This window comes from Lacerta agilis, chromosome 11 (assembly GCF_009819535.1).
Source record: "Lacerta agilis isolate rLacAgi1 chromosome 11, rLacAgi1.pri, whole genome shotgun sequence".
NCBI lineage: Eukaryota > Metazoa > Chordata > Lepidosauria > Squamata > Lacertidae > Lacerta > Lacerta agilis.
The window spans coordinates 59,489,238-59,550,185 of NC_046322.1; the positions used below are offsets into that span (position 1 = coordinate 59,489,238).

Genomic DNA, 60,948 nt, shown 5'->3' on the forward strand with positions numbered 1-60,948 from the left:
ATCTCATTCATGTCAACCTCAGAACGTGACACCATGATCCTATTCAGAGTTCTGTGGCGTGTTCCAGAACCCTGTTAAAAATAAATGGAAGTAAATTCACTATATAGTCTGATGGCAGATGAGGTCAGCAACATCCTAAGGCTAAGCAAGTGGTTGGGCAGTGGCTGGATGGGTTACTGCCTGGGAGTCACATGTGTGCCTCCCAGTGTTCCATGACAGGGTGAAACGAGGAATGTAAATGTAATTAAATAAGTACAACTTTAATATAGGCATTTTGATTGTAGATAGATAGATAGATAGATGTTTATTCGGCATTTGCGCCCATCTGCATTTTGATTGTAGTTGGCTTTGCACTGCTCTCCAGACTTTCCTGGTTCCATCACCGCAGCTCTTAAAAGGCCAAAGGATATTTCATGGACATTCACTGCAGGCAGGCAAATGTCCCTGCATATATATTTTTTTACAAAATGGTGTTATGAACACATTGTAACATCTGTTTTTAAAATGAAGGTGCAAGAACATTTGCTTCTCTGCAGTGAATAATGTCCTTTGGCCATATCCTTTGAATAAACTACTGGCACCCCATCCACATCCCCAAAAGCCCCATTTCAGAGCTCCCCACATGCTAGTGCTAAAATTGGGGTGGGAGAGATTCACCAAATGTTCTCTGGAAGTAGTAGAATTCCACAACTGGCCCAGGATCACCAATAAATTCTCATTCTCTTTGATAAATTTCAGCTCAACTAGGACTGGAGCCACAGCTGTTCCAGACGTTGTCAACTTGATTCACATGTCCGAAGCTGGGAGGGGGACTATTTGGATCAATATTCTCAGGCCGCAGGGATACATCAAAAATGTCTTTTGTGAGATATATATATATATATATATATATATATATATATATATATATATATATATCTATATATCACATTACTTGTCTAAGTATTATATTATATTAGGTCGGTCCTATTGGGAATGCTCCACTGATTAAATTACCCCCTTCATCCTAAAGAGGGCCAGACCTTGGGCTTCCTTGCCCAAGGACTCTGATTTTAGCCTACACCTTTAGAACAAGAGTTCTGCCACTAAAGTATATTTTACCTTCATTGCCAAGTGAAGCTTTTCTGCAAAGAAAGCTGGCTTGCTTGTGGCACATTTCACTGGAAATCAAACAGAACTGTGGTTATTTATGACAGCAAAATAACAGAAACAAGATATGAGGGAAAGAACAGATACAGATTCTGAAGACTTCAAACTCAATGGGCTTTAGTCACCATTGGGAGTTAATTAAACACAAATTGCCATCCTTGGGTGCCTTGACAGAAAGGTGGTATGTAAATCCAATCAATCAATCAATCAATCAATCAATCAATCAATCAATGTCTCTGCACACCTACACCCACTGCATCCTCCATGAAATTGTTTAGGCAAGTAATGTGAATTTCCCAAATCACTATATATAATCAGGCTGAGCTCAGTGGGACTTACTTCTGAGTAGACAGGATCACACTATTGTTCACCTAATAATACTTTTTATATAAGAAGGGACAGAACTAAGAAACAGAGTTTTAACTATGGAACAGGGTCGCATACCAATTGCTGTCAGGCAATTCTCAATGTCTCCCTTCAGCTCCAGGTCCAAAGCCTTATTCATGTCATGCTTGCTGTACTTGGTGTATTTCTGGAAAACTGAAAACAAGGGTAGGAGGGAAAATTTAAGGCTGTGCTTGCCATGAGATATGCAATTTTCATGCAAGTTCTGTGAAATGCTGACAGTGCAATGTCCTATGTTACTCTTTCAAAACAGCCTTTGTTACCTTAGAAGCAGCCAACTGTAGTGTGGAAATGCAGACTTACTAACAAAGCTGTGGGGGCTCCTCTGTTTATCCTTAAGGTAAAGGTAAAGAGACCCCTGACCATTAGGTCCAGTCACGGATGACTCTGGGGTTGCGGCGCTCATCTTGCTCTATAGGCCAAGGGAGCCAGCGTACAGCTTCCAGGTCATGTGGCCAGCATGACTAAGCTGCTTCTGGCGAACCAGAGCCGCACACGGAAAAGCCGTTCACCTTCCCGCCGGAGCGGTACCTATTTATCTACTTGCACTTGACGTGCTTTCGAACTGCTAGGTTGGCAGAAGCAGGGACCGAGCAACGGGAGCTCACCCCATCGCGGGGATTCGAACCACCAACCTTCTGATCGACAAGCCCTAGGCTCTGTGGTTTAACCCACAGTGCCACCTGCGTCCCCTGTTTATCCTTAAGCGGTCACTATTTTGCACTTTGCTGTTATGCTTTGTCCTCGCAGAACACCAAAGTGGCTGAAGCGATTCTTGACTGAAGTACAGAATTAAATTGCTTTCTACCTACCTCTTCGGAGATGTGGCATACTTCTTGTAGTGAGGATCTCAATGAAAGCATCAATATTTGTCCCCTTTCTTCTTTCTCCAGCCTCATACAAGGCCTGTTGGAATAAATTAGATAACGTAGTGTGGGAGTCCGAAATATTGCGTATAATCCGATTCGGTCAAAAGCAAACAACTGCACTGCAGAATTCAACCTGGAGGTCAAATCATTTTCTGTCCATTCTGTAAACTGACAGTACCTTAGGATTCCTGCAGTTAAGTGAACCACAGAATCACATATACACTATGGCTGAGTGCTGGTGGAATGGGAAGATTTGCTTATTTCCTTGCTGACCATTTCCCCACTTGCATAGCGCTCTCTCTCTCTCTCTCTCTCTCTCTCTCTCTAACACACACACCCTTGTATGTACATACTGTTAAGCCAAACCATGCTGTTCCCAGGTAGAAACTTATGGCAGGTGCCTAGAACAATCTGCTCCCCCCCCCATGAATGAACTCCTGGGGCACAGAGGCTACACAGAAGGGAAGAGACCCAGACGGCAGGCGGCCACATCAGATCACCAGAGGTGTGTGACTCAGCCAGGCCCAGTCCTGCCTGTCCTCCAAGACTTGGGAGAGGGCTGTTTAATGGGCGGTGGGGGGCGGGGTAAGGTGGAACCTAGTTCTTTCCATTACATTCTAGGGTTGCCATATGCCCAGAATTTCCTGGACATTGCCAGGATTCGGCTGTCAGAAACAGTGTCCGGGTAGAAATTGTTTTAATGTCCAGGAAAATCCAGACATAGGGCAACCCATGTTGGAAGTGTAGATTTTGGTGAACTCCCTTAAGAATAGCTCAAAAACTATATTTATTTTTATTTTTGATTCAACAACTTTTGTGTACGGATTCTCACCTTTTGAAATATGTCAGCCCTACATTAGAACCATCTCTTTGCGAGTCCTGAGATTTTATTAATGAAAAATTAATAAATTATTTGGGGCTTTGAGGGGAGTGGCTGGATAGATAACAGAGCTCTGGCGATATGAAACAAATCTTGGCAAGAGGGAAAAGTTTGTGCTTCTGTGGGCATGGAGTGGAAGAAATTCAGAATATACACAAGCCTGCTCTTACCCGTGCATCATTATCTGCCAGCTCTTCATTCACATGAGGATTTTCATCACGGTCCCCCTGCGAAAGATTGAGTTCACCTATTACCACTATAATCCTGGCTTAGTACTAGCAAAAGTTCTCAAAAATTCAAATTGTGCATACCTTTGCTAGGGCAACCAAAGCCTTCTGGAAGGCTCCAGATGTATCTGAGACAATGTCTTTGGTAAGATCTCTCTTAAAAGCTGCAAGTACAAACCAATTAAAATAAACCTTTGAAATCCATTTTTTTAGCAACAAAATATTCATTGTGGTGAGATAACTCTCCCATTCCATAGTTTTTTGATTGATGTTTTACACCCAACGACAGATTTCCATTGGAAATCCTACAGCACAATCCTGTGCTTGCTTGCTTAGACATACGTCTCACTGTGTCCAGTGGTGGAGCAGAGCCTAGGAGCCCCCATCCCTGGCACTGCTAAACTTACCAGAAAAGGCTGGGATGGCATGGCAGTGAGGTCATTTTTGACTGAGCCAATTCAAAACTCCCATGAGCTCCCCTCCAACACATGAGCTGCTACTGCATAGAATCACAGCCTCAGTGTGTTTTTATTTCTGTCTTTTTGCAAAGAGGACCTGCAAATGGCATGGGAAGAGTCCCAGTGCTTCCCTCATTTGAGAGACTGGGGAGGCGGGGCAAGAAGAAGAGAGGGACAGGGGGAAATAGGTTTGCCTACATGATTCTTCTAACAAGGCATTTGAAAGGTAACATCACCAATTACAGAAGCAGGTGCATAACCAGACATTCTTTTCTTGTTGATGTGTCATAATTTTCACACATATTTTTATAGAGTTAGTGAAACGTTATCCATGTAGACAAACATTTGCGGCTTAGTTACAGGTAGGTAGCCGTGTTGGTCTGCCAGAGTTGAAACAAAATAAATAAATAAATAAATCCTTCCAGTAGCACCTTCGAGACCAACTAAGTTTGTTCTTGGTATGAGCTTCCGTGTGCATGCACACTTCTTCAGGTACACTGAAACAGAAGTCACCAGACCCTTAGATATAGTGAGAGGGTGGGGAGGGGTATTACTCAGCAGCTTAGTAGCTGTTCAACAGCTTTGCCTCATAGTTTAAAACTGAAGTGTTGAGTGGGGAGAGGAGAGTTCTGCATGTAGTCTGGTTCCCTACAAGCCATAATCACAGCGGATGAAACACTGGATTTTAAGATTGCTGTCTATGTTCCAAAAATGGCATAAGGCCAGATACATGCATTGCTCTTAGTTCTATACCCTGAACAAAATGCAAGAAGTTGATTTTTCTATCTTAAGATACATTAACAAAGAAAGCAGCTCAGAGCATTCTATTCCCCCCTTGCATAGCATTTTTTATTGAGTTTAAACAGAAAACAAACCCAAACACTAAATTACCTTCCTGATATGCTCTGCTGGCTTCCTTGATTTCTCTGTTGTTCCTTGATGCCAGAATCTCGACCAAAATATCTTCATCAGTTCCAAGACCCTGTATGGCAGTAAGTCAATAATATGTATTCCTCTAAAATGACTTTAATCTAAAAAGTGCATAAAGGACCCAGAACAATAAAGAAACAGGTGGTATATCCAGTCAAAATCACAGCCGTTATTATTATTATTATTATTATTATTATTATTATTATTATTATTATTATTATTATTTATACCCTGCCCATTCACAAAATAAGAGTTTATCTTCAACCTCGGGTGCCCATATATTGTTGAGCTACATCTCTCATGATCCCCAGCCAGCTTAGCCAATGGTCTGGGATGATGGAAATTTGAGTTCAAAGTCATCTGGGGACCCAAAGTCCCTGGGATCTAATATATAATATCTGAAAGACTGCTGCCTTTCCTACAATCCCTTTCAGGCAGTAGGATTGGCAGAGAGGGTCCCTCTTGGTAGGTCCACTGCTCTCCGGTTTGTGGGGCTGGCCCAAAATAGAACATTCTCTGTGGTAGACCCTAAGCTAGTAAACACACCACCCCAGACATCAGTGTGGCTCCTTCATTCTGTAGTTTCCATACCCCGAACTTTGGCACTGGAGATACATACACATGTACATACACATACACATGTATATGCATACAGTCGTACCTTGGTTCTCAAACAAAATGCATTCAGGGGGTCCGTTTGACTCCGGGAACCATTCGAAAACCAAGTGACCTGCAGCCAATTGGAAGCCGCACTGGATGTTCAGCTTGTGAAAATCATTCAAAAACTGGAACACTCACTTCTGGTTTTTGATGTTTGGGAGCCGAAATGTACAAGTTCCAATGCATTCAGCAAGCAAGATATGACTATATATATATATATATATATATATATATGTAAGCAGTGCTTTTTTTCCCTTGAAAAAAATGTTTAGGGGTACTTTCATTATCCTACTCATATTGAAAAACTGCCTCTCATTGAGGCCAAACTTAGATTCACAAAATGTGTAAGGGTATGTGTAGCCCTGCGCACTGGCGGAGGAATGGGAGTGCGGAAGGAGTGGACTGCCCCCAGCACCACTATTCCGGTAGGCTGCCATCGTGGCGGCCCCCCAGATACGCACCGCACACCCCCGTGCCCTGGGCACCACACCCCCACAGGCGGCACATTACGCTGCCAGAACACACGCCACGCCCTCGCAGGCAGCATACCACGCCCCCAGGATGGGCATAATGGCCCTGCAGGCGGCATGCCATACCCCCAGGATGCGCACCACGCCCCCGGGTGCACATCACACCCCCGGGGAGCACCAGCCATGCCTCCGCCTGCTCTCCACCCCCGATAGTGGAGCATGCAGCTTCACCACTGCCCCTGCATCCCCCAGAAAAAAAGCACTGTAAGGTAAAAGGTATATATTTAGGATCCATCCTGTTCTCTTGACTGTAATTTGTTCTAAGTGATTTTAATATTATATTTATAAGCTATTGTAAATCACCCTGGAATCTCATGGTGAAGGGTTGGGCAACAGCCACAGTGACCAGAAAGAAGAAATGGTCAGCCACAATCTACCTATGCAGTTTACACAACAATATTTCTGCCTGTAGCTGACCTGTACATGAGCTGGAGCCAATGACCTTCTTAGCCCTGCTCCACTCTCACACCTTGAGGTTATACACATTTATTAGACTTGTTTTTGACTCAATAATGCTGAAGACAAGCTCTTCCTTGGATACAACACCCAGCTTATCCCAGCCAGCAGAGAGACATACCTTCATGGAGTACCTGAGCTCATCAGCATCAAACTGGGCTGGAGTCTTCAGCATACCCAGGACAACATCTTCTAGTTGGCTTTTAAGTGCTTTTTTCAAAGCATCTTCCAGGGGCTGTAACCAAAAGCAACATAAGTGTAAACGACCCATTTGAAGAGTTATTTGGATTATAAAATAAATATCACTTTGACAAGGCCAATCTAATCTACTTCCCCTCTTTGAGAACAATTCCCTCTCTGCCAGGAAGAATATTGTTTAAGCTTCAAACACTCCATATACATGTGTCTATTAAACTTGTAATGCCATCTTAAACAGGCTCATTGCCATGTACAAAGCTTCACACATTCAGGAAAAGTCTATAGTTGGCTACAGCTTCCTCTCTACATTCTCACAGGTACTGATGGAATCTGCCTTTGGTTGTTCCTGATTCATTTATTCATTTATGGTAAAACGTGGCATGGCATTATCCATGTCAGATTTTTTTTTATTAAAAAAAAACCAATTTAAAGAAGCCAAGGAAAGGCCCTCCGTTCAAATCAGGACCATGGTGCTGGGGGGGGGGGCAATATCCCTCCCCCATGCCAAATCTGGGAAAACATAGACGTCCACCTTTTCAAACCTATATTTTAACTACCAAAAATCATGAGGATTTTAAAATGTCACTTCCTTTTTCTAAAATGATGCACCATGTTCTGCAAAATGCAAACATGTATATACAACATCGTTCTTCAGGGTGGTCCCTTATTAGCAGCTGTACCTTTCCCTTTAACTGCTGGTAGGCAGCTTTGATCTGCTGGCGTTGGGCATTGTTGCGCTTGGTCAAAATATCAATGATGGTTGCTTCATCAACTCCTGAAATGCAAAGAAGAAGTGTTTGTAAGCAGTTGTATCACTGTGGGCAGATCACGTTTCCTAATTATAACACTGAGATACAAATGAAGCTTCAGCCATAACTGGCCCATGTCACTTTTTTCATTAACATTTTCAGCGGTGCTGAAAAGATGGGTTTTCACTACTCGTTCTTAAGCCATTCACATATGTTTTGTCCTTACTTGCCCTCCATGTTATAATCATGCTGCTATATCTGATTTTACTTTCTTGGGCTCCATGATCACTGCAGACGGTGACAGCAGTCACGAAATTAAAAGACGCCTGCTTCTTGGGGGGAAAGCAATGACAAACCTAGACAGCATCTTAAAACGCAGAGACATCACCTTGCCGACAAAGGTCTGTATAGTTAAAGCTATGGTTTTCCCAGTAGTACCCTGTTTCTCCTAAAATAAGACATAGCCATAAAATAAGCCATAGCAGGATTTCTATGCATTTGCGAAATATAAGCCGTTCCCCAAAAATAAGCCATACCCTGAAAATAAGCCATAGTGACGTGGTACCTCCCATTAAAACAGCCTGGGGAGGCGTGGCTATGCAGCGTACCGATGCGACACGGTTAAAATAAGGCATCCCCTGAAAATAAGCCATACTGTGTTTTTTTGAGCAAAAAAAAATATAAGACGGTGTCTTATTTTAGGAGAAACACGGTAATGTATGGAAGTGAGAGCTGGACCATAAAGAAGGCTGATTGCCAAAGAATTGATGCTTTTGAATTATGGTGCTGGAGGAGACTCTTGAGAGTCCCATGGACTGCAAGAAGATCAAACTTATCCATCCTTAAAGAAATCAGCCCTGAGTGCTCACTGGAAGGACAGATCCTGAAGCTGAGGCTCCAATACTTTGGCCACCTCATGAGAAGAGAAGACTCCCTGGAAAAGACCCTGATGTTGGGAAAGATGGAGGGCACAAGGAGAAGGGGATGACAGAAGACGAGATAGTTGGACAGTGTTCTCGAAGCGACTGGCATGAGTTTGGCCAAACTGCGGGAGACAGTGAAAGATAGGCGTGCCTGGCGTGCTCTGGTCCATGGGGTCACAAATAGTCGGACACGACTGAATGACTGAACAACAACAAAATATCTGATGTCCTATGCAGAGCTGTGAAATCAACCTCTTCACAGCACTTCGTTGGGTGGCGTCATGCAAAAGAGGAAGAAACAGCCACCAGGAGAAAATAATGACAGATTTTTTAAAAAAAATGTTTACGGACTATTTAAAGGGAAGAATTCTTCATTAAGGTTAGTAAAAAATGATCTCCCCAAATTTCCAGGTGTAGGGAAGCCGTGTGGAAGGGGGTTCTACTGAAAATTATTGGAATAGGGAGGAGGCAGAATGGATATATATTTGGATTTTTATAACTTTGTATTTGTAAAACCAAATAAAAATGATTTTTAAAAAAGTTTTGTCACAGAAACCTCTCCTGAGATCTGTTGTCTTGATCAGCTGTTACATTCTTCGTCCTAACAACAATCAGCAGAGAAAGGAGGAGACTGGGAAGAATAGGAAGTCAAACCCATTGATTTATTTGACAATTTTGGTGTAAGATGAAACAATATTTAAACTTAATGCACACTTTTGCCGAAACTGGGTAGGCCATTTTGCTGAATATTCTCCAGGTAAAGACTGAAATTCTCCAACAACTCAGATTGGGATTAGGAAGATTTTGGGGGTTTTAACTGTAAGAAATATGTCAACTCAGCCCTAATTTTCTACCCAACTAAGATTTCTAGTTTTGACCAAACTTTGGAACTGGAGACAATCCAGCCAGAGGCTAAAGTCTGTAGGAAAAACCTCACACATACCAGCCAGATAAAGGAGGATCTTTGTATCCCATGAACCATGATGGACATACCAGAACAACTTAGAAGACGGGGGTAACAAATTGGAAAAAGGACTGGTGATCTAATCTGATCTTCAAAATGGTAAAGGTAAAGGTAAAGGGACCCTGACCATTAGGTCCAGTTGCGGACGACTCTGGGGTTGCGGCACTCATCTCGCTTTACTGGCCGAGTGAACCAGTGTTTGTCCACTTCTGGGTCATTTGGCCAGCATGACTAAGCCGCTTCCGTTGAACCAGAGCAGCGCACGGAAACGCCATTTACCTTCCCGCTGGAGCGGTACCTATTTATCTACTTGCACTTTGACATGCTTTCGAACTGCTAGGTTGGCAGGAGCAGGGATAGTAGTCCTCAGTATATTAGGGACATGTCAGTGGAGGACAGTTTCAAAGTGCTTCCACATGCATGATGAGGTTGAACAGGCCTGCCTTACCTTTAGCTGTTATGGCCTTATCCAGGGCAGTAGCATCAGCAGATGGATTGAAGCTAGGATAAGCATGAACTGCAGAGCCACTTTTAGTACTTTTCTAAATGAAACAAAAGGATTGAATGAGAAACTTCCATTTGCTTTAATTTTCTATCCTCAAAGTTCAGGATAAATTGCATTTAGAACCAGGTAATTAAAGTATAAATTATCAAAAGATGCAAAATTATATATATATATATATATATATATATATATATATATATAATGCTATAGTTATTCTATTGGCATATTGCCCCTACATTTTCAATGAGAATTAAGGCTTGAATCTAAGAGATAATTATGAGTACCAAGGATAGCATTAATTCCATATTAACTAGGGTTGCCATATGTCTGTATATATACTGAATACTGCTGTCTCTAGCAGTGTCCGGGCAGGAATCGGTGAAATGTCCGGGAAAATCCAGGCGTATGGCAGCCCATGTTGCCGATTTTCCATTTAACGAAAGCTCAAAAATGGCCTGGGGAAAGTGACCTGAAACTTAGACCCTGCTCTACAACTGAAGGCTCCTCATGTACAAAGAACCTACATGCACAGAACAACTTTTTCCCTTCAGGTGTCTTCTCTCTTCCCGTGCATAGAAGGTGGCAAAGACAGGCAAATAGGGACATGACAAAGGGGGTGTGGCCAACAAGTGATGGACAGCGCCTGAAAGGGGCTCTTGCTTAAGCTAATACAAATTTATTCTCTGACTATGAAAGAAAATCCTTCCATAGGCCAAAAGGCACCATGCACACAAAGAGGGAGAGGTATTTACAAACTTAGGGAAACCCCAAGGTTTGCAAAAGTATAAAATATATTTAAGGGAAAACACCCCAATGAAGACTGAGCATTGATTAGTGGGTATAGACCAACGGCAGCATAGGAGTGGGGGTAATGCATTCTGGAAAATGGTACAGTTCGCTGGCTGGCAGGAATCCTGAACAGCAGCATATTCAACATTGCAACATTTTGTTGCAGACCCCATGTGATTAACTCAGTCTTCTACTTTTATTTTTTTATGCACACATTATTTGAAAAATCTTACCAAGTATTGTGGTTCATCATTTTCAATAAACCAGGCCTGTTTCAGAAACTCTTGCACAAAAGCCATGTTGTTTCAAGGTTCTGCAAGGGGGAAAGCAAGGATTAGAATGAGATAATTCATGTTTTCTAAGGTTAATAATCATCTATATTGTCAGGGCTTTCTGAAAGCCATGAAAAGAGATTAATGTTTCCCAACAGCCCTCTAAATGAAGCAAATGAGATTATGACATTCTCATTCTATACTGGGAGGAGGGCGACTAGGTCAAAAATATCACATATGCTTCTCACATGCTGATTTTAGCCTTGTCACAAAGGGATAGGTGGAGGGTTCAATTTTTTTGATATGATTTTTTGCCCAATATACACAATTTTGCAAAGCAATTTTTTGTAGTATGATGCATGTTTTGTATTTTGTTTTTACTAATATATACATTTATATGCACAGTTTACTCCAGTACATGCAATTTTGTACACATCGCAAAGCTAAGAACTACACTGCGAAATTCAGAGTAATGCCTATTTGGAAGGATGGCTGTGTTTTAATTCACGGAATGTTGTATGATAGCCTTTAAATACAAACTGAATTGAATTTCCCTCCCATCCCTTCTTGGCAGTGCTACTTCCATAGAGGAAGTGCCCAGCCCAAAAATAGCATATGAGTCACACACCACTTCTAAGATGAAGTGAGAGAGGCAGAAGGAAACCAGGGGTTCACCAAAAGAGACCTGTGGGCCTCCAGAAGGCCATCCTGAATACAAACAAGGCATATTCAGAGAAGGCCCATTGAACTCAATGAGCAAAAGTTAGTTATAACCACCGCTAGTTTAATTAGGTATAGTCCAGGCATGATTTAATCAGATACAACCCATAGTATATTCTTATTTCTTACACTCCCCCATATCACTAGAGTTTGGGGAGGCAGTAATAGGGTGGTAAAACAATCCTCGGCTTCATGCAACGGAGGAGGAACTGAGGCTCAGGCTCAGAAGCACTTACTCAAAACCACCAAGTTGGGCTGAGATAAGATTTGAGAGGTAAAGAAATCAAGATTCAATACTTTTAACCTTCTTGGTTCAATCACAATTCCATTCAGATATTATTTCAGCCAAGTCCTTCTTTTTAGTGTTACTGATTTATTTTGCTACTTTGTGGAATACTAATTTCCCATTGAATTCCAAAAATAGGACAGCTAGAAAGTTTGTCACCAGTGGGCTATTTGGATGGCATTCCAGTGATGCAAAGTTTGCAGGAAGTAAGTAGGATGTATTCAGGGGCTGGCCACGAAGGTACCACCAAATAACCTTTTATATCTCATCTCTATGGTGGTTTTCACGTGACAGTTTATTCCATTTCACCAGACCAACTGTTAATCTCCATGTTATGTTCCACAAGACTACAGGAGTCAACTCCTAGGGGCCGAGGTCCTTTTGCCCCCCCCCCCAAAAAAAGTTAATGGGCATTGCCCTGTACCAAACAAAGAGTGGCTGACTAAATTGATGGACTATGCCAAAATGGCAAAATAGGTGGGTGTAATAGGAAAACAAATGGAAAACAAAATATAAAAGAGTGGGGAACATCTGAAAAATTCTTGCCTGCAAGTAAGTTCATTAGTAGGGTTAACTTAAATCAAGCAGTTAAAATTATCATTAAGAGAAAAGGAAGAATAAGTTAAAAATGGAGTAAAGTGGAAAATGCAGTGTTAAAAATTTAAATTAGAAAAGAAACCACAAAAGTGGGAGAGGGAAGTCATATATATTGGATGTATGTGTCTGTAAGGTGTGCACTTGTAAACTTTTGAAAATTGAAAATAAAAATTATATATAAAAAATAATGAGCATTGCCATTCAAATGGTGTGTATGTGTCACATATTGCTAGGCACCCCCAATATTTTATTCAAATTGCCACCCCTGCAGAACACATAAAGGCCACTTCTGGAAATCTAGTGGAATATGGTGGAAGCTCAGTACTCATTTCCCTGTTAATCCATTTGCAAGCCCATTAACCCAGAAAATTGTGAGAATAAAGTGGGGCTAGACAATGTATCACTAGTGTATAGGTTTTTTCTGCTATGAAAATAGCAGAAAAAACCTATACACTAGTGATACATGGTGTGAATGAAATTTAGCTCAACATGCTGGTATATCAGTCAAAAAGCCATGGCTCCATAGGCAAGCAGTATGGTCATGTGAAAGGAATGTTAGAAAATGGAACAGAAGTGCTAGCAATCAGAGAAACTAATGCATGTCTGGACGCCCCCTATGCCACCAGCTAGGCCAGAAGTTGCTCTGGATGCTTTGCAGTTTATACAAGACAGCTGCCCTCAATACAGGGTTGACAAACACAAAAATCCAACTAGTTAGATGTATAAAACCAAGAGTTCCAAAGCCATGTTTTGGGGATCATTGCAAAAAAACCAAAGTTCACATGCAATACTTGCATAACAAGAGGAATAATCCTGTGTCTATGTAACCTGATGCAAAGGCCTAAGTATATTTCAAAGAGCTTCTTTTGCCACATTCCAACATGTTTACTAAGAAATAAATCCTATGTTGTTTAATGCCACTTTATCACTTTATACACTGGATCAAGTATATCAAAGTACTCTCACAAGGACACAGCTATTTTTGGCATTTCATGTCCCATAGGCAATTTCCCCTCATGTCCAGAATGCATCAAAAACTTGAAAAGCTTGTCCCTTGACTCAAAAGAACTACCAAGCAGAAAGAAACAGCCCCACCCTCTTTTGAAAGCAGTTGTGGAAAGTATGAACAGACTAGGGGTGAGATTCTGCAGCTCTTACTCATACATACACCCTCGGGAGGAGCAGTCTGCAATTTTAAAAAAGGAAGAAGACTAATTACTGGCTCCCCTGCCTTCTTTCTTGAAGGAGAGCTCACATTTTAATTTCATACCTAGGTAATGTTTGCAAGAAGTGGCAACTCGGCTATTATTAAAACAGTTAAGCAACGTCATAACCACAGGGTGCATGTTTTTCAAAAAAGGAAAAAAAAAGGTTTCCATACAAGGAAGTCACATTTTCCCCCTCTTAAATCACTCTTTGGTGGTTAAAAATAATTCAGTTTTCCATGGTCACACCCACCCACACAAAAGTCAGTCCTAAAAGAGCTAGTTTTAGACAAACTAAAAAAATAAACCTGCATTGGCAGCTTTAGAAATATTGCTGCTTTTTCATAATTCGCCCCCCCCCCAAAAAAAATACAGCAAGCAAGCAACTTTTTTAAACATACTACAACTTTGTTCCTAAGCACATTTGGTTGAAAATAAGTAATACCTGAAAGTAAATTTGCACAGGATGTCAGCCCATAAGTTACATATTTCTACAACTAACAAGCAGTAAAGAGCGAGGGATGACGAAGCCATACCTTTTGATTTCCAAACTCAGAAAGACTCTTTTTTGCTCTGGAAAAGTACAGACTGGAAGAATCAGACTGCCGACTTGTGGTTTTTATAAAGCTAGCAGGAAGCCACACCTAGCAACCAATGCTTGCTTCTACAACTCAAATGATTGGTTGCTTGGTGGGGGAAGGCTAAGAATCTAGGCAAAACTCACGCCCAAACATTTTGGAAACAAACTGTCCACTGCAGTGAAGAAACAGATCAGTGAGCTAATGCTGAAACTGCTGGAACCAGATGAATAACTGAGATGGCTGAATCCTGAGACATGGAAGTCAGTGGTACAGTATTAAAAATTAAGCTGCAAATTAGACACTCTTAACTGCTCAAAAAGTAACACATTACTCAAATTGGTAACCTGTTTAGGATTGCCATGTCAAAGTCAGTTTCTTTTTTTCACTGTTAAAAGCAGTTTCTTTGTAGACTGCCACTATTGTCATGGTTCATATACCCAAATGAGCACAGAAATATGCACATTCCTTCAGCTCTCATCTGAAAATTTGTTCACATTTCTGAAACTTCCTTCAGAAACAGCCGCCAGCTGCTACATGCATGGCTGGCTCAAGGCACCCACCCATTATGATTTTCATACATGAAGAAGGATGTTGATGATTGGTAAGCCACTACCAAGTGCTTCATTCAGCCCTTCCTCTGGAAAAGATCCAGCCAGTGAGATGCTGGACACCTGAATGAATAGACTGGACAGATTAATGGGTAGGGGAGAAACATTTTTACTAGAATGGCTTTTCTTTAAATAATCCCCACTCTAGATCAAGAGGAGACTCTTGAGAGTCCCATGGACTGCAAGAAGATCAAACTTATCCATCCTTAAAGAAATCAGCCCTGAGTGCTCACTAGAAGGACAGATCCTGAAGTTGAGGCTCCAGTACTTTGGCCACCTCATGAGAAGAGAAGACTCCCTGGAAAAGACCCTGATGTTGGGAAAGATGGAGGGCACAAGGAGAAGGGGACGACAGAGGATGAGATGGTTGGACAGTGTTCTCGAATCGACTATCATGAGTTTGGCCAGGCTGTGGGAGGCAGTGAAAGATAGGCGTGCCTGGCATGCTCTGGTCCATGGGGTAACAAAGAGTCAGACATGACTGAACGACTGAACAACAACAACAACACTCTAGATCATCAACAAGAACGATCCATATGTTTGATGTTACCGGAAACATCAGCTGATGGACAGGAGGGCAGGGAACAAGGTGGCACAGCAGGAATTTAATCCTTATTTATCAGCTGAGCAGGATTAAAGCCCTAGCACCAGCCCTACCATTCTCTCGAAGGCACGCCACTCTGCTGGCTGTTGCTCCGCTCCCTTGGTCACAGCGATGCTTACTGGGGTTCCTGCCAAACCCCAAATTCAAATTTGAGCTATCCGCAGCGGCTTGGGGGGGGGGCGGAGCAAGAGGAGTGGACTGTGTTGGAGCAGGCTTCACTCCTGTCCGCTCCTAAAGTAGGAAAGGGGGCCGGAGGTGATGCCAGCAGAGCATTCGGCCCCCTAGAGCCCACCTAGCCCTCCCTCTAATTTTATCCTTCCTTACAGGCTAACCTTTCTCATTTCCAGGTCCATGGGCGTTACTACAGTCGGATGATGGTTGCTGTTTTTCTCAGAGCCGGGAAGGAATTTCCCCTGCTCTGCAGGTTTTGCCTTTCCCATAGCAATTGTCACCACTTTGGCGGTTTTAAGCCTTGGGTGGAATCCTTTAGTCTGACAATCAAAGAAGGGGTGATATGGTGACTCACTCCTTTTGCGGCGGCGATATCAGGGTTCCCCGTTAGAGGGGTCCTGAGGGGAGTCCCTGACCACAAGTGCACAGTGGTGGGCTGTAGAACTCCCCTCAGCAACGTGGAAGGGGGCCAGCTGTGTAAATGAACGTTTTGCAGATTGACCCTGACTTGCCTCAGACCCCCAGTTGGGGGCTGAGAGGGATACATGCCCAATGCCTAAGCCAAGGTTTCCCTTCCTACATCTGAAATATAATAAAGTTGTGGCCATTTTAATCCCAAATATGTTGCCATGTCTACTCCTTGATCCTGAGGTATGGCTCCTAGGTCCGGGGGGGGGGGGGACTGTGCTTGGGCAATGGAAAAGCTTTTGCTGTGTATATTACCTGAATTATTTGAAGTCTTTCTTCAGCTTTCTGTACTGGATATATAAAGGTACTTTCAGGTGTTTACACATTTCAGGCTGTAGTGAATCCATGTACTCAATAGTTGTTGCATGCTACACATGCTGCTCAGTCATGGGTGCACACAATGATACCATCTGATCCCCATCTGATGAATTGGGACTTCTTATGGTGGTGGAAGGAGCTGCCATCTGGAAGCAAGCATGTTCTGGATAAGTCTGCCACATCCAACATTTGCCAGCCTAGTGCCTTCCAGAAGTTTTGGAACATTTCTCATCAGCCCCAGTCAGCACAGCTCATTCAAAACATCTGGAGGGCACCAGGTGGCCAAAGACTGCTCTAGTGATATCCCTCTGCCACTATTTCACCTCCTGTGAGTAGGGCAACACAATTCGGGGGGACATTTGGGCTCAACAATTTACCTAGTCCCCTACCCCTCCACTTGATGTGATGTGCTAGGGTAGCCCATTTCAGTAAAAGGGCTGTGTCCCAAAATACAGGGGTGTGTACAGCGTATCTTTCCCACACACTGAACAGCTGCAGTCTCCCCATCCGCTGTTTTCCCCACACACACACGTAGCATCCAGGAGCAGTTTGCTATGCACTCTAGCCTAAGCTGAGCCAACACCCACTTCTAGTTTCTCCACCCTATTCACAGGTGTTGAAATTGATGGGTTTAACTTAGCAATTTTAAGGGGTATGCAAGCAATAATGCTCTCCAGACTTACTGACATCATCTCTCCTCTTGGGGGCTATTATTTCTCCTCAGGTGTTGCCTCAGATCAACACATGCTAGTGAAATGTTAAAACAAAATAAAATAAAAAATTCCTTCCAGTAGCACCTTAGAGACCAACTAAGTTTGTTCTTGGTATGAGCTTTCGTGTGCATGCACACTTCTTCAGGTACACTGAAACAGAAGTCACCAGACCCTTTTATATGGTGAGAGGGTGGGGAGGGGTATTACTCAGAAGGGTGGTGGGAATGAAATGTTATATGAAACATAGTGAAATGTTATATTCAGTCCTGCAGTCACTCTCTGCCATACCAATCAACATATCCACCTTGACTCAGTTTAAGCTATTGAGGGTAACCAAGTTGTCCTGTGCATCAGAGTCTCCCTTTAATTCAGGGCTGGGGAACCTTTTAGGCTCCATGGGCCAGAACCTTATCAGGAGGAGCTGCCTCTCAGGCCAAATTTGACAGCTGGGTGGGGCTGCCCAACTGTCAAAATCCCTTGTGCTCCACTGTCAAAGTCTTAAGGGGAAGTGGGGGGAGGGAGGCCTGCGATGCCCTTTTCAAGTCTCCTCCCACTTCCCTTTTAAGTCTTAGACACTAGAGACTTAAAGAGGGAGGGGGGAACTTGCAAAAGGCTTTAAGACAACCACCATGCTCCCAGTTGCCCCATGCTCCTGTTTGCAGGGCCGCAGCCTGAAAGGGAGCACTTGATGCATTCCCACCCGAGAACTAATTCATCTCATTCAAAATGGAAGGGGACAAGACTTTTAGTTTGTGACATAGCAGCTTCTAGTTAAGAAGAGCTTGGTGGTGGTTGATTTTTTTTAATAAAAAAAAATCACAACTGCACCCCTCAAAAGAGTTAAGTCTCCAAATGTTGTCTGCTTTATCTGCCCAGCTCTGCTCCTGGGTGGTTTTTTAAAAATCCATATCTTATCTGCTTAAGACCACAATCCTATACACACTTAACTGGGGAAGTAAGTGCTATTGAGCACAGTGGAGCTTACAATTAAATTAGCATAGATTTGTGCTGCAGGTGATCCTAAAGAAAACCTACCTGGAAGATCAATTTCACCCGTACCAACCAAACTGGTAGCTGCATTCATTGGGGAGGCTCTGTTAGAAATTCTGTCCCCACTTGTAGATTAGAGATGTGGCGGCATATGGAAGAGCCTTTTCTGTGCTGGCCCCCAGGTCTGGAACTCCCTCACCCTGAAGTTTTATCTGGCATCCACATTGTACATATTTTGGTGGCATTTTGAGGAACATCTTCTCACCCAGGCTTTCTGGGCTGGTTGAATATGAATTTTCACAGGTTCTGTACTGTTTTACTTGGATTGTTGTTTAATGCTTTCAGAATGTAGATGTGATTGTATTATATTGTTGTTGTTGTTGTTGTTGTTGCATTGTTTCTGTGAAGGGTGTGTAACAAATATAGAATAAGAATAAGAATAATAAATCAGAGCAAGTTTCCGCTCTGCTTAGGAACAATCTGCATATCTTTAGCATGGCCCTGACTAGGAGCAGCGTCTGTGACTCAGAGGCACTCCCCACTGCCTCTCCTTCCTTCTGGGGGAATAAGAAACTGCTTTCTTTGGTCTGCTACACATTCCAGCATTCCTTTTGCCAGCTCAACTTTGCAGCCCATCAGACTCTTGCTATTGCCAGGCTCAGTGTCTACGTAGCTCATTTCTTATGCTGAGATCTAGGAGTCCAATCTATTGTGAGTGTGTGGATGACAATCAATCAATTTATTTATTGCATTAACCATATGCCCATAGCACATTGTGAGAGACCAGGCAGTGACCTGTCGCGATTATAGATAGAATACTACGAATACAGTTAGAACATTAAGTGTAAAATCATACTGAGTAATACAGATGAGATAAAGAGCAATAACATGGCATGTTGACTTTGTCTATGTCAGGAAGTTACATAGGACTAGGGCTGAGGTAAGTTAGCCAAAATGGTGGCCCTGGGTTTCAGGGCCTGTAATATGTAGATGGCCACTCCATGTGATATCAGCAATGTGTCCTGTGAAACTAGAGAGGGAAAAGCAACAAACATTAGATGGGTCATTCATTCCCTGTGCTACTTCTGCAAATGAAAACCTTCCCATTATCTAGCAACCAGAAGAGAGACTGCAGTGCAATCCTGTAGTTGTTTTCAGTGTCAAGGCTGCTGGCTGCTGTTTTTTCAGCTGCCATTGCATTCAAACCCCTGTCTGAGGAAACACCCCTGGTAGGGGGGAGTGCTATGGACTCCTTTTAGCTGTGGAATCAGGTCTGCTTAAAGATTTTCATGGGAGAATATGTGGATATCATGATGGCATTGATGTCATCACACATGCTGATTGATGCCTTATATAAATGGGTGCTGGGGTGGTAGTCATCAGCATGCAGCACCATGATTGGTTGCTGTTGGAGCATTGATGGAGGGTGCTGCAAGGATGTCTTTCAATGCTGCCGCGCTCTGTCTTGTTTCTACTTGCATTGTTTTGCTTTCTACTTTGCAGCTGGGAGTTCATAGGATCACGCCCATGTTATGCCTGTGTAACTCTGGTATAGCTACAGCATAGCCGGGGTGCCAACCTGAATAAAATATTGGGGAGCAGGTAAGCCCCGGCCCACATAATTGATCACATGATGTGGTGCATACCTACCATTTGAATGGCAATGCCCATCAACTTTGTGGGCCTCCGGCCTCCTCAAATATTTTAGGGGGGGGTGAAGTCCCCTCAGCTCCATGGAGTTGGCTCCTATGAGCGTAGGAACTACTGTACTAGCAAGAGCATAAGAAGAAGGTAAATTATTAGAATTGCTTAATTTGAAGTTATTGTCAGACATCACAAGTCTGCCTAAGTCATCAACCATTTCATTCAAGGTAACAGAAAAAGTGTTTCAGATATTAGGCATCCAGCTAATAATTAACAGGTTTATATGACTTACCACTTCAACTAATTTGTTCATGACATCTGGCCATTTTATGGTCAAAACCAGCAACATTGCCCCCCAGGTTAAAAAAACAAAAACAAAAATGGTGAAATGCTATGCATTATGAACAATGAATAATAATCACAGGTTGCTATAGACTAGAGGTTTAGGCATGACATGATAGCATCTCAGAGTGCCTACAGAAACCTTACAAGTTTTTCTGGCTGGTTGCAAAATAGCTCTTTGTGTGGGATGTGCTCTTCCCTAGTTGCAGTTATGAAAGAATTTCCAGCAAAAGCTGACTTGGATGGAGTCATAGGCCCCTAAGGAAGGAAAACATGAAGCTCCTGGTGGTCAAATGATCTTCCCTGAAGCACTGCCAGAGGAAAGCAATTGCTGGCTTCATAGGGAGCCTGCCCAAATTAGATAGTCCATAAATGGATGCCTGAAAAGCCTCCCAAACAGGGGCAACCAACAGTGCCAGGAAACTTGCAACTTTGACTGTTATGTCAAAGGTAGTATATTTGCAAGTACATTTTCTCTTGCACTATTAGACAAATGCCCCATATACTGTATCAACATATGCTTCTATGTGCTTCTGGGGGCACACTGAGACCAACATAACCTTGTGCTGTTCATCTGATAACATTCTTTATTGCAGGCATGGCCAACTGCAGTCAGACACAGTCACCATCCTGGCAAGAACAACACTGCCAGTGGCTTCTCCCCTTCTGCATTATGCGCTCCTTTTACTGGCAGGACATGTCACAATCCTGCTTCTGACATATATGCCCGGGCAAGAGCACAGGAGTCACCTACTGGCAGGCATTAGTCCAGACACTGCTTATGTATGTTCCAGAGCTCCATATGGCTCTGTTGTCCTTCTGGAGCATCACTCAAGCAGGGATTAGCCATGTTTATTTCAGTATTGGGGATAGTCTTTTCAGACAACCTAAGTCCCACATGCAATTTTTGTGAACGTTGAATTGAATGAGCCTCTAGGGTGTACAGAAGAACCACAGGGCTGCAGTGGTGCCATTTAATTAATGGCCTGACTGCTGGCCAAAGAAGAAACCCAATTCCCTATCAGAAGCATGGCTTTATTTCCACAGGAAACCATATCCTAGTCCATGTCAAAAGGCTCCTGCATTTTTTAACATGCTCTGTGTCAGATTCTTCCACATGAAGCAGCTTGTTCTTAAAGAAACAAAACAAAAAAGCTCTTCAGTGAATTCATTATCCTGAATCTACTGTTTGTTCACCATGGAAGAAGGTAAATTTGCTCAAGTTTTTATTTTCTTTTAAGTAAACCTTTTGTTCAGCAATGTTGAGGCTTCCTGGGAGTGGCAAATGTGACTTGCATGATCAATATTTGTTCAGTGGCTTAAATGTGATTGCTTGTTTATAAAATGCTTGAAACTGGCTCATAAAACAATGTAGATTTTGCTCTCATACTCAGAGGAGCGAAAAGAGAGATACAATTACCTATATTTTAAATTTGCTGCTGTAGAGAGGAAAACTGAGCCACACTTCCCAACTGCATAGATGTGAGAAAAAGAGAGAGAAATACAGGAACTTTACCCTTTCTAGCACCAAAACTGGGAAGTTAGAATGTTTAAACAAAAGTACAAGTTTTGTTTAAACTTTTGTTTAAACTTTGCAAGGACTTTATAATTTTTGTATTCAGAAAGGCGTTAATTTCAGATTGATTTAGTGGGAGCCCATCCAGCCCTTATCATCTACTGGAATGTTTCCAAGATAAAGCTGCTCCTTAATCTGAAATATGTTTAAACTATTTCAAAAGGTCACTGTTTGCTGTGCATCACGGTGCTTTCCCCCTCCCGTCTCCCCTCCCCCCAACAAGCAATGCTGCAATCCATTCCTCCATGTCTCTTCGTTCAGAGACAAGCGTGTTGCATTTGCACTATGGCTTAACAATGATGATGAAATATTAACATCTACAGAAATAGTGGTTTGCCCACTTGGCAAGAAACTGAGCAAAATTTTCTATCTGCAAAAAAATATTTGTAAAAGTTCAGTGAGGTATTTCATCTGCTTTATAAGTAAGCAACAACAAAAGTATTTTAGTAAAATAATGCAAGAGCAGGGCAGATTGGAGACCTTTCAGCTTTGAATGTTTATTGAAATACTGGCACAACAAAATCAAACTAGCTTTAAATTAACTGCAGAGTTGCCCAAAGTGTTAACAGAAGGCACTTGGTAGAACTAAACCTCAGTGAAGTAAGCATTCCTATCCGTATCATATGCTACTTGCTTCAAATGACCTTGACCCATCTTCCTGGCCTTAGATGGTAAACAGATGTGGACACAAGTGGTGTGAAGCAGTAGTAAGGACTAGAGCGGAAGATTTGATGATGGTTAAACCCCAGTTCCTTGATTAGCTATGTAGTTCACTAGGTGGTTTGGTTTGAACATCACACACAAACACACCCTTTCCTCACAGGGTGTCTATAAAGCTAAAGCATTTCTCTTGGCCTTTAAAGGAAAGGTGAGACACAACATGGGCAGAGATGGACTGAGGGGATGGGGAAACTAGCCTCCACTGGTGGTGCAGGCCCAGGGAGGTGTTTGTGTGGTGATGTCCTGTTGCTGTCACTGGGAGAAGCTTCCCATCTTTCTCACACTGCAGCACAAAGGTGTGCAATTTTTTCACCCTTCCTTCTAACCTCACCATCACTCCAGGCACTTCAAGTTAGTGGGTCACATAAAATGTAATAATAATAATAATAATAATAATAATAATAATAATAATAATAATAATAATAAATTCCTTCCAGTAGCGCCTTGGAGACCAACTAAGTTTGTTCTTGGTATGAGCTTTCGTGTGCATGCACTCTTCTTCAGATACCTACCATAAAATGTAGTAATTTCTAATGTGATCTTTTCCGCCAGAGGTGAATGGGCAGAGATACAGTTCCTTGCCAAGAGCACAAGGGATGCTAGGGACGCCTCAGAGCGAGGAAGCTGTTTCATTCTTACTTTTATGGATGGTGACGAAAACCACATAAAAGCAGCAAAAACCATTCTGGTGCCATCAAATTACAAAGCTGGCAGCAACTAAAGCCCTCTTCACACATTCCAGTGGTATTCCACACATTCAAAAATGTACTCAGTGTAGAAATATTTGTTCTCATAGATTTGTATGTGTATAGGCACCTTTCCACATAATTGGGACATTTGTTTGTTTATTGCCTTTATATCCCACCTTCTTCTTCCCAAAGGTGCTCAAGGTGACAGGCATAGTTCTCATCAACTCCATTTTACCCTCACAACAACCCCATGAGGTAGGTTAGGCTGAGAGGCAGTGACTGGCCCAAGATCACCCAGTGAGATTCATGGGCAAGGGGTGGTTTGAACTCTTGTATCCCAAGTTCCTCAACCAACACTAACCACTACACCACACTGGTAGAACATTGCCAGAATGTCTGAAGAGGACTAGTGTTTTATTAACTACCTGTCTTGGGGTGGTATTCAGTACTAGCCATCTCAGAGTAGACCAATTAAAGTTAATGGACATGTCTAACTTAGGTTCATTCGTTTTCCTGGGTCTACTTTGAGTAGAACTCAGCTGACTACAACCTTTGATTTGGACAAGTTGTTTCCATGCTAACAATTTTATCTGAAATTGCAGTTCCAGGTACAATATTTGGACAGTGCTAACAATCCAGTTTTTGGTCATTTGTTTTTAGTATTCAACTTTGTATGGATGGAGCAATTATTGTATGGTACTGGGTGATTTTTGTGTATGAGCATTTTTAGTATATTACTTTTGTTTTAATTTTTAGAAGGATAAAATAACAGTACACAATAAAAATTAAAACAAAAGTAATATACTAAAAATGCTCATCCCCAAAAATCACCCAGTACCATACAATAACTGCTCTGTAATTGCTCCAGGACTTCTTTTGTGTGAACCAAATCATAGACTGAATAAATGTACATGTAATCTAATTCTCCACTCAGTCATTTTTTTCAAGCAACTCCAGATCACATCATTGCCAATCCATTGCATTTTGGTATTTTCTGTATCCTCTTTTCCTCTTTGGAGGACATTTAGAACATACACAGAATTGCAAAGCCAGCATCAGAACTTGAGGTATTGCTCTTCCATGAGCAACTTGAAGAGGCATTAATAGTGATGACTTGGATACTGTTGTTGTTACAGGTTTGACTAGTGAAGTGCCTGATACACTGTCTAGGCAGAATTGTGAAAAGAGTTTTCAGCTTTTGAGACCTGCTGTTTCTGGAAGACCACTTACCCTTGTTAGTCAGGTGGCAATGTGCAACAGTGCCTTCTCCATCCAGGATGTGACAAGGGGCAGGCTCTTGGGGGAGAGGTGTCCCCATCCAGTGAGACCCCAAAATGGACCTCATGGAAGTCAGAGAAGTGGATCATGGCCTGCCTGCAAATTGGCCAATCATGGGCTGGCTGCTCAGTTGGCTCCACCCAGGAAGCAAATCAGACTGAGACTGTAGGCTTTGCCTCCTGGGTATATATGAGCATTCAGCAACCACCTCTCCGTGTAGCTCCCTACCATATGGTCACCAACACCAGATTTGGGGGTGAGGTGTTCAAAAGAGCAGTGGCAGATCAGCTTGGAGAATACAATTTATCTGAACCCATTTTGGTATAGATTCAGGCCTGGATAAGGGACTCCATCAGACTTCTCTGATGGATTGGGAGAGGGACAGAATCTTCGTATCTTACTGGACCAGTTTAGTGAGTGGGAGTTGTAGGCACTGTTTTGCAGTGTTTATACTCCTACATACTGGGCCTGTTCTAGAGAGTGGCACTGGGACTGTAATTGGTCCCGCAGACATCTTGTCTCTGATGCTGTTTAACATCTATATGAAGCTGTTTGTTGGGAGCAGTCATTAGGAGATCTGGAGCACAGTGAAATCACCCAGCTCTTTATCTTTGTCGCATCTGAGGTGTGGCCGCACAAGTCCTGATCAGGTGCTTGGATGCACCGGTGGGTGGGATGAAGCTGAATCCCATTAAGATGGAGGCTTTGTAGGTAGGTGGCTCCTAAGCCCAGGAAGTAGGCAATTGATCTATTCATGATGGAGTTGCCCTCCCTTGAAGGAGCAGATAGGTAGTCTAGGGTTGCTTTTACTCTTTACAGTTTCTGCCCCTGAAATTCATTCTTGTTCAGTAGTAGTAACATAGTGATTCCACATGACGCTTAATATAGCACTGTATTATCAAGGAATTACCACCCCAATGGTCACAGTATTTCTATAATGTTTACTCAACAGGAAGTCCTGCTCAGCAAAAGACTCTGCCGCATTAATTAGTAGTTTTCTTTTTCCTTTCTGCCGCTATAATTTCTTCTTGTTCAGTGGAGCAGTAGCATCACTAATAGCCTCAACTGCATCTTAATTGGCCATTTCTTGATTCCTAGATTTAATATATTTCATTTAAAACACAGTGGCAGGAAACATGAGCTGTCTAATTAAGGGACATTCAGGGCAGATTCTGGAAGGAGAAAGCTTCTAATAAAAAACGCAGGAGATTTTTGCTCTTTCTTCTGAATAAACATTATAGAATGACATTGGTCAGGGAGACTGGCATTGCAGGATGATGATGATATAGCTGCATTATTTTAAGAGCTGTGTGGAGCCACTGTTTTATTGCCATTTCCAGATGACAGAAGAAAACTAATGTATCAAAAGAACTAAAGGACCATCGTGTGGAAGCAGCCAAAGTAACTTCAAATAACTTATCATACCTGTATGGTATTTAATGAATATAACAAATATTTCTAGTAAATATAAATAAAATATACTTTGTTCCAAAAATTATATTAGCTTACTTATCATTATCAAATCAAAAGCTGCACATAGATCAGTGGTAGTCCCTGTGTACAGAACTGGAGATCAAAGAGAATATCCCTTAATGGCCTCAGCACTGGGCAGACATTAAGAGAGAACAAAACTCAAATTACATTCCAATTTGAAAGCAACATTTGTCATCCTGATTAATGAATGATTGGTGTGTATCAGACTGACATTTCCATTAATGTGCTCAGTCTTGTTCAGCAGTACTCAGTGAACAGAAGTCATCAATTTAAGTTCTGTGGGTGAGAAATAATACACTTTAATAGGGCTGTACAATTTAAAGTAGTGCTGAAAACTCTGTTTAAACCCATATACCTGTAAGTGGAATTTTTTCTTAATTTGTGTGGGTCTCTAAGCAGGTATTTGCAAATATGGTGCTAAACTGAAAGAAAGGAATCAAAACAGTAATCAAAGAAAAAAGAATGAAAAGAATATTGGGGTCTTTTGAACTAAACAGGCCATGACTTTACTTACTAGGCAATAAATACTTTGTATGGGAGGGCAAAATCAGGTCAGGCAATAAAGAGCAAATCTGCTATGTATAAGCCATAATTTATGACTGAGAAACCCAGACTGAGAAACCCAGGAACAAGAAATCATTGTAATCCTATGCATGTTTATTTAGAGGGAAATCCCACTGTATTCAATGGACTAAGTAAGTGTGCATAGACTTGTTTCTTACTTAGTGTACTCAGCAGAGGAATCCCTAATTCCCCTCACAGAGCAACATTTCCCAGAGTTCCCTGAAAAGAGGGAATGTAAGGGGAACAATGCACAACACCCTTAATGTTCCCAAAATTCTCGGGGGGGGGGGAGCCATGACAGTTCAAAGTGGTTCCATGGTGCATTAAAGTACAGTGTGACTATGGCTCAGGACTCCAGCAAAGGACAGGCTATGGATCCAATGGACTCAGGGGCGGAGGAAGGGGGGGTGCAGTGAGGGCAGTCCACCCTGGGTGAGTGAAGGGGGGTGACAGAATGCCGGGCGGCACTCACCGTGGGGCCTGCAGAGCCTGAGCCACATGTCTCTCCTGGGAGAGACACGGTGGCTTGAGCGCCAGTGCTGTCAAGTATCCCGTTTCCCCCAGGAATCTCCCTTATTTCAAGCAGTTTCCCGCTGCTATCCCTTATTTTTTATATCCCTTAAATTTCCCGTTTTTTCAAAGGAAGCAGCTCCTCTCCCTCCCCCTGCTGGCCAGGGACTGGGAAGACCTTGCCTCCTTGCAGCCTCAAAGCAAGTGGGAGCCATTTCCCGCACTTACAGGCGCCGTAGCCCACGGGCAGCGTTTCCAAAATACAGTAAGCCTACTGCGCGCGTTCACACCAGTGACGCCCACTTTTGCTTCTGGCTCCGCCCACCACTGCCATGTGACTGTCCCCGGGATAGGTGAGGCTGCTGATCCCTTATTTTCACATCCAAAACTTGACAGCTATGTTGAGCGCTCACAGGCTCTACGCTGCCCAAACGGTCCGTCCGCTGCCCCCCCCCCAGCTGTAGGGCGGCTGAGTGGGAGGAGGCAGGCATACTCCAGAGGCCCCATGGTGCACCCTGCCTCTATGGGAGGCTCACCCCAGGCGCCGGAGCGGATTCCTCCACTGCTGCTCAGTGCCTCTCCTGACCCTCCCCTGGTGCTTCTTGAATTCTTTCCACTCTTACTGCTTTTGGAGCATTGACAGCACAGGAGTAATGGCAGCTGTAGAGGACTCCAAAGGACGAGACCTACAGGGACAGACCTCCTTTTCTGCCTGTGGACTTCCTTCTCCAACCATAGAGTGGGAGGTCCATATTATCCTATGAGCCCTGGGACCATAAGACGACAGTCTTACTGTCACTCAGGTTTAAGGTAAAGGTCCAGTCGTGTCTGACTCTGGGGTTGCAGCGCTCATCTCGCGTTACTGGCCGAGGGAGCCGGCGTACAGCTTCCGGGTCATGTGGCCAGCATGACTAAGCTGCTTATGGTGAACCAGAGCAGCACATGGAAATGCCGTTTACCTTCCTGCCAGAGTGGTACCTATTTATCTACTTGCACTTTGACGTGCTTTCGAACTGCTAGGTGGGCAGGAGCAGGGACCGAGCACCTGTATTTAAATGCTAAGAATCCTTAACATAATTTAAGCAATATTCTAATTAGCAAAACAAGTAGTCCCCCCCCACTCAATATACCATGGATAATTGTTAGGGTAAATTGGACAGCTAGAACGGTTTTGAAATTTATTCCCTCAACATGTTTAATTTTAATTTGATCAGTTGGAACACAGCGCAGTGCTGCCAAAGGGCTCAGAAATAACATAAGCATAATAAATTACAGAAAGAAATAATGGGAGGTATTAATTGCTATGCTCTTGTTCTGCTTTATCTGTTAATTGTATTCATATATCACTACTTGTATATAAATTTGCCTTCAATTGTTTTCACTATCATAAAAGTAAGAATAAGAAGGCAGTCAGCCCTAAAGGCATATGGTGTGTTCTCTCTCTCTCTCTCTCTCTCTCTCTGTGTGTGTGTGTGTGTGTTTTGTGTTTTTTTTACAAAATCCAACAGCTAGCTATGAGTTTGGAGGCAGTTCAGAGGGATATAATTAAGAACACAGTTGGATGATGCTTTTGGGCAACCTTATTGCCCAAGAACCTGAACAGTCAAGAAGCTATGTGGTTAAAAAAGAATGGAGAACAAATTATATGTAAAATAATGTGGCGGCAATAGAATATTGCTTCAGCTGAGCTGGGGGCGGGCGGAAAGACAGAAAGTCTTGATGTATATTTGTGTGGTAATGTTGCAAACTTATATGGTTTGAAGATAAGGGACTTATCTTTAAGGAGCTTGAATTTCAGGATGTGACTCGGAAATGAGCATTTTCTGCTATGGCTCCTGTATTAGGCCCTTCTCTCTGCCATGCATGACGCAGCATCCATTGCTTCAGATGGCTTGTCAAGACGTCTCTTTTTGTCCAGGCTTTTTCTGGACCCTGTTTTGTGTGTTTGAATCTCTCCTGAAAGCCTGTTTAATTGGTTTCCACCCTTTACCAAAAGGTCCCAGTCCAGGTTACAGCAAAGCAATGGTACAATTTAATTAAAATTAGGTAAAAACAATGTTTAATATAAAATTTTAAAAATGAATTTTAAATGGAGAATAAAAGCAGGTCTGAAAGAAATACCTCTGCTGTTAAAGGCCAAGGGAAAGAGGTGTGTCTTATGCATAGGATGCTGGTTAGACAATGAGGATACAAAGCGGGGGGGGGGGAGGGATTCAACAATTTGATCAGCAGACTGAGCAGGCACACAAGTAGCAGCGCCCGCCCTGTGGAACACGCTCCCATCAGATGTCAAGGCAATAAGCAACTATCTTACTTTTAAAAGACATCTAAAGGCAGCCCTGTTTAGAGAAGATTTTAATGTTTAATGCTGTATTAGTGTTTTTAATATTCAGTTGGGGTATAAATAATAAATTAATATTATATTATTATTATTATAAGTGTCTTCTCCACTATTAATAATATTTTATTTATTGTTTAAAAGGGATCATATGTACAGATCAAGGTCTGGCAGAGGTGTGCCTGTGTTACAGGTTTGTACAGTGGGACAGGGAAATGATGCTCAGTGCCAAGCAGTGGCTGAAAACTGAGAAAGGAAGGAGGACTAATGATTTAGCAGATGCTAGAGGAGAAGCCTAGTGCACGCAGTACAGAAATAACATTGCACCTGCATATAGAGCTGTAGCAAACTAAGTAGTTATGTTATATCATCATTGTGTGTCCTGGCAGGTTGCTAGAGGAACATTATGTGCATTTTGCAAACTGAGGTCCCCTCTCCTCCCTCACACTCACCTGCTCTAGTGAGCACACCTGAAAGCTCATTTGGTTTCCCCCTGGCTTCACTGGTCATAGGAACATAGGAAGCTGACTTCATACCAAGTCAGAACACTGGTTCATCTAGCTTAGTCTGCACTGACTGGCAGCAGCTCTCCAGGGTTTTAGACAGGGGACAATTCACCAGAGATTGAACCTGGGACCTTCAGCATCCAAAGCAGGTCCCTCTGCCCGGGACCATGCAGTTGGAAACAAGCAGAGGCCATGCTCAAGCTGTCACAAGTCCTATCCTCAAACCAACCTCAAACTTTTGCCTCTCGTTGGCTTGCTCCCTCTGTGGGAATGTCCCTGAACTTCCTGCTGCTCCCCAGCCATGTTGTTGGCATGCCTCATCTTGCTTGTTTGTTGTGCTCTGCCTGGAACATGCCCTGTTTTGCATCCACCTGAATTTAATCCTACTCAAACCTCTAGATTTAGTTTATATCATTTTAAAAAAAACAAAACCAAACTATACTTTCATATTTTCATAAACCACTTTGAGATGTTATTACAATCAAGCTGTATATAATTTCCATGAAATAAATAAAAATACATACATTCATACATACATACATGCCGCATGGAGGGATATCTCCTCCCTGCCTCCACAAGCCATCTGTGTTGGTGACATTTGCTCCATCTCCTCCTCTACAAAACTGAGACAGGGAAGCAGCAGCAAGAAACATGCCGCCTTAGCAAGAGCAAACGCCAATGCCCGCATTTCATTTGGCAGGAACCTGGCAGGGAGTCCGTCTCCTCTCAGCTCTCCTGAAATGGGGCTTGAATGGAGGGGTCAGCATGGAGCCCCCTCCTCTCTCTGTGTCGGTGGCATCCATTGAGTTTTCTTGGCTGTCTCTTCCACCAGGGCAACCCAAGAAGACCAACATGCACTGTTACATATTTTGTACTATTTGTTTGTTTCAATATTTTTAACATTGTAAACTGCCTTGGCTCTCTTGGCAGAAAGGTGTTGCTTTATGTCAGAACCTAGAAACTCCTCAGGGTCTAGCATACTCTGGATATTTTAACATCTGGGTTAACCTTTCAGACATCAAGCTGATGTGCAGCTCATTAATCAGTTTATTCAGTATTAACTGCAAAACAGATTATAGGTAGCATGTATGTATCAGTCAAGCTAACTAGCTAGGTCTGGATTATTGTTTCTCATTCAAATGGCCACCATGATAAACAGAGATTCAAATGAATAAATGAATGAAGGGTTGTAAAAATGATATGGGTATTTTATTTTTGTTCAGGCATGTACCTTACATCTGAAGAACATATCCCCATGACTTCACGGTCTTGGCTCTTGAAGAAAAAAAGAAATTCTGTCTTCCCTGCTGCAGAAAGCCAAAACAAAACAGGTACGAATTAACCCAGTGTCTTTCCAAACCTCATAGTTGCATAGTTACAAAATGACTGTTAGGAAATGGTGAAACCCGAAGACGGCAAGAAACTGTTGTATTGTGGTCATAAACATACCTTCTTGGAAAACAACAGACATTGAGTTCAACAGAATTACCAATAAACAATTATGCATAGGATCACAACCGATGGCCTCAATGCAAATATGCTTTATGGTTTACAATGCTTGTGATTGATTGTGTGGAAAGAATAAGCAAATAAATTATGTTATGTGGCTCTTTGATGAATTTAGGGATCCAGAGAGAGAGAGAGAGAGAGTTCAAAAACTGAGGGCATGAAAAGATGCAGGGGGAGCTCACTACATTCATTCATTTACAGCATTTATATACTGCCCAATTAACAATGCCACCAGTGCAATTCGCACATTAAAATTTCTCCCTCCAGCTAGGCCCTCTGATTTAGCTTGTTAAGGATGCTGAGAATTGAAGTTCTGTGTGGGGTGAACTACAGTTCCCAGAATCCTTTGGGCAAAGTAATGTGCTTTCAGCACACTTTCTATGCATGGTTTGGTCCTGGAATGAGGGTTGTTTTCAGGAGTTAGTGATGGGAGCCTCTATTCCTGGGAGGCAGCAGAATGAAGGAGGGCAGTCTGTGGAGGCTGCAGCCCCCCAGACTGCTGGAGATGAGCAGCAACAAGGAGATGGAAGTGGAGCAGGCCAGGAAATTTAATGGTTCATGGTTACACAACATTTGTGAATGAACTTGTGAATTTGAAGCTAGAAACTAGTACTGAGCCTAGTATGAGGATTAGATTTATGGGGAAGGGAAGCTATAGATCTCTTGCATTCCTGTAGTAACAAGGCAAGCCATTATTTCCATGGCATATTTGGTGACTGAAAGGTTAGACAGTTTTATGCTGTGAGTTGAACAGTATTAAGAGCAATTTTGGCTTCTAGCATCAATAAATCATGGCAGCAAATTCTCTCTGTCTAAAGTCCTCCCATGTGAATCTAGTAAGTGTTTTGAGAGCTTCATGAGAAAGATAACAAGGGAGTATAGTTGCTGCATGCCTGAATCTATTTGGGGGCAGTGGTGCATTCCTGTGATATCTCCCTCATTGCCAAAACTTCACTATGAATTTAACTGTAGAATAATCTGCAGGCAGTGTTTTGGCTGATAAACTCCTAAACAATCTTTCATACCATCTAGGTGCTTACTCCGTGAGCCATGGGAGTTTCTCTTTTTGTCTCATCTGTACTCAGATTGTTCTCTCTCATATGCATGGATGCACACCTCCTTCTTCTCACCCCACCTTCTGTTTCTTTCTCTCAACATGTATTCCATTTATTACCTTCTTATCCTCTCTGGCCCATCTCTCCCCCCCCCCCATCCTTACCTTCCTCCCCCCACTTTTTTACCCACCTTTCCTTCTTGGCTAATTTCTCTCTCATTTGCTTCTTCCTTTCTTCTCTCTTTATCTCTCAAGCCCCCTTCTGTCCTGGGCGTGTCTCTCACTCTCCCATTTCTTTCCTGTTTGCAGTGAGACTTTACCACTGCAAGTACCATTTGATGGGCAATGTTTCATTTAGTTTTACTCAGATCCACTGAAGTTAATGAAGATAATCATGTTAGTTCCATTGATGTCAATTATTATATCATTTTCTTTTTGTAAGTTTAGTATTTGAAAATGTACATCTTTCAAAATTTACTTAATAGTTTCTTGTAAGGGACATTCTGGTAGGCTTCCACTTTTAATGGGGATATATATATATGACTGTGTCGACCACAGCAAACTATGGCAAATTCTTAAAGAAATGGGAGTGCCTGATCACCTCATCCGTCTCCTGAGAAATCTCTATGTGGGACAAGAAGCTACAGTTAGAACTGGATATGGAACAACTGATTGGTTCAAAATTAGGAAAGGAGTACGACAAGGCTGTATATTGTTTCCCTGCTTATTTAACTTATATGCAGAATTCATCATGCGCAAGGCTGGACTGGATGAATCCCAAGCCAGAATTAAGATTGCTGGAAGAAATATCAACAACCTCAGATATGCTGATGACACAACCTTGATGGCAGAAAAGTGAGGAGGAATTAAAGAACCTTTTAATGAGGGTGAAAGAGGAAAGCGCAAAATATGGTCTGAAGCTCAACATCAAAAAAACTAAGATCATGGCCACTGGTCCCAACACCTCCTGGCAAATAGAAGGGGAAGAAATGGAGGCAGTGAGAGATTTTACTTTCTTGGGTTCCATGATCACTGCAGTCGCAAAATTAATAGACACCTGTTTCTTGGGAGAAAAGCAATGACAAACCTAGGGAGCATCTTAAAAAGCAGAGACATCACCTTGCCAACAAAGGTCCGTATAGTTAAAGCTATGGTTTTCTCAGTAGTAATGTATGGAAGTGAGAGCTGGACCATAAAGAAGGCTGATCGCTGAAGAATTGATGCTTTTGAATTATGGTGCTGGAGGAGACTCTTGAGAGTCCCATGGACTGCATGAAGATCAAACCTATCCATTCTTAAGGAAACCAGCCCTGGGGGCTCACTGGAAGGGCAGATCTTGAAGCTGAGGCTCCAATACTTTGGCCACCTCATGAGAAGAGAAGACTCCTGGAAAAGACCCTGATGTTGGGAAAGATGGAGGGCAGAAGGAGAAGGAGACAACAGAGGACAGTGTTCTCGAAGCTACCAACATGAGTCTGACCAAATTGCGGGAAGCAGTAGAAGACAGGAGTGCCTGGCGTGCTCTGGTCCATGGGGTCACGGAGAGTCAGACACGACTAAATGACTAAACAACAATATATATATATATAGCATGAAAGTCAGAAATCACACATCTTTAATTCCCAAGCTGAGAACATCAACTTCTACAAATTGTTCAGTATCACTTTTAAAGCAGAAAGGGATGTGGTTACTTTATGAGCTAATCAAATTCCAAATTTCTTCTTCCAAGCCTATGAATTTTTTCCTACTGTCATCTTAAAATCTTTGGGGCATATGAACTCTGATTATAATAGATGTTTTGTGTGTGGAATGCCTGTTTTTCTACTAGATAACCCAAGTGGGTTTCTCCCAAAGAGATTCGAGCCAAAATAGGGGACGTATGAACCCTTCTGAGACCCCACATTGAAACTCTTCCCTGGTCTCCTTGCTGGCCCTAGCAGGACTCACTTGGCCAGTTAGCCCTGGCGATGCTACATTTATGTTGTACTTTATGCTGTTTTTAAGCTGTTTTTTTAAAGTTGTTTTTAATCAATGTTGTATACTTGCTGTTAGCCGCCCTGAGCCCGGTTTTTAAATCAGGAAGGGCAGGGTATAAATAAATTATTATTATTATTATTATTATTATTATTATTATTATTAGGATTATGAACTGATTTGGGTTTATGTATGCATTCCACGTATGAAAATCTGTGCAAGATGATCATAATGTTACCAAGTCATATCGTTAAGAATCCTGCCGTGACATGAACCGCAAGAGATATGGCTGGCCTCATGACTTGATCATCTGATCAGAACAACAGAGCCTTTTGTTAGTGTTGTAAAGCCATACAAGTCTTAAACATAAATGTATCTGATAAAATAGTGCCCCTTCCAATTATTCTGAAGTTACAAAGGGGAAACATTGCCAAAAAAAAAAAGCCAGGAAAAAAATGAGGAGAAAATGAACAGGAAGAAAGAAACTTTGAGGGGATGGAAGAATGGGGGAACATTAGGATGGGTTGGGGCCACATACATGAGGTTGAGTGCACACATCAGGCCCCAGGTTGCCCACCTGTGCTCTAAGCAGAAATAATATGATAAACCAAATATAATTAATAATAGGAGAAACTGCCTTGAGAATTCTTTTTGTGGGGAAGGGGAGGTAGGGTAGAAATCCTGAAATAATAAAATTGTTGTGGCAGGTTTGGAACTTGCAGTTTATATAGCTGTTGTATATTATAGCATGAGCAAATGGTACTTATATGTGTTCCCTCTGCACAAATCCAGGAGGCTGGGTAAAGAATGCACAAGGGATTTGCATGCCCTTTATTATAATATGATAGCAAACTGCAAAACTGATCTCAGAGGCAAGACAAAGGATCTCTGCACATATTGAAAGACACTTTTGTTTACCTCTGGGTCACAAAGCACTTAGCTTCATGTAAAGGTAAAGGAGGTAAAGGACCTCTGGACAGTTAAGTCCAGTCCAAGGAGACTATGGGGTTGTGACACTCATCTCACTTTCAGGCTGAGGGAGCTGGTGTTTGTCCACAGACAGCTTCTGGGTCTTGTGGCCAGCATGACTAAACTGCTTCTGGTGCAACAGGACACCTTGACGGAAGCCAGAGTGCACAGAAACCCTGTTTACCTTCTCACCACAGATACCTATTTACCTACTTGCATTGGTGTGCTTTCGAACTGCTAGGTTGGCAGGAGCTGGGTCAGAGCAACGGGAGCTCACTCCAACCTCCTACCTTCCAATCGGCAAGCCCAAGAGCAGGCATCCCCAAACTCGGCCCTCCCACCATTTTGGGACTACAACTCCCATCATCCCTAGCTAACAGGACCAGTGGTCAGGGATGCTTGCCCAAGAGGCTCAGTGGTTTAGAGCACAGCACCACCTGTGTCCCTTTTAGCTTCATGTAACATAACAAAATACAGGTTCCATCCTTGAGCAATTTTAAGCTATGTGAATCAAATAATTTCAGCCTCGTGGCTTTCAAAGATGATTAGACAAATTCATGAAGGATGAGGCTGTCCGTGCCCCTGTCAAAGGCATTGGGCTGGGCATTGCAGTGGGGCAGAGCTTTGCTTGCAGGCTTCACCCGGGCATCTGGTCAGCCACTGTGAAAACAGGGTACAAGATGGGCCATTGGCCTGATCCAGCAGGCTCTCTTTGTGTTCACCATAATGAAAACTGAAAAGCCTGAGACTTTAAAATCCAGCAATAGGCATGGACAGCCCTGGGGCTGCGGGGTGTCACAGCCCTGCCTTAAGCCAGTGGAGCCAATCTTTGAACTTTAGGGCTTCATTAGTAGAAGTGGGAGCTTCGGCAGGCCCATCTTTGCATGCTAGTATGGCCACGGTCTGAAACATGCTTGTTTATATATGCTAGCAAAATGTAATTCTCTTTATGCTATAGCCTTATACTATATTAGCCCTGCTCCTGTTTCTGTATGAATGACTCATGTCATGCTGTTCCAGAGGCCTGGGTGCAAACAGTTATCCCATCCAGCTCTCAAGTGACAGAGGAGTCATTGAGAAGTGACGCTGAGCCCAAATCACAAACAACCATCAGCTCATCTATCCCTCTGCCGGGCAGTATTATGGACTACATGGATGAGCTGCAAATGCATCCTCCATGCGCTGCAAAAAGCGCTGCCATTGCTGAGGAAGCTGGACACGGTAAGCATTCTGTCCCTGACACCAACAAAATCGTACCATTCGTTTCCGTATTGTACACATGAAGCACCTTAACATCTGACACAAATAAGCAAGAAATGTTTGAAGTCCATGGATTGGATGGGTTGGATCCAGAGTTTTCTTCCATTGGCTGAAGCTCCTTTGGATCCAGCCATATTTTTCATCATTATTGAGGCAGGTGTGCATAATACTTTCAGTGGAGATTTCCCAATCATGGCAACTATTTTAGATGCTCACAGGGAAATGTCCATGACCGTAATTAAAGTAATTCTGCAGAACCCAATGAAGTATCAGCGGGGAAGAGTGAAGTATTAGGCTGTTACCCTGTATCACGTAATGAATAAGATACATTGATGCCATCTATTTGATACATTTGTGTGCAATGAAAGAACTTAGAGCTACATTCATATACATAGGGTTGCCAGGTTGCAATGTGGAGAACCTAATATGAATGTTAATACAGTAAGACACAATTAGTTTATGCAGTGACTGCACCTCTTGCCCTTTATTCGTTTTTCCACTTAGCCTCCTCCTGGCCTACTGTGAAGAATATGTTCCACCCTTGTTTCACACTTCTCTCAATTTTGTGATGCAGTTCTCCAAGCAAATAATGAGTACAAAAATGTGTGTAATAGGTGAATGTGCATAAAAATGCATATATTAATGAAAATAACATAAGATATATTATGTATGGGGAAATTGCTTGGAAAAAATGTGTATACCGGTGAAGATAACCTATAAAATGTGTACATTGAGCAAAATTGCATATTAGGATAAATTTGCACTAAAGTGGTAATGAATTTTCATGAGGGGTGTGTGTGTGTGTGTGTGTGAGAGAGAGAGAGAGAGAGAGAGAGAGAGAGAGAGAGAGAGAGAAATGTGGAGAACTGAAGTTAAGAGTGGAAGAAATGAAAAACCAAGAGAAAATGAATACCAACAAGATTCCTCTACCCTTAACTGGCAGATAGCATTATTACTCAGCAGAATGTGAGGCTATAAATTGTTCTCATGTACTAGGTAGAGGTTACAGCTAAAGCTTTCATCTTAGATTACAAAACTGAGTTAGCATATCTGTCTATTTCTGTGTTTGAATCCATAATTCTGTTCCATTCCATTTCCTCATTAATCTGCTAATTTCTTTTTAAAGAAATTAAACTGGTAAGAGAGGTGTTGCAACATCTGGAGAACTGTAAAATCTGGTACATAGCCAGATTCACCATGAACGTCTCCCTTGTTCTCTTATAATGGCAATGGCACCCAACTGAGAGGTGCCAGAACTGAGTTCCAGCACGTTCCAGCTGAAAAAAAGCCCGGTGCACACTGGTGGAGGAAGAGGAGTGGGGGGGGGAGTGCACCACCCCCGGCAGCACGATCCCGGTGGGGTGCCATCGTGGCTGCCCCCCCATGCTGGGCGCCATGCCCCCTTAGGCGGCATGCCACGCCCCCAGGATGCATGCCACACCCCTGCAGGCTGCACCACACCCCCGGGACACACACGAGCCCTGCCCCCGCCTGCTCTCTGCTCCCCCCGATGCCGGAGCATGAAGCTTCACCACTGCCTGTGCATAGCTAAATTTCAGTCAACACAACACAACTCCTAAAAGGAGCAGTTCAGGTCATTTTGCTTGGAATGATCTATGATCAAATTTCTCCCTGTGAGTACTGTTGCATTGTCTTAACACAACACTTGGAAGGAAAGTTTTTCCGTATTGGAACATACACAACTGAGGTCTACAGAAGAGCAATATTCTCTGGTTTCAAAGAAGGAAAGGACAGGTCAGAAATTTTACAACAATGAATACTTGATGTCATTTAGCTTGTAGTTAATGTATCCTTCAGGGTATATGGACATTGACCTGTACATTTATGTTGCTACCAGACAGAGGCACGATTGGATCCACATTTTTCAATGGGTGTGGAGAAAGTGGAGAGGGAGTTGTTTTGCTTCCACTCTCATGATAATAGAACTCAGGGTCATCTAATGAAACTGAATGTTGGGAGCTTCAGGGCAGACAAAAGAAAGTTGCTGAGAATCACAAGTGGGATGAATGACCTTGCACTCAGGTGCTGCCTTCCCATAGGTGTTTATTTGGCTGCTGTGAAAACAGGATGCTGCAATAGGTGGATCTTGTTCTAATTCAGCTGAGCTTTTCTTCTGTCCTTAATGTGGTTTTGAGATGGTGTCACAGGACTTGGACTGTCCTCAACAGCAGCCCAAGTGGGAAGCACCACACATTGACAGCAATGGTCTCTCTTATTTTGAGAACATGTTTAGTTGCAATGGGTCAATCAGTCTGGACCCGAACTATCATGGCTACTCAGTGTCACTGGCAAGTATATCAGCCTTAAACTCTTTCCAAAGTTGTAAGTCCTAGAGCAGAAGAAGCAGGGGCATCTTGCCCATATAGGCAAGTGGCAAGGGGCGCCAAGTTCTGGAGGGCACCTGGGAGGCTGGACACAGTGCCTTCCGGCATCAGCTCACTGCCCTCGCCCACAGCGCTGAAGCAGCGACGCGCCTGGAGCCTCCACCTCTTCCCTGCCGGAGGAGCTGCCCTCCAGACGCTGCCTGCCTCCTCCATCCCTGCAAAGCTGCCGGCAGCGCTGTAAAAAGGTCAGCAACTCTGGGAAATGGAGGGGGCGCTGGAGGGTTCTTTGAACCACAGCGCCGGATATGCTTAAGACAGCCCTGAGGAGAAGCCAGTGTTGGGAGCTCCAGATGTTGCTGGAGTGCAACTCTCATTATCCTTGACCATGGGCCTGGCTGTGTGGGGCTGATGGCAGCTGGGGTCCAGCAGCTTCTGCAGGTGACCTCGCTGGCTTCATCAGCACTAGAGTCTATGCATCATAAGCATTTCAAACTTCAGAGGAATGCTTATTCTCAAATGTAACTGCAAACAAAAATGTCTGAGTGCATTTCCCCCCCCCCCCCACTTTTCTGTTTAAGTCAAAGACAAAACACACTGTAGCCCAAAGAACGGAGATTTGAAAACCAAAGGGATCTTTCCATTCAATAATAATTTGACAATTCACTACAGAATCACACAAGGCTTGTTTTTACAGGTGAAATCAGGCAGGGCCAATCTTGGTTGAACAAACTGAGCTTCAACAAGAACAAGCTCTCATTTGTGACATGCCTGAATGAAAGGAAAGGAAACAAAACTGCACAAAAAGGTATTTCGACAACATAGGCTGAAGCAAATACTCTGCCTGACATACATTCCATTGTGCCATTCCCACGGTGAGACATGGGTGTTTCCTTAGAAATATATCCTATTTGTGGTAAGTGTAAACTCCTCTTGACTCACCTCATTTTTGTGTGTGTGACCCCAGTAGTCATTTGGGAGTTCTGGAGAACTAAATTTCCTAGGAAGCCATGGGCTCCTGAGTTCAAGGAAAGAGCTTGCTGCCACTATGACTTACCTGCTGTAAATTGGGAAGAAGGGATATGACTGGCAGCAGGAAGTGAGATGTTGAAGGAAGAACAGAGGGAGCAATGTCAGCTGCTTAGATCTGTGGAACTAGCACATTTACAAGTCCACATAACGTTCATTCAAACATTTGAAAATCCTATAGTGTGACAACAACTAACCTTTGGAACTCCCTGTGCATTAACATTACATGGGTTGTTGTTGTTGTTCAGTCGTTCAGTCGTGTCCGACTCTTCGTGACCCCATGGACCAGAGCACGCCAGGCACGCCTATCCTTCACTGCCTCTCGCAGTTTGGCCAAACTCATGTTAGTAGCTTCGAGAACACTGTCCAACCATCTCATCCTCTGTCATCCCCTTATCCTTGTGCCCTCCATATTTCCCAACATCAGGGTCTTTTCTAGGGAGTCTTCTCTTCTCATGAGGTGGCCAAAGTACTGGAGCCTCAACTTCAGGATCTGTCCTTCAGGATCTGAGTACTCAGGGCTGATTTCTTTGAGAATGGATAGGTTTGATCTTCTTGCAGTCCATGGGACTCTCAAGAGTCTCCTCCAGCACCATAATTCAAAAGCATCAATTCTACGGCGATCAGCCTTCTTTATGGTCCAGCTCTCACTTCCGTACATTACTACTGGGAAAACCATAGCTTTAACTATACGGACCTTTGTCGGCAAGGTGATGTCTTTGCTTTTTAAGATGCTGTCTAGGTTTGTCATTGCTTTTCTCCCAAGAAGCAGGCGTCTTCTAATTTCGTGACTGCTGTCACCATCTGCAGTGATCATGGAACCCAAGAAAGTGAAATCTCTCACTGCCTCCATTTCTTCCCCTTCTATTTGCCAGGAGGTGATGGGACCAGTGGCCATGATCTTAGTTTTTTTTGATGTTGAGCTTCAGACCATATTTTGCGCTCTCTTCTTTCACCCTCATTAAAAGGTTCTTTAATTCTTCCTCACTTTCTGCCATCAAGGTAGTATCATCAGCATATCTGAGGTTGTTGATATTTTTTCCGGCAATCTTAATTCCGGTTGGGGATTCATCCAGTCCAGCCTTTCGCATGATGAATTCTGCATATAAGTTAAATAAGCAGGGAGACAATATACAGCCTTGTCGTACTCCTTTCCCAATTTTGAACCAATCAGTTGTTCCATATCCAGTTCTAACTGTAGCTTCTTGTCCCACATAGAGATTTCTCAGGAGACAAATGAGGTGATCCGGCACTCCCATTTCTTTAAGAACTTGCCATAGTTTGCTGTGGTCGACACAGTCAAATGCTTTTGCGTAGTCAATGAAGCAGAAGTAGATGTTTTTCTGGAACTCTCTAGCTTTCTCCATAATCCAGCGCATGTTTGCAATTTGGTCTCTGGTTCCTCTGCCCCTTCGAAATCCAGCTTGCACTTCTGGGAGTTCTCGGTCCACATACTGCTTAAGCCTGCCTTGTAGAATTTTAAGCATAACCTTGCTAGCGTGTGAAATGGGTACCTTCACTGTATTATTTTCATAATCTGTTAAAAACACTTTTTGGTTCAGCAAACCTACCCAGGCATGTAACTTTAGTGTGCAGTTTTAACACATGATTTTACTAAGTACAATTGGTTTTAAAGAACTGTTAAAAGAGCAGGCAACTTGCTTTAAATGTTTGTTTTTGCTGGCATTTTTAAAGATTTTTTATTTGAACATTTTATATTGTCTTTTGTATACTGCTTAATCTTTTGTTTGCATGGTAGGTGGTATATAAATTTTATAAAATAATAATGAATAAACACAGTATGGTCCAAACCAAGCCCAGGGGCAAATCTTGGAGTATCTATGCTTGTTTCATAAGTGGCGGAGTCAGAATTCATAAGTCAGAATTCACCACCATCATTAACTTTACACCCATCAGGTCAGGGCTGGTGAACCTGTGGCCTTCATAAGTCACCATGTGGCCTTCCAGATGTTGTGGAATCCAGCAACCATCAGCCCATACAGCATGGCTAATGATCAGAGACCATGGAGCTGTAATCGAGCAACATCTGCCACACCTCAGAGCCGTCTCATCCATAGAGGCCAGTGGCGCGGCGCACCAGGGCGCCGGGCACCCCAGGAGCGCCCCCGCGAGCCTGCCGGCATACCGGGCTCCCCCTCCCCAACCCGCCCCCACCCCCACGGGCAGGGGGGCACTCGCGCGCCAGCGGGCGGGCTGTAAGCCGCCTGCCCTCGCCTCCCGGAGCCCCAGCTGGAGCGGCGCGGGGCTTTGCGCGACTTTCCAGCACTCCAGCTGGGGCTCTGGGAGGCGAGGGCGGCCGGCTTGCAGCCCGTCCGCCCGCCCCTCATCCTTCGCCCGCTGGCGCGCGAGCGCCCGCTCCAACGCCACGCCCCTCATCCCCCGCTCGCCCACCCCCCCTCCCAAGGGGCGGCCAGCGCGGGAGGGAGGCAGGCGGAGAGGTGGCAGGCTGGGGGCACCGAGGGATCGCTGCGCCAGGGCGGCCGATCCCTCTAAGACGGACCTGCCACACCTCTAGGTTCCCCATCCCTGATTTAGCCCAATCTGGGTAAACCTCTCAAGCTTGTGCTATGTCAGGATTTCTAACTTATATTTTGCATGGTCTGACTGAGTTCACCTTACTTAAAATACTTTTGTCCTCTCTCTGCTGGTGATTGCATGATAATGCTTTCTTTGTGCTGGTTGGGTTGTTCAAACAGCTTCCATGTTTAGTGGTTAATATTTAGTGGGATTGGATAATGGTAGAGGAAGTTTTCAGCTATGAGCATTTCTGGTTCATTTTGCTTCATGTTTCACATAGTCAAGAATTATATTTATATATACATATCATAGGTCATCCCAGTGCTCCTAGAGTGCTCTTTCATGACAATCAACTGGATGGATGCCTGTCCAAAGAAGAACAGCTTTACATTCCATACAGACTAGCAAAATTATATATTACCAAGGTAAACAAACAAAGTAATTTCTGATATGAATTGACTTCAGTAGATAATTAACTGCTAATGCATTACTTCTTTTTATAAACACACTAATGTAGAGAAAAGAGTCTTTCTTCTACTTTTCCTACTGGAGGGTACTTCTCTTAGGTCAGGTAATTAATTTATTGTTAAATCATTTTCTCCATTTAAGGGAAGGCCAACATGAGAAATTGTCTGTTGCACTGTTAGCCATGGCAGATGTTTACCAGTTTTTCTGCTTTGTAAGTGATGTCCCTAGAAAACATAGAAAATATAAGTTTATTTCAATTTCCTCAGAAATAATAATACAGTAGTAGTAATTATAGTAGTAGTAGTAGTAGTAGTAGTAGTAGTAGTAGTAGTAGTTTTAACTGCTGAAATTGTTCAAACATTATAATATGTTCAGGTTCTGATCCTTTGGCAAGGCATTTTTTGTTTCATTTGTAATGTTTACTCTGGTGGAAGCCTCGCTTGCATCCAATACACCGTGCTTATCCAAACTAATACATTTGTCCTGAGATCAGGGCATCTGAGGTCAGATGAAAAGAGTGGCTTTGTGTGCTCATCCCCTAAGAGACATCTTCTGTCATAACATCGTTCCAAGGTAAACAAGGCAGAGAGGGAGCAGGCAGGGCACTCACAATATAGCACCATGCACTCTGGTTTGCATAAGAATTGAGGGTGGATTGAGGTTATCTGTATGAATAAGCTTTCTTTTTTCTCAGCAAAGTTCATAATTCTATAAACTGCAAACTTCTCATAGTTTTTATATGATAATAACTGTAACCTCAGTAGAGTACTACTTCATCCAAAGAAAGGTATATATAGAGCTATGCCAAAATGGTGAAAAGGAGAACAATCCAGCCCCCCTCTCTTCCCACTTGATCCAGCTACTGGTGATGGGCCCAATTTAGAACCAGTGCAGCAAAAAAAGGGGGGACAAAATGGCCTCCTGCACATTCTGCCCTGGCCGGTGTGAGCAGCAGGGCTTTGGGTGTGAAATGGCTCCACCACCTTGGTCAGCCACGCTCCCCAGGTCTTGAAGCTAAGACTCAAGAGAAAGAAGCAAGCAATTCTCCATTGTAGGGCTGCACAAATCAATTTCGTTTTGTGTCTGCTTCTGTTGAACTGATACGTTAACAGGCTTGTGAGAATCAAAATCAAATATCTGCCTGCCTGTTCACCTGCTTTGGTCTGCTTGTGGGAAATGCTTGAGGTGTGCTTGGTGTTTACATCTAGTTGGGAACATACCACATTTTTATTGTAGTGTGGCCTAGGATATTCTCAAAGCGAGTTTTTATTAGAATATGTCCCTGGTTAGGATCAATGTAAGCACTTCTTTCCCACTACCTGGCTAGATGCCTACTTTGCTCTGCAAGTCATCATAGTCCAGGGAAGGAGCCTGCTAGAGACAGAGGCGTAGGAAGGGGGGGTGCTGTCCGCCCCGGGTGTCATGACTGAGGGGAGTGACAAAATGGCAGGCGAGTGGGCAGCACACCTCACACCCAGCAGCAGCAGCTCTTCTGACCCGGTGGCAGAGAGCAGCCCTCCTTAGCTGTGGTGACCCACACCCGGCCACAGCAGCTCCGTTGCCAGGTCATGTCTGACCTGGCTGAGGAGAGCAGGAGGGAAGTGAGCAGCAGCTTCCCCAACCCTGTCCTACCCTGAACTGTGGTGCGTGGGAGGGCACCCTCCACACCCCGCCCCCCTCAGGAGCCCCCCGCCCTGGGCAGCGCGGGCATATGCTCTGCCGCTGGCTAGAGAAAGGTCACAACAGTCATTTAGCATACAAAGGCCACACAAACCAATGACACACAGAACATAAATACAGTATAAAGTATTTGTTTTAAAGACTAGACGTAAAACCCTGACATTCACATAAACCAGAGGTTTTCAACCTTTTTTGAGTCCATGGCTCCCTTGACCAACTACATTGTTTCTGCGTCACACCTGGGGGGCTCAGGAGCCGTGTTATGTCACCCCTTGCCTGCAGAGCTGGCACCCTTTTTCAAACACCCTCCCTTGTGGAGTGTTCCCTCCTCCTCCTCTCCTCTCCCCTCTCCTTGAGAGTCCTCCATGCAGCTGCTGCTGCCACCCCTGGTCTCTGAGCTGCCTCCCCCCCCCCCGCCCCATAGAGAGTAATGGGGGATTTCAAGCAACAAGAGGATCAGCCATTTTAGATCTGGTCTTAACCAATAGTGATGACTTGGTAAGTGGGGTAGAAGTGGCAGGATCATTAGGTGGGAGTGATCATGCTCTTCTGGAGTTTATTATACAGCGGAAAGGAGCAACCAAGCATACTAAGACTCAAATTCTAGACTTTAAGAAAGCCGACTTCAGAAAAATTAGGGAAACGCTGGGTGTGATCCCATGGTCAGTAATACTAAAAGGGAAGGGAGCTCATGATGGATGGGAGTTTGTTAAAAGGGAGATATTAAAAGCACAACTTCAAGCCGTACCAATGGGACGAAAACATGGAAGGTGCCTAAAGAAGCCAGGGTGGCTATCTAAAGTACTTTTAATTGATTTAAGATTTAAAAGGGATATGTACAAAAAAAATGGGAAAAGTGGGAAATCACCAGAGAGGAATTCAAACAAATAGCCAGCACGTGTAGAGACAAAGTCAGAAAAGCTAAAGCACAGAATGAACTCAGGCTTGCTAGAGAGGTTAAAAGCAATAAAAGGGGCTTTTATGGGTATGTCCGTAGCAAAAGGAAGAACAATGAAACAGTGGGGTCACTTAGAGGAGAAGATGGTGAAATGCAAACAGGAGACAGGGAAAGGGCAGAACTCCTCAATGCTTTCTTTGCCTCAGTCTTCTCCAAAAAAGAAAACAATGCCCAACCTGAAGAATATGGAGCAGATGATTCAGCAGGGGAAACACAGCCCAGAATAAGTAAGGAGGTAATACAAGAATCCTTGGCTAGTTTAGATGTCTCCAGGGCCAGATGAACTACATCCAAGAGTATTAAAAGAACTGGCAGAGGTGATTTCAGAACCACTGGCAGTAATCTTTGAGAATTCCTGGAGAACAGGCAAAGCGCCAGCAGACTGGAGGAGGGCAAATTTGTCCCTATTTTCAAAAGGGGGGAAAGAGAGGACCCAAACAATTACCGCCCAGTCAGCCTGACATCAATGCTAGGAAAGATTCTAGAGGTCATTAAGCAAACGGTCTGTGAGCACCTAGAAAGGAACGCTGTGATCACTAAAACTCAGCATGGGTTTCTGAAAAATAAGTCATGTCAGACCAATCTGATCTCATTTTTTGACAGAATTACAAGCCTGGTAGATGAACGCTGTGGATGTAGCCTGTCTTTATTTCAGCAAGGCCTTTGACAAGGTGCCCCATGATATTCTTGTAAAGAAGCTGGTAAAATGTGGGCTAGACAATGCTACCATTCAGTGGATTTGTAACTGGCTGGCTGACTGAACCCAAAGGGTACTCATTAACGGCTCCCCTTCATCCTGGAGAGAAGTGACTAGTGGGGTGCCACAGGGTTCTGTCTTGGGCCCAGTCTTATTCAACATCTTTATCAATGACTTGGATGATGGGCTTGAGGGCATCCTGATCAAGTTTGCAGATGACACCAAATTGGGAGGGGTGGCTAATACCCCAGAGGACAGGATCACACTTCAAAATGACCTTAACAGATTAGACAACTGGGCCAAAGCAAACAAGATGAATTTTAACAAGAAGAAATGTAAAGTACTACACTTGGGCAAAAAAAAATGAAAGGCACAAATACAGGATGGGTGACACCTGGCTTGAGAGCAGTACATGTGAAAAGGATCTAGGAGTCTTGGTAAACTTGACATGAGTCAACAGTGTGATGCAGCAGCTAAAAAAGCCAATGCAATTCTGGGCTGCATCCATAGGAGTATAGCATCTAGATCAAGGGAAGTAATAGTACCACTGTATTCCGCTCTGGTCAGACCTCACCTGGAATACAGTGGTGCCCCGCTAGACGAAAATAATTCGTCCTGCGAAAATTTTCGTCTAGCGGGTTTTTCGTCTAGCGAAGCGGCAATGCAAGCTGCGTTTTCGCTAGACAAAAAAAAAAGACGAAAAATTTTCGTCTTGCGAGGCAGCCCCATAGACTTTTTCGTCTTGCGGGGCTGCCTTCCGCTAGACGAATGCCTTCGTCTAGCGAGTTTTTCGTCAAGCGAGGCATTCGTCTAGCGAGGCACCGCTTTATTGTGCCCAGTTCTGGGCACCACAGTTCAAGAAGGATACTGACAAGATGGAACATGTCCAGAGGAGGGCAACCAAAATGGTCAAAGGCCTGGAAACGACGCCTTGTGAGGAACGGCTTAGGGAGCTGGGTATGTTTAGCCTGGAGAAGAGAAGGTTAAGGGGTGATATGATAGCCATGTTCAAATATATAAAAGGATGTCATATAGAGGAGGGAGAAAGGTTGTTTTCTGCTGCTCCAGAGAAGCGGACACGGGGCAATGGATTCAAACTACAAGAAAGAAGATTCCACCTATACATTAGGAAGAACTTCCTGACAGTAAGAGCTGTTTGACAGTGGAATTTGCTGCCAAGGAGTGTGGTGGAGTCTCCTTCTTTGGAGGTCTTTTAAGCGGAGGCTTGACAGCCATCTGTCAGGAATGCTTTGATGGTGTTTCCTGCTTGGCAGGGGGTTGGACTGGATGGCCCTTGTGGTCTCTTCCAACTCTATGATTCTATAATTACCTGTCCAAGGTTTGGACAGGTTGTATTAAGGCTGCATTCCTGCACACATATACCTGTATATAATAATCAATCTCAATTAATTTGGTGGAATCTGATTTCTGAATAAACTGACACATGATCAGCTTTTGCTTACAACAGCTGCTTGTTAAAACCATTACTGTTTTTTAACATCGAAGAATGAAATGCATATTTCAAAACCTTAAAAATCAGACACTGTCCCAGAAAAGGACAGTATTATAAAATACCCTAAATTATATGGCATGCTAAAACAGAATCATTATTCTGATCTTACAGATTGGTTTTACTGCTTTAGCTTTATTAATACATTGCTTCTCTTATACTACTGTCAAAATTTAAATGGAGGTTTGTCCATAACACACTCATTGTTAGCACTGACAGATGAAAAAGAGGGCAGGGTTTTCCACCTTTAATACTTGTTAGTTAGAGGCGTGGGGGTTTCCTAGGTACAGCTTGTCATGCAAACTACTATCCCTGCTGAAATATCCTTGACCACACAACTGTTAAAGGTGCAAGAGGCTGCCCTCCTTTGCATCTGTCTACTGTACTGTGTTTATTAGTTTGCAGTAAGTGCTGGTTATTGGGAGGGATGAATAAAATGTTCCAATCTGCTGCTGCTTCTTTTTGTTGTTGATGATGTGTGTTCCCCCCCCCCCTTCAGATTGCTAAAGACATGCATCAGATGAAAATTGGATACATGAAGGCAATCAAAGAGCTGGAGCATGTAGGAAGAGAAAACCAGGTGATTTTTCTAAAGTTGCAAATAAACTCCAGGAGTCCAGTTTTTCCATTTACTGTGAGAACAAACAGGGCTAAGCAAACCACGTTCTACTTTTGTTGCACTAACACATGGTGCATCAAAGTGGGTAGTGTGGGGGGAGGTAGAGATAATTTATTTGTTCAGATGGAAATCCTACATGCACTTACCTCAATAGGACTTACTTCTGAGTAGACTTGTTTATGATTGCAAGGGTAGCTACTATTCTGCTTTACAGAAGACAGTCCTCTGTCAGATCCAAGTCCAGATGAAAGATCAAGAACCATAAGAAGGGCAAGGAGGAGTCTTGAAGTTGCCCATAAACACTTAGTGCCTGGACAGACTGAGCATAAACCACAACAAACGTAACCTGCTGAAAATATTGCATATAATATCTAATTTTATCTCCACACCGGGGTGAACAATATGGTAAAATACAGTGATACTCAACAACTCTGTCACATGAATACATATAAAGATTATAACAAATATACAAAAGGGAACCCAATGCGCATTTTTTGTATATTTGTTATAATCTTTATATGTATTCATGTGACAGAGTTGTTGAGTATCACTCTTTGATGCCTTGTACCTTGGATTTTTTTGTTACGGGTAAGGAGGAGGATGGTAGTAAGTTAAAGAGTTTCTGCCACTGTTTTTTGCTAATGTGTTGGGTTCTTCTGGACCGCTTTATGTTTTTGATATTTTTACTTTTCTTCATTTTGGGTCTTCTCTTGCTTGGTTTGACATTGCATAATGTATGGGTTCTAGCATCTACCTCAGGGACGTGATCTGGTGCTCTATCTATCTGTTTAAAATTGTCCACAAGCGTCAGGAGTAACCCATTTGTTACTGCTAAAAAGTTTTTAATATTGAGAAGGTCTGTGCAAATCTGTTGTACCTGGTTCTGCAACTGGTCACCCTGCTCTTCCGTACTATCAGCACTCACTATGGGCCAGTGTCCTTGGTGTCCTTGGTGTCCTTGGTGGGTTTTCCTGGGTTTTTGCGGTGATTTTGAGGTTTAATGTCCTTAATATTGAACAAGTTACTTGTCATGTTGTTCTCGGCTAGTGCAAGTTCCTGTACCAAGCTCATAGAATAGCTTGTGCTTTCATGTTCAGTTTGTAGGTCTTTGCATTGGATTGACCAATCCAGTGCTGAGGGGGTGACTTCTTTTAAAGTGAGCTCACTCTGGGCGCTCTTGTCCCCTTCTTTGTGGGAGAAATAATTGGTGATTTTACTTTGCCTCCTTTGGGGCCCCTTCTCATCCTGGGGCGATGTTAACACAATTCCCATATCCTTACAGTGCTTTCTGGTGAGGACCATCTTGGATAGGGGGTGGAGGGTGGGGAACAGAGAGTAAATAGTTGGTAGCAATTGCTGGGGTCTCTTTATTTCAGATTTACAGTTTTAAGGCTTTGGCCGTGATACTGTTGGTTGTCTTATTAAAGAGTATCTCTCCACCAGTTTACGCCTACGATCCGGCTTTCTCACCTTTGACAGTGCGGAGGCTTCTGTAAGTCTTTCTCCCCAATTAGTTCTTCTTCGAACATTCGCTGCAGAGCAGAGCAGCTTAATCAGTGGTACGGCGTCGGCCACAGGACGATGAACCAATAAAGCAATGTCGGCAATTAGGGAGGCAAAAACAAAGACTGTAGTGGGATGATAAGACAGTCAGTAGGTCATTAAAACTATAAAAGTATAAAAAAGGATTCCTGGAGGGCTTAGAAACAGTTTAAAGTCTTGATTACGGGCGGCGAGGCTGGTTAAGCTACACTCCTCGTCGCCATCTTGGCTCAATCCTGAGTATCACTGTATTTTACCATATTGTTCACCCCGGTGTGGAGATAAAATTAGATATTATGTGCAATATTTTCAGCAGGTTACATTTGTTGTGGTTTATGCTTGAGCTGTACGTAACCTAGGTTTGTTGTTGGACAGACTGAGCAGGCATACAGGCCCCCACTTTGGTGAGATGTTTTGTACTGTTATTTAATTATATGTAATTATTTCCCAATTTTATGTAATTATTTTTATTATTTCCCAATTTTATGTAATTATTTTTATTTCCCAATTATATGTAATTATTTCCCAATTTAATTATATGTAATTATTTCCCAAGTGCACATCTTTACATATAAACTAGAATTTGAAATTTTTATCCAAATGTGGCTTGGAGTTTTCTTTCCCTTTCCTTCTCCCATTTTTCATTTTATTTTTTATGATGCAAAATGGCCACCCTAAGATTAAGGAGATTTTAAACTAAATTATATGCAGAGATGGACATCCCGTAGCCTGTAGAAAAATGGGTTTTAGCTTGTTGAATTTGGCATAGGTGTAGCTAACTTTCTACAATGGTCTTGCTTCCTTTTTTAAATTTGTGCAAAGTCAGTTTTATTATGAAAGTGTGACAATGAACACTAGATTTACAGTTGTATTTGTCTATTCTTCAATAAATATTCTAGGAAGTAAACAATGGTGCAGAATAGGAAAGAAAGGAATAATCACAACTTATACTGCCCTATTCTCTGTCCATTCATGACACCACACCTGTTTCATCACCTGTGCTCACTTCATACCCAATGATGCACACACAGTTGATCTACACCTGAGTAGATTTCCCAGGAACAGAAGGAATTTATGCACAATGAAATGTCATGGTTTGAAAGCGGAGTCATTGTTCAGCCCACAGAGAACAACACATAGCCTGGTTTCTGGGTGTATTTGCCATTTATGTTTCACGCAGTTGGGAAGGTAAAAGAATGCATCCAGTTGAACTTTGGGCAGCTCCGTGCATTTAAAGCACATCTAGCACATGCTGAAACACATGGCTTCCCTCAAAACTTCCTGGGAACCTTAGTTTGTTGAAGGTGCTGAAAATTGTGGTTCTGTAATGGAGAAACTACAGTTTTTAGGATTCTTTGGGGGAACTCAAGTGGTTTAAATATGTGTTGGATGAACAGATGGAATTCTTTACTTTGGCCTACAATAATAGAATTATAGAATCTTAGAGTTGGAAGGTACCCAAGGGTCATCTAGTCCAACCCCCTGCAATGTAGGTATCTCAGCTAAAGCACCCAGGACAGATGTTTAAAAGCCTCCAAGGAAGGAGAGTCCACCAGCTCTCATGGGAGTTTGTTCCACTGCTGAACAGCTCTTACTGTCAGAATTTTTTTTCAAATGTTTAGTCAGAATCTCCTTTCTTGCAACTTCAAGCCATTGATTCGAGTCCTACCCTTCATAGCAGGAGAAAGCAAGCATGCTCCCTCCGCCATGTGACAGCCCTTAAGATATTTGAAGGTGGCTATCATATCTCCTCTCAGTCTCCTCTTTTCCAGGCTAAACACACCCAGCTTCTTCCACCATTTCTTATTAGGCTTGGTTTTCAGGCCCTTGATCATCTTGGTTGCCCTCCTCTGCACACCTTCCAGCTTGTCAACATCCTTCTTAAATTGTGGTGCCCAGAATTGGACACAGTATTCCAGCTGTGGTCTGACTAAGGCAGAATGTGACTTCCCTTGATCTGGACACTATACTTGATTAATTAGGCTGGTGGGTCAGTGCCCCATTCCCCCTAGTGGACCAGTCTCCACTATATGAATCTGCATTTATTCTGTATAAAATGCTATATTTGCTATCTTCCAACACCCAGTTGAATGCTAAGTGCAATTTACATGGCATAGTGTTTAAAACAGTTTTTGTATTAGATGGTAGCTCCCTCTGGTGGTGTTTTAGGTGTGTAAATCAGAGCAGTTGCAAGGATTAAACTGCCTTGTGTTAAGTGCAAAGCAAATTTAGATGTCCTTTTACATTTCTGTCACTTAGCTGTGTGGTATCAGTGGAGTACAGAGGTCCTGGCCCAAGCAAATAACCAGAAAGAGGGAGAGAGAGTCTTTTGAGGAGGAAAATAAGTTATGTCTCTTGATCCATACCATTCAGAGATCCTTTAGAACCTGGCAGAAACTAGGTTGGACAACCATAGGGATGTCAGAGTATTTCTATGAAAACAGGCATGGGAGCAGAAATTGCCAGGATTTGCGTATTTGTCTCATGTCTAGAACAGAAATTAATCCAGCATTTGCTGCTGCTGTTGTTTTCTTCCCGCAAATTTTATGTTAACAGTGACACCCACTCATAAATTCTGGCACATCACTAATAACTTTTCTTTTGTCAGAAGACAAACTGCAGCAGAATGGAAATGGCTCTATTGAACCCAAAGCCATGGTTAAGTTCTCTCCTCACTAACCACAGACTGTAGCCAAGGTTGATGAGGTTGATGAGGAGAGACCTTAACCATGATCCAGTATCTGGGCAACATGCTAAACTAAACCTGTTGGAGTAACTAAAATTAGGGAAGGGATTGATTTCTTTCAGAAGCATTAAAAAGCCCATGGATGAGCTAATACAACAAGTGCCTGTTCAGCCAAGCCAGTTGCTACAGCAATGGCCCAGTGCCAACTATATATGTGATTAAGGCATGCCAGCTCATTAGTCAGTCTTGTTGGTCTGTCTGAGGTCAGTGAGTGAATGAGTCTGTCTGTGAATCAGAGTCAGTGTTACGTATTGAATTGCTGAAGCAACAGAGATACTTCGTACTTGTATATCTCTGTATTTGCAAAAGCCTACAAGCTGTATGTATGTTTCTACACCCAGAACAGTTTTACTGAGCCTTACCTTCTGCAGCAGTATTTTGGACCTTACTCTGCTTCTTTGTGTTGACTGGAACTAGGACAACTTCCTCCTTGTGGGTATCTCACCTCAAATTCCCAACAAAACCTTAGCTTAGCTTGAGATGGGAGAGGCAAAGTGGTTGTGAGTTCCCTTCTGGGAGCCCACACATTTGTGTGATCACACTAAGCCATAGTTTGACTTACTGCTGTGGCGGGAAGGTCAACAACGTTTCTGTGCATTTTGGCACTCGTCATGGTCCTCCATGCACCAGTAGCAATTTAGTCTTGCTGCCCACATGACCTGGAAAGTTTTCTGCGGAGAAATGCCGGCTCCCTTGGCCTGAAAAGTAAGATGAGCGCTGCAATCCCATAGTCGCCTTTGACTAGACTTAATCGTCCTTTACCCTTTTTTACCTTTTATATGCAAACTTGTTCATAGTTGCCATTTGAAATTGATGCCATAGAAATCTTATCAGCTGTTGAGCCAAACACAATTCTTCCTTCACACAATTGTTCTGTGTTGACTCCTTGTCAACACATATAACTGTTTCATCATTGGTCCTCTATATCACACCCTCATTCTAAGATGTAGGCTAGCTTTATTCCTGTCATTTTTTCATTGACAGTTCAACTCTTTGTTTTAATTATTCTTGAAATGATTAATTATGAAAATGTTGTAAAATAGTGATCATTGTTTTGCCCTCTTGTCCAATTCATTGGACTGGTTTGAACGTAATGCTGTTATGAGAACAACCCACAGAGTAGCTTGTGCATCTCTCCTTCCCTGCTCCATTAAACTAGGGTTTATTTAATGAAGTTTGCTTGTTCGAATCAGCCATAGTTAAGACCAGCAATAGTTTAGGATTCAGATGGTACTCTAAATTTTAGTTAGTCTAAAATAGAAACAGAGCCTTCTGATCTCCTCCTCATGGCCACTAGAAATGAAGAGTGGATTGAGCAGCATGCAAGACCAGAGCTCTCTGAGGCTCCTTGTTGTAATGCTAAACCATGGCTTGGCTGCTAAACTTCAGCATTATATCCAAACAATTAGCAATTAGATAGCAATTAGAGGCTATCAAGTGTCTTTATGCTGAGTACAGAAAAATCCAGATACCAATGAACTCCTGTTAGCATTTGCTCAAAGCTGAAGTCAATGCCCTAGCGCTTTATCCGAGTAAAGAAAACTAACAAAGAAAGAAAGAAAGGTGGAGAGGTACCATGAACCATGATTCAAAGGTTTTGGTTCATACCTGCCACTCCTCTTTTAGTTGCCTTTAAAGCTAGCTTATTCTCTTAATCATAATATTTTGGATAGGAACAAGCTATGATGGCTCTGAAAAATCAATATAGCAACAAAATGAAGAACTTGCGAGCTCAGCTGGAGGCCTATCAAGAGACAGTAGACAAGAAAAACCAATACTGGCAAGACACAACAAAGGTAAAAAGGAAAATACTGTCACCTTGAATGGATGGGATACAACTTTCCCCCTAAAACTTCATGAGGCTATATGAACAATATTCAGGACTAGTAGATCAGCAATCTGCAATTCCACATTTGCCCTTTAAGTTTATAAATAAAGTACAAATGTGCAATTGCAGATTGCTGATCTACTAGTCTCCTTATTAAAGAAGTAAAAGGTAAGCTACTTTGCACAAAAAATATTTTCATTTCTTATGTGCCGTGAAGTTCCTGTGAGGTTTGCCACCATCACAACTTCACAGGTGTGGATTTGTGTCCCAATGTTTGCAGATGTGCAAAAAATCTTTAGAAAGAAACCGGGGGGGGGGGGAACAGCCCAATGAAGCCAGATTGTGCTCTGTGGTCATGGAATGTTGACTGGCTATTGCTGGGAGAGGGAGACAGAAAACGTTGGGAGAGGAGGGGAAACTGAATGGGGTGGCTGGAGAAGCTATTATTCAATCTGTTATTGTTGTTGTTGTTGTTGTTGTTGTTGTTGTTATTATTATTATTATTATTATTATTCTGGATGGCTTCCAGCAGAATACAAAAACATAATAAAACATCAAATGCTTGAACCTTCCCAATACAGGGCTGCCTCCAGGTGTCTTCTATAAACTGTGTAGATCTTTTTCTCTTTGACATCTGATGGGAGGGTATTCCACAGAGAGGGTGCTATTGCCAAGAAGGCCCTCTGCCTGGGTCCCTGTAACTTCACTTTTCGCAGTGAGGGAACCAGCAGAAGGCCCTCAGAGTTGGACCTCAGGTTCCTCCAGGTATACTGCAACGTTTTGCTATAGGTTCCATTTCTACAGTATGATTGCTGTAGCAATTAGAGCAAGCAAGCAGGTTTCTCTCTTTGCCCCTCTGGTTAGGATAATAGTCTCATTTCTGTATAATTATACACCCAGAAACTGAAGGAAGAAAATAGAATACTGAGACAAGAGAAAGAAGAGCTGGCAAATCAGATCACACTGCAAAAGGAAAAATGGGGTGATGAAAAGGTAACTCAGAAGTAGTTTGGAGGAATTTGACTTTAAAAACCCCATCTGAAGTTTTCTCCTTTTTTGACTAGCAAATTTAAACAGATGTCTGCACCCATAGATTATGTAATTTGGACCTGTAAATTAAATTAATGGTCCTTAGATTAGTCCACTGGCATTGCATTATCTGATTTCAACCAAAGTCATGTTCTCTCTGCTCTGAGGATCAGGTGAATAAATACATTGATCCCTGCCAAATCTAACACTTTCCTCGTCACAGTGGAACTGACCCATGGGAAGCATGCATACCTAAATATACCTAGTTAATCTGAGATGGCTGCACAATATACCCGTTGCACTGAAGCAATAGATAACAGATGAATCATGGTAAAATGCAATCCTACAACATCAGAGAGGGATGCAGGTGGCGCTGTGGGTTAAATCACAGAGCCTAGGGCTTGCCGATCAGAAGGTCGGCGGTTCGAATCCCCTCAACTGGGTGAGCTCCCGTTGCTTGGTCCCAGCTCCTGCCCACCTAGCAGTTCGAAAGCACATCAAAGTGCAAGTAGATAAATAGGGACCGCTCCGGCGGGAAGGTAAACGGCGTTTCCGTGCACTGCTCTGGTTCGCCAGAAGTGGCTTAGTCATGCTGGCCACATGACCTGGAAGCTGTACACCGGCTCCCACGGCCAGTAAAGTGAGATGAGCGTTGTAACCCCAGAGTCATCTGTGACTGGACCTAATGGTCAGGGGTTCCTTTACCTTTACCTTTACAACATCAGAGCAGGCTAACGAGGTCCACCATAAGCTCAGGTAAATAAAAAAAGAATGTATTGAGCTGGCAAGAGAAGCTTACCAGGAATACAGCAGTCAATGCCAATAGCGGGAGGGGGTGTCTGGGCAAGTTGGCATTTTTTGATTAAATGCTTACCAAAAATGCATATTTTGTGAAAAATATGTTCAAATATGTGAATTTCCATTAAGGTTTTTTTAAAAAAAAAAAAACAAACAAACAAACAAACAGAGTTTAATTTGGAATTTCCGTCAGAACAAATTAATGAATAAATACCTGTGAAAGTGACACGTACTATAAATAGGCAGGTCCATGCGCCTGAAGGGCCAATGTTTGATCTTCAGCCTAGCAGCCATCACCATTCTCTGGTGCTCTGCAGGAGAAGCACAAAGCATTGCTCTCCTCACTTAAAGTGTGTATTATTCGCAAAGCACTATTTATTATAGTGATTTTTATTAAAGTCTATCCTGCCCTGCAGCTTCAGAGCAGGTTACATCAGAACTAGAACTTCCTGGTTTTAAAACTAACCTTTAGTAATATGTTGTTCTATTTTTCCATGGTGTTTTCTTGTATTGGTTTTCAGTGTGTTACACACACCACACACACACACACACACACACCACCATTGTTCTATATTTTGTAAACTATTTAACTGTGGAATGAAGAAAAATATATAAATATTTTAATAATAAATAAACAAACCACAATATATACAGTATGAGACATTCTTCTATTGATCTGCAAAAGAATTGAAAATTGAAGAGTTATGATCTTTTGCAGGCTTGGCTGCTCACGAGCACAACTCAAAAGCTAGACTGCCTGCATAACCAGCACGCCTTAAGTAAGTGTTTCCCTTCAAAAGCATCACTACTTGAATGAATTATAGACAACGTACCCTTTGTTTCTTCTTTGCTCCAAACTAATGTCTCTTGCTCAAGGGGAAGTCTCTCTGTGGACTTTTAATCATGTCATAATTGAAAAATAGAGTTGACAAAAGGACTCCTCCAATGTCCAAAGCACAAGGTTTCATTTATCATGTTTTAGAAGTCCTGGGTAATACCAGAGCAAGCAAACTATGCTGCAGCCCCAAAAGAAAATGCTGTCTTTCACATGCTTGTATGCATTGCAAAGCCCAAACCAGACAATATACCACTTGCTATTTGTGTGATTGGTGTTGGATCATAGTTCTATTTGCTATGATAGAAGCTAAAGGCAAGTAAGTGTACAACTCCGGATAATTATTCAGAATTATTATTACAATTCTTTTGTTAGAACTGGGGTTTTTTTCCTTTAGAAGTTATCTTTGTTGTTGTTACATTCTCCTATTCACACCCCCCCCCAGCTATTGAAGAACTTCAGAGGAGTAGAGTAAACCTTGAAAAAGTGGAGAAAATTGTAGATTTTCAAATGGACTTACCCTGTGATCAACGAAGGGCATTAATTATATCGGATGAGGTAAACTTCTTTGTGTTGCAGATGATGAAATTGAATAAATGGTCAGTTTTTCTGTTTTGAAAATAAATTCCTTTTACCTGTTTGATCCATTTAAAAACCACTTAGCTGGCAGAGAGATGAGTAAGGGTGTTTTCTCTAGTAGCAAAACTCAATTCCAGATGATTTGGGAGTGTTCTAAAATATATGAGTTTAATGTGGACTGATTGGACCACCATCCTATTATGGATTCATTTTGCAAACTTCACCAAGCTCACTTTCTGTTTTGCTCACCCAAATCGGATTGAAATCAGGGGAGAAAAACAGCAGATGCTCAGCAAAATTCCATTCTGCAGTGCCAACAGTTATACTTGCAGTAAATGGAAATGTTCTTTTGGTTGCAAAACGGGTGTGATTAAACTGGAATGTACAAAAAAGCAAGTTTCTTTCAGGTAACAGAAAAAGGAATCACAGACCATAATGCGGGAGGGGAAAAGTCTGATGTCACAACACAGGAGTCAGAGACTACAGAACCTGCTCAAAGGTCTACCTCTGTTGTGGTAAGCCTTCCATCCACTTTCCTTTTGCAAGAACATATTAAATCACAGACATGCATGGCAATATGGTTGGTGCAGGAGTAATAAACTTGCTGCTGGTCCCTTCTGTTGCTCTTGTTGTTTCAAGAGCCTGGACCTCATATCTGCTCGGTGAAGTACAGCACATTGGAGTGCTCAACCTCATAAATGGGATTCATATGGGAGTTAAAACTGCAGTGTCATGGGTAAAATCTGAAAAAAGCAAGTCCAGCTCAAGCATCACAGCAAAAAGATTTTGGTCTCATTAACCAAAGAGATTCTGGTCCCAGTGATAAGCTCTGCAGCGTGGAGGAGTGTCATGGGTGCCCTTCTCCCATGAACAGGGCAGCCTGCAGGGTTTCTGAGTCATCTTACTTTAGATTCATGGAAGAGCAGAGTGATGCCAGGACCACCACTCACATGAAGCCTATTGCTGTGAGTGATCCAGAAAGCCACTTCTGGATGCACTGGTTCAGAGGCGCCGACTTGGGCCACAGATCATGGGTGCCCAGCAGCGCTGATGTAACATGTACTTTCAAGGCCCCGCGAGACCTCAGATGGGAACTCCAGGACCTCATGAGGAATCAGAGGTCCCATCCGAGGCCTTGTAGGGCCTTGAAAGTGGTATCCTAGGCCCCATGCGGTCTCTGATGTAACTTCCAGTTCCTCATGAGGAACCAGAAGTGGCACTGGAGGCTCTGCGAGGCCTAGGACACCACTTCCAAGGTCCCCTGAAGCCTCAGATGGGACCTGGAAGTCATGTCCCAGACCTCACAAAATGGGTGCTGAGCATACACAATGATTTCTTGTGGGTGCCTGGGCCCCCAGGGCCCCCACAAGTTGGTGTCAGTGCACTGGTTTGAGTAGTCGGGACCCATTTCCCCACACCTGTTGCTGCAGATCATATCTGCACAAGAGCGGGTGGCGCTGTGGTCTAAACCACTGAGCCTCTTGGGCTTGCTGATCAGAAGGTTGATGGTTCGATTCCCTGCGACGGGGTGAGCTCCCATTGCTCTGTCCCATCTACTGCCAACCTAGCAGTTCGAAAGCATACCTGTGCAACTAGATAAATAGCTACCACTGTGGCAGGAAGGTAAATGGCGTTTCCGTGCGCTCTGGTTTCCGGAACGGTGTTCCGTTGCACCAGAAGCGGTTTAGTCCTGCTGGCCGCATGACCCAGAAAGCTGTCTGTGAACAAATGCTGCTCCCTCAGCCTGAAAGTGAGATGAGCACAGCAACCCCATAGTCGCCTTGCACTGGACTTAACCGTCCAGGGGTCCTTTACCTTTTTTTTTTTTTTACCAGGAATGAAACAGATTTGGGAGAGCAGGAGGGTGGCTTCTCCAGAATTTGTCTTGGGACAAATAGGCTCAGGGTATTGATACGAGTCTCCTCTTTTCAGGCCAAGCAATGGATATTTGGGTCCCATCATGGGGTTTGGCTGGGGATCTGTGCTGTGCCTAATCAGTGATGTTGGTGGCACTATGCAGAGATCTTGACTGTAGTCAGGCAGCCACATTCCAGACTCAGGACTCAGATTTAGGCAAGGATAATCTATTGCTGTGTGAATACAAGGAAAATGTGGCATCCTTAAAACAGAAGTACTTTCTTCCAGGCAGGAATATATTTGGATTTCACACAAATAATAAGCTCCAACTCTTTATTTATTGCACTGTACACCTGAAAATCTGGGAAAGTCCTGAGAGTGCAGTCAAAGAACAGCTACTTCAGATTACAATGTTGTTGTTGTTCAGTCATTCAGTCGTGTCCGACTCTTCGTGACCCCATGGACCAGAGCACACCAGGCACCCCTGTCCTCCACTGCCTCCCGCAGTTTGGTCAGACTCATGCCAGTCGCCAGATTACAATAGTGTGTGGTTTATTTCATTTCCTTCTAAGGGTTCAGTGTAGTTTTGGCCTGTCTTGGTAATTTAGATGCTTTGTAACACATTGTCAGTACTTCAATTGTCTGAGATGGTGATCAAGATTTGTTCCTCTCCCTCAGGTGGAGATGGAGGAAGCGCATAATGGTTTGCCACAAAAGAAACTTCTGTTGGAAGTGAAAGCCACCTTGGAGCTGGTCAAAGGGTCTTTACACAAACGGGAGACAGAGATCAGTGAACTTCTGCAAAATGGACATTGGTGTAACTCTCAAATTACAGATACGTTGTTGACAGAGTCTGCTGTATATTAGCTAGTGAAGATATATTTGCTTAGTTAAGACACAGACCAGCTATGGACTGATGCTTCTATCCCTAAATGGACTAGGATCTAGTTTATACTGTCTCTTATAGTTTACCCTCATGGAGCTACAATTCCCAACACCCTTAACAACACCCTACAGTTCCTAGGATTCGTTGGAGGGAGTCATGTGCTTTAAATGTTTGGTGTGGATCTGCCCTCAAACGAAACATGAATGTGCTGCTCCCCCACCATCTCCATGAACCGGGTGAGAGCCAGAGCATTCCTCAAAGCGTTGCCACTTGTCTTCTCTGCCCTGGGGGTGGGAAGATGAGCAGCTATGTCACGTGCTGGAACACCTCCCTCTTGCTGCAGAAGCGGGGCGGG

The 60,948-nt window shown here is 43.0% G+C and overlaps 2 protein-coding genes across 2 annotated transcripts in view; one reads left to right on the forward strand and one right to left on the reverse strand.

The window, feature by feature from the left end:
* ANXA1 (annexin A1) overlaps nucleotides 1–14,433 on the reverse strand; it is a 15,743-nt gene extending 1,310 nt beyond the window's left edge. Inside the window, exons 1-12 of the mRNA XM_033164424.1 lie at nucleotides 14,309–14,433; nucleotides 10,926–11,005; nucleotides 9,847–9,940; nucleotides 7,443–7,537; nucleotides 6,686–6,799; nucleotides 4,880–4,970; nucleotides 3,615–3,694; nucleotides 3,474–3,530; nucleotides 2,367–2,460; nucleotides 1,594–1,689; nucleotides 1,102–1,160; nucleotides 1–71 (exon numbers count right to left, since the gene is read on the reverse strand). The exon at nucleotides 1–71 is cut by the window's left edge and continues 52 nt beyond it. Of these exons, the coding sequence (XP_033020315.1) occupies nucleotides 1–71; nucleotides 1,102–1,160; nucleotides 1,594–1,689; nucleotides 2,367–2,460; nucleotides 3,474–3,530; nucleotides 3,615–3,694; nucleotides 4,880–4,970; nucleotides 6,686–6,799; nucleotides 7,443–7,537; nucleotides 9,847–9,940; nucleotides 10,926–10,991 (917 nt within the window). The 5' untranslated portion in view covers nucleotides 10,992–11,005; nucleotides 14,309–14,433. The remainder of the gene's footprint in view (nucleotides 72–1,101; nucleotides 1,161–1,593; nucleotides 1,690–2,366; nucleotides 2,461–3,473; nucleotides 3,531–3,614; nucleotides 3,695–4,879; nucleotides 4,971–6,685; nucleotides 6,800–7,442; nucleotides 7,538–9,846; nucleotides 9,941–10,925; nucleotides 11,006–14,308) is intronic.
* Nucleotides 14,434–21,186: 6,753 nt separating this feature from the next.
* Nucleotides 21,187–60,718, forward strand: LOC117055316. The gene is made up of 12 exons (XM_033164785.1): nucleotides 21,187–21,419; nucleotides 31,110–31,217; nucleotides 36,413–36,613; nucleotides 39,692–39,802; nucleotides 42,874–42,986; nucleotides 48,374–48,454; nucleotides 54,455–54,577; nucleotides 55,510–55,602; nucleotides 57,155–57,215; nucleotides 57,717–57,829; nucleotides 58,258–58,365; nucleotides 60,386–60,718. Exons 1-12 carry the CDS (start codon nucleotides 21,410–21,412, stop codon nucleotides 60,572–60,574), a joined length of 1,311 nt encoding a protein of 436 aa, XP_033020676.1. The 5' UTR covers nucleotides 21,187–21,409; the 3' UTR covers nucleotides 60,575–60,718.
* Nucleotides 60,719–60,948: the final 230 nt, after the last annotated feature.

Excerpts from the sequence above, each read along its gene's own strand:
- LOC117055316 (XM_033164785.1), top strand. Across the intron at positions 39,803-42,873 it reads AAACAAAACTGCACAAAAAG|GTCATCCCAGTGCTCCTAGA; the intron begins GTATTTCGACAA and ends TACATATCATAG. Across the intron at positions 57,830-58,257 it reads CATTAATTATATCGGATGAG|GTAACAGAAAAAGGAATCAC; the intron begins GTAAACTTCTTT and ends AGTTTCTTTCAG.